General features: G+C 41.0%; 7 protein-coding genes across 7 annotated transcripts; 3 read left to right on the top strand and 4 right to left on the bottom strand.

Moving 5' to 3' along the window:
- The first annotated feature begins 24,832 nt into the window (after positions 1–24,832).
- Positions 24,833–26,821, top strand: LOC121969514 (probable pectinesterase/pectinesterase inhibitor 51). The gene is made up of 2 exons (XM_042519654.1): positions 24,833–25,887; positions 26,106–26,821. The coding sequence occupies exons 1-2, from the start codon at positions 24,963–24,965 to the stop codon at positions 26,774–26,776; spliced, it is 1,596 nt and encodes a 531-aa protein (XP_042375588.1). The 5' UTR covers positions 24,833–24,962; the 3' UTR covers positions 26,777–26,821.
- A 75-nt stretch (positions 26,822–26,896) lies between these two features.
- On the bottom strand, positions 26,897–30,477 carry LOC121969513 (putative UDP-glucuronate:xylan alpha-glucuronosyltransferase 3). The gene is made up of 4 exons (XM_042519653.1): positions 30,321–30,477; positions 29,899–29,994; positions 28,789–28,995; positions 26,897–28,702 (listed from the first exon to the last, which is right to left on the bottom strand). Exons 2-4 carry the CDS (start codon positions 29,961–29,963, stop codon positions 27,070–27,072), a joined length of 1,905 nt encoding a protein of 634 aa, XP_042375587.1. The 5' UTR covers positions 29,964–29,994; positions 30,321–30,477; the 3' UTR covers positions 26,897–27,069.
- Positions 30,478–32,665: 2,188 nt separating this feature from the next.
- On the bottom strand, positions 32,666–43,604 carry LOC121969515. Its single transcript, XM_042519655.1, has 12 exons — positions 43,451–43,604; positions 41,300–42,548; positions 39,694–39,701; positions 38,098–38,273; positions 37,439–37,499; positions 37,257–37,352; positions 36,769–36,863; positions 36,443–36,556; positions 34,806–34,873; positions 34,015–34,125; positions 33,176–33,404; positions 32,666–32,987 (listed from the first exon to the last, which is right to left on the bottom strand). Exons 2-12 carry the CDS (start codon positions 42,481–42,483, stop codon positions 32,877–32,879), a joined length of 2,253 nt encoding a protein of 750 aa, XP_042375589.1. The 5' UTR covers positions 42,484–42,548; positions 43,451–43,604; the 3' UTR covers positions 32,666–32,876.
- Positions 43,605–43,817: 213 nt separating this feature from the next.
- On the top strand, positions 43,818–45,456 carry LOC121973118 (cytochrome c). Its single transcript, XM_042524699.1, has 3 exons — positions 43,818–44,107; positions 44,390–44,523; positions 45,160–45,456. Exons 1-3 carry the CDS (start codon positions 43,996–43,998, stop codon positions 45,250–45,252), a joined length of 339 nt encoding a protein of 112 aa, XP_042380633.1. The 5' UTR covers positions 43,818–43,995; the 3' UTR covers positions 45,253–45,456.
- Positions 45,457–45,753: 297 nt separating this feature from the next.
- On the bottom strand, positions 45,754–48,716 carry LOC121969516 (pentatricopeptide repeat-containing protein At1g71490-like). The gene has a single exon (XM_042519656.1). The coding sequence runs from the start codon at positions 48,706–48,708 to the stop codon at positions 46,543–46,545; it is 2,166 nt and encodes a 721-aa protein (XP_042375590.1). The 5' UTR covers positions 48,709–48,716; the 3' UTR covers positions 45,754–46,542.
- A 733-nt stretch (positions 48,717–49,449) lies between these two features.
- Positions 49,450–54,450, bottom strand: LOC121969517 (leucine--tRNA ligase, cytoplasmic-like). The gene is made up of 3 exons (XM_042519657.1): positions 54,292–54,450; positions 50,299–53,645; positions 49,450–49,807 (listed from the first exon to the last, which is right to left on the bottom strand). Exon 2 carries the CDS (start codon positions 53,639–53,641, stop codon positions 50,339–50,341), a length of 3,303 nt encoding a protein of 1,100 aa, XP_042375591.1. The 5' UTR covers positions 53,642–53,645; positions 54,292–54,450; the 3' UTR covers positions 49,450–49,807; positions 50,299–50,338.
- Positions 54,451–54,502: 52 nt separating this feature from the next.
- LOC121969518 (uncharacterized hydrolase YugF-like) lies at positions 54,503–56,844 on the top strand. Its single transcript, XM_042519658.1, has 6 exons — positions 54,503–54,920; positions 55,401–55,512; positions 55,601–55,694; positions 55,818–55,995; positions 56,072–56,141; positions 56,278–56,844. Exons 1-6 carry the CDS (start codon positions 54,580–54,582, stop codon positions 56,584–56,586), a joined length of 1,104 nt encoding a protein of 367 aa, XP_042375592.1. The 5' UTR covers positions 54,503–54,579; the 3' UTR covers positions 56,587–56,844.
- Positions 56,845–70,485: the final 13,641 nt, after the last annotated feature.

The raw sequence follows: 70,485 nt of genomic DNA on the forward strand, positions 1-70,485 counted from the left end.
GGAGACATCTCTTTAGATAGAGCTATTCCATGCCTAAAAGGTAAAAAACCTTTCTTGGAATCCTGCATGCTAAAACGAGCAAGGATTGTATCTATATATGAAGCTTGGGACAGACACAACATTCTTTTCTTGCGATCCCTTATTACTTTGATCTCAAGAATGTGTGCACACTCTCCTAAGTCCTTCATATCAAATTGTTTGGACAACCATACCCTTACGTCTGATAATACCTTGACATTGTTGTCAATTAACAAAATATCATCTACGTATAGTACAAGAAATACCACCACGTTTCCGTTACACTTCTTATATACACAAGACTCATCCGGACTTTGAATAAATTCATATGACTGGATTACTTCATTAAACCGGATGTTCCAAGATTTTGAAGCTTGCTTCAGTCCATAAATGGACCGATTGAGCTTGCACACTAGATGCTCTTTGCCTTTTTCAATGAATCCTTCTGGTTGCTTCATATGAATGTTCTCTTCAAGACTTCCATTAAGGAAAGCTGTCTTGACATCCATTTGCCAAATCTCATAATCCATATGAGCAGCAATGGATAAGAGTATCCGGATAGACTTAAGCATGACTACCGGTGAAAAGGTTTCCTCATAATCGATTCCCTCTTTCTAAGTGTACCCTTTCGCAACAAGCCTAGCTTTGAATGTTTCTACCTTCCCGTCTGTCCCTCTTTTCCTTTTGTAGATCCACTTGCATCCAACGGCTTTTACACCATCAGGTGGTTCTACAAGCTCCCAGACCTTATTAGAGTATATAGACTCTATTTCAGAATTCATCGCCTTTTGCCAAGATGCTGCATCTATATCTTGGAGTGCTTCGTCATATGTCCGGGAATCAGGTTCATGTTTACCCGGGATCAAGTCCGAAGACTCTCCCAAAAACATGAATCTCTCAGGCTACCTTACAACCCTCCCACTACGACGAGGCACTGTCTGTGGTTGTGTATCATGTGTGACACGTGTTGCAGTCTCTTGTGGTACTTTATCTTGTACTGTTGGTACTAAAGTAGACGTGTCCTCTCTTAGTTCTTCTAAAACAACTTTACTACTGGGCTTGTGATCTGATCCGGCGGTAAGAATGGGGGATCCACTTCCTGAAGGGTCTCAGCTTGAGGACAGATGGAGGGCTGACTAAGCGGTTAATGGCCGCGCCGAGCAGCTGAGTAGGTCCGAGCGGAACCAAAGATAACCCAGCCAGGCTTGGGTTTCAGACGCCAAGGCAGGAGGATTGAATGGCCGAGCGGGGCGTCTGCCCGGCTGGAACCGAGGGGCCGAGCGGGTGGTCCGTTCGGCCAGGATAAGGGCGAGGATACAAAGGTTAGCCGAGCGGCCTATTCGTTCGGCTCGGGATATGGGATGTCAGCAGAGGCATATCTAATGATTATGCCGTACACAGGATTTCGCGATAGAAGATCTTGCCATCACATCATGGAGAGGTTGATACAGTAGCGGTATGGCCTTATGGATGCCCTTCTGACAGACCCATACCTGGGCATGGTCGAAAGTAGGAGATTGCTTCGATTGGCGCGCCCAGCCTCCTTGGAGAGGTCTATATAAGTTCTCCATTTCTTCGCCGGAGGTACGCGAGTCTTCAATCTGCAGCCACCTTCTTCATCCATTCCTCGCCTGACTTGAGCGTCGGAGGGCAGTCGCCGGGACACCCCCCCGAGGATCCAGCAGGGAGCGCCACGTCCCCAGCGTTCGTTGACTCCTGGTTCGGACAGGATCAAATTGGCGCCGTCTGTGGGAACGCACCTGTATCCAAACGGGAACAATGGACGAGGCTGGACGACAACACACGGTGGCGCTTTCAACAGAAGAACTCGACGCTCTGGTCGAGATGAGGGCCGCCAAACTTATGGAGCAAAAACAAAAAGCATCAGCCGAGCGGCCGGAGCAACAAGCAACATCTGCGTCAGGTGGTCGAGCGGAAGCACCTCAAGCCACCGTCGCATTCCATCGGGCCTTATTCCGCACCCCTGAAGTCGTACCAGCTCGGAGAGATAGAGGATCTTCCTCCGACGAAATGCCTAGGCGAGAAGACAGACAGGGGAAAGCTCCCCGAGCGGATTCATCTCCCGAGCGGATCAATCGCCAATTCTCGAAGGCCATTCTACGAGACCCTTTGCCCAAGCACTACGTGCCTCCGACGATCGGCGAGTACAATGGAACAATAGACCCGGATGATCATCTGGGTAAGTTCAATAACACAGCTACGCTCCATCAATATACAGATGGAGTAAAGTGCCGAGTCTTTCTTACCACTCTATCGGGATCGGCTCAACGGTGGTTTCGGAGGCTGCCGGACGGATCCATCACTAGCTTCAAGGACTTCCGAACGGCTTTCCTCCACCACTTCGCCAGCAGTCGGCGTTATCAGAAGACAAGTGTCAGCTTGTTCGCCATCAAGCAAGAGCCGAGAGAATCGCTTCGAGCTTACATCCAGCGATTCAACCAAGTGGGGAATATCTGTAGAGCTGATCACCGATGAGTGTGAACCGACCGGCCCTCCTCCTGAGCAGCTGGGCTTCATCCCGATCGGCCGGTGTGGCTCCCGAGCGGAGGAACTCTATGATGGGTGTCCTCCAGTCGCTTGGAAACGTGAGGCTTTCCATCCGGTCGACGTGCGCTACCAGCAGTACTTTTTCAATTGGTTGCTGAATGGTGACCGGCACTATAGAACTTGCTAGTTTGGCCAAGTCATCGGCTACCTGGTTCTCCGTTCGGGGAATCTTTTGAATAAGGACCTCTCGGAAAGTAGCTTTGAGTTTTTCAAAGGCTTCAGCGTAGAGCTTAAGCCGGACGCTGTTGATTTGCGTGAGCTCGGAAGACTCGGCTTACATTCTCCAAGAAGTACATCAAGGATCGTGTGGAGGGCATCCGGACGGACGATCATTAGCTAAGAAGATCCTGCTAGCTGGATATTTTTGGCCGACCTTACAAATAGACGCCGCTCGTACAGTATCTACATGCCTTTCGTGCCAGAAGTATCACAACTTCTCCCACCGACCGGCAGAGGAGATGAAGGCATCAACCGTCTCATGTCCGTTCGATCAATGGGGAATTGATATCGTGGGTCCATTTCCAATGGCGACCGGGCAGAGGAAATTTTTGCTGGTGGCGGTCGATTATTTCTCCAAGTGGGTGGAAGCCGAGCCACTAGCCAGGATCACCGAACAGATGGTCAAAAAATTCATATAACGACACATCATCTGTAGGTTCGGTATCCCTCATCGACTGGTTTCCGACAACGGGCGGCAATTCACAGGGAAGGTGCTAGAAGATTGGTGCAAAAGCTACGGCATCGAGCAACACTTCACGTCTGTGGCTTACCCCCAAAGCAATCGGGAAATTCTTCGTATTCTGCGCGCTCGGCTTGACCACTTGGGAGGAAGTTGGTCGGATGAAGTGCCGGGCGTTTTATGGGCCATCCGAACAACTCCTAAGGAAGGAACGGGTGTTACACCTTTTCATCTGGTGTACGGCGGCGAAGCGGTCATTCCGGTTGAAGTCGACGTCGAGTCCGTCCGGGTCCAGTGTTATGATGAAGGCAACGCCGAGCGGAGGAACATGGAGCTGGATTTGGTCGACGAAGAGCGTGCCAAGGCATCCGTTCGGCTGATGGCGTACCGTCAACGGATGAAGCAAAACTATAACCGGCGCGTCATTCCTCGATCATTCCAGGTCGGCGACCTTGTTTGGAAGAAAGTCAAGTCGGTCGGCGACGTTGGCAAGCTTGAAGCCCCATGGGCAGGTCCCTTCAAAATCATCGAGAAGCTCCGCTCGGGAGCGTATTATTTGGAGGACGAGGACGGTCGGCAGTTAGATAGGCCGTGGAGCGCGAACCACCTCCAGCCTTACCGAGCGGGATGAAAGGTGTACCACTGTAAATCATCCTGTGTACTTTTTTCGACTGAATACGGGAAATGCAGAAATGAAGAATCAAGAGAACAAATATAAGGCATTGTCAACAAGGAGCAAAGGCCCCGTACCATTCGGACGGAGGTATATTATCCGAGCCAAAATGCTCGACGAAGTAGACCCTGAGCCGTTCGGCCAGGAAGGCATTATCCAAGCTGGGTGAAAGGAAGGCAAAGAGCTGCGCCGAACGGAAGAGTCAAAATTAGCCTTAACGGCCGTCTAGCCCAGACATTAAATCGTAGAGCCGCGCCGACCGGCTATAAAAACCGAGCGGAAAACCGACGAGCTCCGTCGTTAAAGATCGAGAGCCGCGCCGATCGGCTATAAACATCCGCGCCGACGAGCTTCGTCGTTAAAGATCGAGAGCCGCGCCGATCGGCTATAAACATCCGCGCCGACGAGCTCCGTCGTTAAAGATCGAGAGCCGCGCCGATCGGCTATAAACATCCGCGCCGACGAGCACCGCGAAGATCGAGAGCCGCGCCGATCGGCTATAAACATCCGCGCCGACGAGCTCCGCTGTTAAAGATCGAGAGCCGACCGATCGGCTATAAACATCCGCGCCGACGAGCACCGCCGTTAAGATCGAGAGCCGCGCCGATCGGCTATAAACATCCGCGCCGACGAGCTCCGCTATTAAAGATCGAGAGCCGCGCCGATCGGCTATAAACATCCGCGCCGACGAGCACCGTCGTTAAAGATCGAGAGCCGCGCCGATCGGCTATAAACATCCGCGCCGACGAGCTCCGTCGTTAAAGATCGAGAGCCGCGCCGATCGGCTATAAACATCCGCGCCGACGAGCACCGTCGTTAAAGATCGAGAGCCGCGCCGATCGGCTATAAACATCCGCGCCGACGAGCACCGTCGTTAAAGATCGAGAGCCGCGCCGATCGGCTATAAACATCCGCGCCGACGAGCTCCGTCGTTAAAGATCGAGAGCCGCGCCGATCGGCTATAAACATTCGCGCCGACGAGCACCGTCGTTAAAGATCGAGAGCTGCGCCGATCGGCTATAAACATCCGCGCCGACGAGCACCGTCGTTAAAGATCGAGAGCCACGCCGATCGGCTATAAACATCCGCGCCGACGAGCTCCGTCGTTAAAGATCGAGAGTCGCGCCGATCGGCTATAAACATCCGCGCCGACGAGCTCCGTCGTTAAAGATCGAGAGCCGCGCCGATCGGCTATAAACATCCGCACCGACGAGCTCCGTCGTTAAAGATCGAGAGCCGCGCCGACCATGATCGTTCGCAAGTACCAGATTGATTAAGGCCGATCGGCCGTCGGTTTGCCAACACTTTGCATTCACTGAAGGCAAACAGTATAGCCACGCGCTAAACGATTTTGAGGAAACAAGTCAATTGATTAACCCGATCGGTCGTTTAGTAGGAAACAAGGGGAGTCCAGCTGATTCTACGAATAAGCAGCAACACACTAAAAAGAGACAATGAAGGGCAAACAAAAAATACAAGCAAAGGAACATAAGGAGGCCGAACGGCACGTACAAAAAAAATTTTGCATCCGCTGAGCGGATGAAATACAGAAAGCACTTGAAAGAACTCGCCTCACTCCGGGTCTTCAAAATTAAAAAAGGCGTCCGGGATATCATCAATCATGGCCGCCAGGTCGGAGGAGGGAATATGCATTCCCGTAGGAAGGTGGCCACCCTTCTTCAAATACGCCATGGTGACCTTGACCGCCTCGGCGAAAGTTGAGGAGACGTTGTCGCCGAATTTTGCGCCGAACCGTTCCGAACGGAGATATTCTTGGCGCGCTGCTGCTAAGCGACTCGGCTCTCCCTCCTTATATTTTTTAAGCACCGCCCGGGAGGCAGTTAAGGAATCTTGGACGGCCTTCAAGTCCATCTCAGCTTTTGTGCGTTCAGCCGAACGGACCTCCCGCTCGACATTCAGCTGGGCCTCCAGCTTTTTAGATTGCTGATCTAGGGCCCGGACTTCAACTTTCATCTTATCCAGATCAGCAATCGCCCGCCTCTTCCGTCCACTGGCGCGCTTCACGTCCCCGTCACGCTTCTTCACCAAGTCTTCGAGTCGGGCCACCTCTGTAGCCAGATCGGCGGCCTTTTTCTGTTCGGCCTCGAGGGTTTGTTTCTCCCGCTCGGCCGATGGACCCCCCGATACTTGGAGTTTTTCCAGGAGATCCTCCAGCTCGGCTAGCCGATGGCTAGTGGCGATTTGCTCAGCCCAACGCTGTAAGGGAAATAATAAAATCAGGAATCAAACAATAGCGTGGCACATGCAGAAAGATGAATTTACCTGAGTGGCCTGCTGCATGTTGTTATCGCTGAGCTGCTTGGGCGTCATGAGGACCACTTGAATCTGGGCATCCTCGAAGAGCTTGGCAAGCGGACCAGTCAGGGTTATTTCATGGATGGGGCTTGATGGCCGATCGGCGGACAATAAATATTCCTCCGATGGGAATCGGAGGGTAGTCTTGATGGTAGGGTGGCCGGCCGGCACTTCTTCAGCTGCAGTCGCCTGGCCCGAGGACTCCCCTATGGTGGAAGTTTCACCCAACCGTCGCAGGCGACGATGAGTCCGTGGAGGAGAGCCAGAGGGCTGTGCGGTGGGCGATGCCACCGAGGTCCAGATCTTCGACGGCGTGCGATCTGGCGAAGCTACGCCGATCGGCGCCTGTGGTTCCCCCTCTTGGGGCGGCGGAAGGCTGGAGTCTCTTCGACGCTTTCGCCGAACTTCCAGCGGTGGATCCCCGACCTGAGGGACTCCCAGCTCGGCGGGGGCCGAGGAAACAGGATCCGCCTCAACCTCCGTTGAAGCGGATGGGGCAGCTTCTGTTTCAGGGGCGGACTGCGCCGGGCGGCTGGGGATGAGACCCCGCTCGGCGAGCTCTTTTTTGGTAGCCGCCTCAATTTCCACGGCCTTCAATTTCAAATGAACGGTAGCCTTGGAGCGCCACATGACTTCAGCTGCAATAGAAGAAATTAAAATCAGTTAGATAAAAAAGGCGAAGGGAGTAAAGAGTCTCTTACCCATGCGGTAGGGAAGATTGGCCCGAACGGGAGATAACCCAAAAATATACAACACCCCCTTGAGAAGCAACTGGTCGATCTTGTACCGCTGACCAGACAACCAGTTAGCCGCATGAAGGTAGGCCGGATTGCTTCTGAATTTGCCGAGCTCCGGTTGAGTCGGCACAGCGGTCTGCCATTTGGTTCGGAATGCTGGCCGCTTGGGAAGTCGGATATAGAAGAAGAATTCCTTCCAGTGCTTGTTGGAGGTCGGCATATTGTCAAAAAATTTAAAGCCTATTCTGCTTTGGAAAATAAAAGTGCCCAACTCGGATTGTTTGGGGTAGAAGAAGAAGTGGAATATTTTGGGGTCAAGAGGGATACTGTGCAGCTTAAAGAGGACGACCACCCCGCTCAGCAGCCTAAAGGAATTTGGCACAAGTTGGCCGAGCGGGATGCGGAAATAATTACAAACCTCCAAGATAAATGGATGGGTAGGAAATCTAAGGCCGCCCTAGAATTGGTCTAAAAAGAAACAAACGGTGCCGATCGGCGGGTTATGAGGCCGGTCGGACGGGTCGGCTATAATTATTTCATGGTCATCAGGGATCCCATACGTCCGAACAAGACGCCGAGTGCCCTCTTCATCAAACCGACTCTCCATGGTCATATACCAAGGGCCATAAACAGCAACAGCGGGCTCAGAGGAGCTTGCCATCTCGGAGAAGCAATGAGATAGCATGAAACAAGAGGAACGGGAACGAAAGAGGCAAAACGAGTTGGGAAGACCTTGTAAACGAAGGGAGAAGACTCACTGAGAAGGAAACGGGTGGAAAGGATCACCGGTGGGATGGTAGCCGCCGAAAAACAGGAACTGGATCGTCGGAGGTCGCAGCAGAAGAAGAGGCGGAAGGACAACGCACAAGCAAGCATGCGGCGAAGGAAGTAGACGGAGGCTTTATACGGCTGAGGCTGGTCGGCCTCCGCCGTCGGATGCAGGTCACGAGAGACGAGGTCATCATCTAACCGTCCATTTCAAAGTAATCGGCGTCCCATCGTACAGATCATCACCGCCACGCAAGAAGAGCCACGTGGCGCTCTGTCACCAGGCGCAATTAAGGCGCCCATACCGCGCATGCTTCGGTTTAATGAAGAGGATTTGCGTGATTTTCGAGAAGATTTAGACAAGCAAATATCCACGTTGAGCGACAAGACAACCAAAACGAAGAGCCGAGCGAGCCGAGCGGCTGAATTTGGCAGAAGGGTCGAACGGCCCCAGGGATATTATAAGCGACGGAAAGGCGACGACCGCCCGCTCGGACACATAGTCCAGTCAGTCGGACTCACTGCCTCCTTCGACTAGACTTGAAGGGGAGGCAAGTGATCCGGCGGTAAGAATGGGGAATCCACTTCCTGAAGGGTCTCAGCTTGAGGACAGATGGAGGGTTGACTAAGCGGTTAATGGCCGCGCCGAGCAGCTGAGTAGGTCCGAGCGGAACCAAAGATAACCCAGCCAGGCTTGGGTTTCCGACGCCAAGGCAGGAGGATTGAATGGCCGAGCGGGGCGTCTGCCCGGTTGGAACCGAGGGGCCGAGCGGGTGGTCCGTTCGGCCAGGATAAGGGCGAGGATACAAAGGTTAGCCGAGCGGCCTATTCGTTCGGCTCGGGATATGGGATGTCAGCAGAGGCATGTCTAATGATTATGCCGTACACAGGATTTCACGATAGAAGATCTTGCCGTCACATCATGGAGAGGTTGATACAGTAGCGGTATGGCCTTATGGATGCCCTTCTGACAGACCCATACCTGGACATGGTCGAAAGCAGGAGATTACTTCGATTGGCGCGCCCAGGCTCCTTGGAGAGGTCTATATAAGTTCTCCATTTCTTCGCCGGAGGTACGCGAGTCTTCAATCTGCAGCCACCTTCTTCATCCATTCCTCGCCTGACTTGAGCGTCGGAGGGCCGTCGCCGGACACCCCCCCCCCCCCCGGCTCGGTTTTTTTGCAGGTTCGCCGGAGCACTCGAGGATCCAGCAGGGAGCGCTACGTCCCCAGCGTTCGTTGACTCCTGGTTCGGACAGGATCATGATCCATTATATAGTATTCTTCTAAAAACTGGGCATTGGTGCTAACAATGACCTTCTGGTCTTTAGGACTATAAAATAAACCACCTTTCGTTCCTCTGGGATATCCCACAAACACGCGAACTTCTGTACGAGATTCTAACTTATCAGCATCTGGTTTCAGCACATGTGCTGGACTACCCCAAATCCGAATATGTCTTAGACTGGGTTTTCGCCCATTCCACAATTCTGTGGGAGTAGAAGAAACTGATTTAGAAGGTACTAAGTTCAGAACGTATACTGCTGTTTCAAGAGCATATCCCCAAAACGAATTTGGTAATTCTGAATAACTCATCATCGATCTAACCATCTCCATAAGAGTCATATTCCTTCGTTCTGCTACACCATTCTGTTGGGGTGTTCCAGGTGCAGACAATTGGGATTGAATCCCGGCCTCTGATAAGTAATTCCTAAACTCTCCTAAGAGGTATTCGCCACCACGATCAGATCGTAGTGTCTTGATACTTTTACCTAGTCGTTTCTCCACATCAGCCTTGTATTCTTTGAACTTATCAAAGCACTCGGACTTGCGGCGCATTAGGTAAATGTATCCGTATCTTGAATAATCATCTATAAAAGAGACAAAATATTCAAAAGCACCTCTTGCCTGGACAGACATAGGACCACACAAATCAGAATGAACCAATTCTAACACTTCTTTGGCTTTATACCCCTTGGCCTTAAAAGGCCTCTTGGTCATTTTACCTTCCAAGCAAGATTCACAAGTTGGAAAATTTTCCAACTCTAATGAACTCAAAAGTCCATCGGCTATTAGCCTCTGAATCCTACTTAAGTTAATATGACCAAGCCTTAGATGCCAAAGATATGCTTGGTTCATTTCCGAAGGTTCTTTTCTCTTATTTGAGTTAGAAGATGAGTTATAAATTTTCATGTTTTGCTTTGTGGGAGAAATTGGATTTAAAATATACAAATTGCCAACTAATGTACCAGAACAGATAATCACTTTATTTCTCTTAATAACTACACGTTACTAAAGGAAACTGAATATCTATCTAAAAATAGTTTAGAAACTGAAATTAAATTCTTTCTAAAACTGGGTACATAAAGACAATTTCTTAAAACCAAATTTCTATTTCTACTTAAAGATAAGTAGACGTCTCCCACTGCAACAGCTGCCACCTTAGTAGCATTGCCCATGTAGACGGTAATCTCTCCTTCAGATAGTCGTCGAGTTTCCTGGAACCCCTGCAAGGAATTGCAGACATGATCAGTGGCTCCCGTATCTACACACCAGGTGCTGGTAGATAACACCGCTAAACATGTTTCAACAACTAGAGCATGAGATATACCTTTGTTGTTCTGATTCCTACGAGGATAGTCCGCCTTCCAATGCCCTGACTGCTTGCAGATGAAGCACTTGCCCTTTGACTTCTTCACTCCAGCTTTAAATTCTGTACTCTGAGATTTATTCACTTTCTTTGCTGAGCCAGCTTGTTTCTTCTTCTTCTTTCCTCTCGGTTTAGAAGTAGAACCATTTTCAGCATAGTAAATTTGAGAATTGTGACGAAACAATCCTTCTGCTGCCTGAAGTTCTGTCAGTAGTTCCACCAATGAATATACCCTTTTGTTCATATTGTAATTCAGGCGGAATTGCTCAAAACTTCTAGGTAGTGTTTGGAGGATCATATCGATCTGGGTTTCCCCATCAATTTCTCCTCCAAGGATCTGTATCTCGTTCAGATAAGCCATCATCTTTAGGATATGATCCCTCACAGGAGTACCCTCTTGCATGGTGGTTGTCATTATCTTTCTCATGGCTTCTTGTCTAGAAGTCCTATCCTGATGACCAAAGAGTTCCTTGAGATTGTTCATAATATCATAGGCTGTTGGTAAATCTTGATGCTGATGTTGCAATACATTTGACATTGAAGCCAAAATGTAACACCGCGTCATCTCATCTACTTTTACCCATTTCCTATGATATTCAATCTCCTCTTGGGTAGATTCACCAGTAGGTGCTTCAGGACAAAGCTCAGTCAGTACAAATTTATAGCTTTCAGCAGTAAGGACAATGTCCAGGTTCCTTTTCCAATCTATATAATTAGGTCCAGTAAGTCTATTCTGTTGAAGTATGATGGACAGTGGGTTGAAAGTCATCCTAAGAATCACAAATAACTTTTGGTCAGAACTCTAAATTTAGAATAATATTGATTCCTCAAACAATACTATTTTAAATTAACCAACACCTCAAACCACCGTCCACGATAGTGTGGACGTATACAAATTCAACATTTGTAAAAGGAGGGTTTTAACCCATTAATTTTATTATCTTGTCAACCTAACTTTTTGACATATAAAATTAATAGTTGGTATCCTTTGGTCACACAAATAATAGCAGTGACTTCGATGGGAAGGATACTATTAGTTGTGCCTAAGTGTATACCATTACTTGACACTAAGTCCATTAATAAGATTGTGCCCCTTCTGATGGGGAAGATCACACGCTCTTAATTAACTTCCTATAGTCATCCCAAATGGAAGTTTGTTCTAGTGATCCACAAACAAGCTCATTCGATATGGAGAAAGGCACTCAGAGCCAACGCGCAAGCTTGTTTGCATCACTTACAAACCAGTAATGGAGACCATGGGTTTTACTTAAAAAACTCTCTCCCACTTAGTTATTTATAAATGAGGAATTTTAACTATGCTAGCCTACTAAACATGTATACTAACATACGCACACAGCACAATATAAAAGCAATAAATAGAAAATCTAATTTTCAATTATTATGGCTTTTATCTATAATTGTCCTCTGTGTGTTGTCATCTCAAGCTGCTGCCATATTTGGCCACCGCCACCGGGTCTAGCTGTCGCATCCATCTTGCTCCTTGTTCCGCTGTGCCTCTGGTCCTCAGAAGGTTCCACGCTTTGCAAGATTCGATCCGCGACATAAATAGAATTTTACAATTTTGATCCTATATTCCATAAAAGGAATGTACATGTATCTAGATCAAAAATAAAATCCTAATAAAACTAAATACAGCTCCTGCTGTATTTTATAATACAATCATGCACACACATATAAATGCCCTTGACATGTCCAAGGGTCCAATCACACACATAAAACTATAAGTCATAATAGTTGGATCCTGCATCCACAAAGTTAGCACATCCTACTATTATCCTGCCTAAATTATGTATGACATGTGCATAATTAAACTAATACCAAATACACAGAGGCAAAACCCTAGCTCTGATACCAATTGTTGGTTGCTACTCGGAAAACCTAGAGGTTCCACTGTACAAAAATTTTGTACAAAGGTCTGAACCTTTTCCTAGCTACCATGTGTTCTTTTAAATTAAATTTTGGATCGCCTGCGGAACTTAACACGTTTGATCCAAAACTTAATCTATTCGTTTGTTTTAGGTTTTGACTTGGGTCTCCTGCGAAACTTAACACGTTCGACCCAAATTACCTTAAGTTATTAATTCCATTAAATATTAATTTCCATAATTGGTTCCCAGTACTGACGTGGTGAGGCACATGACCTTCTTGGATATGGGAGCAACCACCACCGACTAGACAAAACCTTTTATGGAAAGCTAATATTTAATTTCCTAAAATAACTTTAGGTTAACCGAAAGGAACAATCAAATCACAAGGAAAAATAAAATAAAATAAAAGAACACAACTTCGAAAAACATATTCGAAATACTAGATTCGTAAGCCTCTTGTATTTGGTATTATTTCCATAAATAACTAGTATGATGCGGAAAAGGAAAAACTACTAGTTATACCTTCTAGAAAGACTTCTTGATCTTCTACCGTATTCCTCTTCTAACCTCGGATGTTGTGTGGGCAACGATCTTCCGAGATGAGAAAACACCAACCACCTTCTTCTCCTCCTAGCTAGGTTCGGCCACAATAAGGAAGCTTTACCAAGGATGAAAAACAAAACACCAACCAAGCTCCAAGAGATGCAAGCTTTCTCTCCTTCTTCTTCTTCTTCTCCAAGTAGTATCCGGCCACCACAAGAGCTCCAAGAGAGATGAAGGATTCGGCCACCACAAGAGGAAGAGAGGGAGAGGATGATGGTCGGCCACAATACCAAGGAAAAGAGGGAGAGAAATAATAGAGGTTGTCTCCCTTGAAGGCACCCCCACCCCTTCTTTTATATTCCTTAGCCTTGGTAAATTAGGAAATTTAATTACAATAAAATTTCCTTAATTTCCTTGACATGATTTAATTGAGAAAAATAAAATAAAATTTCCCAATTAAACTATAATGGCCGACCACATCATGGAGGAATAAATTAGACAAGTTTTAATTAACAAATTAAAACTTCCTAATTTGTTTCCAGAAATTTTAAAAATAAAATTTCTCTTCAAAAATCTCTTCATGGTTGATAAAAAGAAATTTCTATAATTTTAATTTTTTCAACATGTGAATAATTTTTAAAGAGAAAATAAAATATCTTACCAATCTACAAATAAGGAAAGAGATCTAATCTCTTTCTTTAATCTTTTGTAGATTCTTTACAAGAGAGATATTTTAATTTTAATTCTCTTTAATAAATTATATCTTCCACATAATAAAAAATTAAAATTAAAATTCTTTTTAATTTAATATGGCCGACCCCCTCTAGCTTGGGTTCAAGCTAGGGCTGGCCACCTTAAACCATGCTTAGGTCGGCCCTAGCTTGATTCCAAGATAGCTTGGCCGGCCCCCTTTAGGTGAGTATAGAAGGTGGATATAGGTGGGTATAGTATTCTATAAATAAGAGGCTACGATAGAGACCGAGAGGAGGAATTGGTTTTGGTCTCCCGATAAAATTAAGCATCCCGTGTTCGCCCCGAACACATAACTTAATTTTATCAATAATAATTCATTCCACTAGAGAACTATTATTGAACTACCGCACTAATCCCAAATTATATTTTTTGGGCTCCTTCTTATTATGAGTGTGTTAGTCTCCCTGTGTTTAAGATATCGAATGTCCACTAATTAAGTGAGTTACTGACAACTCATTTAATTAATATCTTAGTCCAAGAGTAGTACCACTCAACCTTATCGTCATGTCGGACTAAGTCCACCTGCAGGGTTTAACATGACAATCCTTATGAGCTCCTCTTGAGGACATTATCAACCTAGTATCTCTAGGACACAGTTTCCTTCTATAATCAACAACACACACTATAAGTGATATCATTTTCCAACTTATCGGGTTTATCGATTCATCGACTAAATCTCACCCATTGATAAATTAAAGAAATAAATATCAAATATATGTACTTGTTATTATATTAGGATTAAGAGCATACACTTCCATAATAACTGAGGTGTTTGTTCCTTTATAAAGTCAGTATAAAAGAAACGACCTTAAATGGTCCTACTCAATACACTCTAAGTGTACTAGTGTAATTATACAGTCAAGATAAACTGATACCTTATTACACTACGACCTTCTAATGGTTTGTTCCTTTCCATTTTGGTCGTGAGCTACTGTTTATAATTTATAAGGTACTGATAACATCATCTTCTGTATGTGACACCACATACTATATTATCTACAATATAAATTAATTGAACAACTACAAACAAATGTAGATAATTTGACCAAATGTGATTCTTTATTCAAAATAAATGTTTACAAAAGCTTAAGCTTTCAGTATACACTCCAACACACCCATGGGACCGTAGTCTCATATAAGCTGTCGTAAAACTGCATATACTAAATAAATGCTTCTATCGCATTTAGTTAAACTATTAAAATACCTAAGTCGCATTTTAGATTGTGCTGAACATACTATCGAGAACTTGGTGTGCGCTATTGCACACCCTATGTGCCAAAAATCCATATACTACTAAACTAAAGCATAAAATCACACGAGAACTGCTTATACTGCAGGTGAGGGGTTTCTTACCTCCTGCGCTAGTTTTCTTACGATTCTAATCTCTAGATTTCCGGAGGAGACGATCCTTTCGACGATCTTCTCGCGTCTACGTGTTCTTCTCGCGGAGAGGAGCACCCTCGTATCCTTGATGTCGCCGGGAGGTACTCCTATGCTCCTCAAGATGGAACCCTAGGTCTTCTTGAGGTTAGCACCGAGAGATGAGGGAGAAAGAGAGTGTTGGTGCAATATCCCTCAGGTCAAGGTTGACCTGGGTAACCAAGCTGAGTCTTGGTTTGGGTTTAGATGTTTGATAATAAGATATTGATTGAAGAAGAGTCAAGTAGGTCAAGGTTGACTGGATACTTGACTGGGAAGTCCTAACTGGGATGTTAGGCAAAATGAAAGTCCTGGTGAGTGAAGCCAGGCAGAAGAAAAGTCCTGGTGAGTGAAGCCAGGCAGAAGGAAGTCCTAGTGAGTGAAGCTAGGCAGATGGAAATCCTGGTGAGTGAAGCCAGGTGAAAGTCCTAGTGAGTGAAGCTAGGTGAAAGTCCTGGTGAGTGAAGCCAGGCAAGGGAAAATCCAGATGGATCAAGGATGATCGGACATCTGGTGCTGGGAAGTCCAAGTAGGTCAAAGAATTGACTGGATACTTGGCATGAAAAAAAAGTCCAAGTAGGTCAAAGGGATTGACCGGATACTTGGCACAGAGAAAAGTCCAAGTGGGTCAAAGGGATTGACCGGACACTTGGTAAGGGAGTCCTAGCAGGTCAAGGGAGTGACTAGATGCTAGGCATGACATACCAACAGGTCAAGGTTGACCGGATGTTGGTTTGGGAGGTTTAGGACTTGGTTTTGGACAAAAACCAAGTGCTGGATCGATCAGTGGATCGATCCAGACCTGTCCCAGCGAACAGAAAGCTTCTGGATCGATCCGTGGATCGATCCAGAGGTCCCAATCGATCAGTGGATCGATTGGGACGCGGCTGCTTCGCGCGATAAGCGCTGGATCGATCCGTGGATCGATCCAGGCGCGTTTCCAGAGCACAGAGGCGCTCTGGATCGATCCGTGGATCGATCCAAAGCCTCCCCGATCGATTGGGAACATTCGAATCGATCGAGATCCGACCGTTGGCGTCGTTTATAGCTGCAGGCGTTCGATGGCTGCGGAAGAACTTCTCCGATTCACTCCAGAGCTCTCGCCAACTCCTCCACAGCGCTCACAAAGCTCAGATCGCCAGTTCTTGAAGGATCTTGGAAGCTCTCCAAGTCAAGAGGCGGATCAAAGCCAAGAAGAGAAGCTAGGGTTAGGGTTTTGCATCTCTTGTAAGCTTTTGCTTATTCTTTACTACCCTTTCTTCTACTTGTATTGAGAGTCTTGTAGGGCTTCTCCGCCTTCGGTAGTTACCGAAAAGGAGTGTTTATTAGTGGAGGTGTGTGTGTGCGCGTGGATCCTTGGACTAGTCACCTCTTGTGAGGTGGATACCAAGTAAAATCCTATTGTTAGCATTGTTGTAGTTTGTTTCTTTGTATTCCGCTGCGCATCACTTCGAAGAAACAAGCAACGAAGCACGACGAGCACACGCGAAGCTATTCACCCCCCCTCTAGCTACTTTTGGTCCTAACAAGTGGTATCAGAGCCAGGCCGCTCTTCACCGGAATCATCGCCGGAAGGGTCAAGTATAACAAGAAAAGCTAGAGGGTGAAGAAGTTGGAGCAAATTCTTCAAGTTCAAGATTTTATCAAGCTCAACTTCAAGATGCAATTCCAAGATGGACTTGGATTTGACACAAGGGTGGCTCCACCATATTCATCTACAAGCTTCGATTCTTGGAAATCAAGAATCGAAAATTTTCTTATGATGGAGATAGAGCAATGGTTTGCTCTCATGGAAAGTTTTGAAGCTCCCACAAATTCCAAGGGCAAAGTACTCAAAAGGAGCAAGTGGAGCAAAGACCAAATCCAAAGATGTGAGGCCAATGACAAAGTGACCAAGCTTTTGGTCAATTTATTGCCAAGCAACATCTTGGAACAAATTGGAGAGTTTGAAGATGCCAAGGAGCTCTGGAGCAAATTGGCAAGAATTCATGAGATCCCCTCCACTGTATCAAATCAAGGAGAATCCAAAGAGGGCGACTCATTGGATCAAGACCAAGAAGAGGAAATCCAAGAAGCTTCATCATCAAGGGAATGCACCGAAGGGAACAAGGAGGGAGCATACTCCTTGTTTCATATTCAAAATGATGAAGCCTCCACCTCTAGGATTGAGGGGGAGCAATTCTTGGTGACGCCGGATCAAGAAGAAGGAGAAGCTTCTACATCCGGGTCAAGTGAAGAAGAAGAAGATGGTGCCACCTCCGAAATTCAAGAAATATCAAATGGAGGAGCAAGTGCCATCCCTATACAAGAAGGTATAAATGTTTCAATTAAAAATAAAAATCATATAATATGTTTTGAGTGTAGGGAAAGTGGGCACTACAAGAGCAAATGCCTTAAATTGGCCAAGAAGAAGGGCCAAGTGGCACAAAAGGGCAAGGAGAAGTCCAAGGAGACCACCCCCGGGACAAAGAAGAGCAAGGAGCACATTGTGTGCTTCTTGTGTCAACAAAAAGGGCATTACCGAAGTCAATGCCCCAAGGGGAAGAAGATGGTCAAGGCTCATGGAGGAAGCTCTAGTCAAGGGGGAGCCTCTAAGGTAAAGAAGAAGGTAACATTTATTGAGCCTACTCCTCTACATTATGGTAAAAAGCATGATAGTTCAAATTTATATCATTTTAATGCTATTTACCATGAAAATAGAAAGCATGATAGTGTTAAAGAAAAACATATAGCTTTTCATGCTAAAACTACTACACCTAAGGCTAGGATTGTAGGTAAAAATCTAGGCAAAAACTCTAAGGATTTTAGATACAAGCCTAGAAACAAAAATGCCCATGGGTCAAATACTAAGGACTTAGTGAGAGAAAATCAAGTCTTGAGGTCAAGACTTGATAAAATGGAAAAGACCCTAAAAAGGATGGAAAATATCCTATTAGGGCAAAATGAGCATAACCTAGGTCTAGGAGTACAAAAGTCATCCAATGGCCATAGAGGTTTGGGATACAAACCAAAGGCTAAGAAGGATGTGCCCTCTTACCATAGAGTTCCATATAGTTATGGAACAAACCCTAGGTCTAGTGGTCAAGCCAAGAATACTAGGGAAGTCATCCCTAAGAGTATTTTTGCAATAAATGTGACTAAGATTTCTAAGAAGTCTAAGAAAGTCACAAACAAGGTCACAAGGGAGGTTATCCCTAGAGTTGACCTAGAAAATGTGACCAAGGCTTCTAAGAAGCCCAACAAGGTCACTAGGAAGGTATCTAGGGAAGTTATCCCTAGTGAGTACCTAGAGCATCCAAGGAGCACCAATAGGTGTTGGGTTCCTAGGAGCATCTTCTCTACCCCATAGATGGGTTAGAGAGTGTCAACTCCGATTAGAAGGGTAGTTAACCCAACTTTGAGGAAATTGACACTCAAGGAGCATTTTCAAGGTTTTAGTTAACCTTTGAAATGAAATGGACCTATTATTGACTCCTTGAAAGAGTAAAATGTGCCAAATTGGAGAAGTATTGATTTTATTTTAAAGTGGCACAAATTTGAGAAAACACAAGAACTACCAAGTTGGGATTTTGGTATGTTCTTAGGAAATTTAAGGCAATCCGGGCCTTAATTCAAAAGTGCTACTCTTGAAGAAAAATGGAATATGCCAACATTTGAGGACATGTTTATTTTCAATTGGCATACATTAAATCAAGAAAATTAGAAATGCCAAATTTAGGCTTTGGCATTTTCTTGAAGCACTTTAGGGCAATCTAGGTTTAAGTTGTAAGTTTAGCTAAGACTTTAAGGATACTTAGATAGTTAATCTAGGTATATTTTATTTATGCTAAACCTTGCCATGATTGTTTGCCCATCATATGCCATGACATCATGTCTATTTTTGCATTCATGTTTTATTATGAAAAACCCAAAAATACCATGTCATGACATTCATACATCATGTAGCAATAGGATATTTTCTTTTGAAAATTATTTTCTTTTGATGTATGCCATAACATAATCATGCATTAAGTTTAATTCCTTGTAATTAAGGACAAATGGCATCTAACGACACTTATTGACAAGTGACATCCTGGGTGGATGTCTAATATCTCTAAAATGCCTAGATAGATATGCATGATCCCTAGAATAGGGCAAAACCAAATTTTACATCTCACAAAGACCTCTAAGGTGACTTGTATGTGTTTTAGTGCATATTATATACAAGTGAGATGTTAGGATGATGAACAAAGCTCAAGATGTTGATTTAGTGCATTCCTTTGAGTTTTAAATTCATCAAAACACATAGTTATGTGTTTTCCCATCATTGGGAAAGCTAATGTACAAGTCATGTGCATTATGCCCAAGGAACATGATGGGATATTGGTTTTGAAAATGTTTTTAAAATGTTTTTGGAAAACCTTGGTGAAGGCTATCTTTTGATAGTAATCACCATTGAATAGTTAGACACAAACTTGAAGAAAAACACTAAAGTTTTTGCAAGTTTTCAAGTTTGTGTCAATCTTTGAAAATATGATGTATTTTCATAGAAAGCTATTTTTCCATAATTAAGTATGCCCTAAATAATGTCTACACGAAATTTCATAATTTTTGGATTTTTGTAGAATTTTCTAGGGGTTTCTGAAGTTGACTGAAATGGAATTTCAGCAACTATCAGAGCTCCGATCGATCCATGGATCGATTGGAGTTCCATGGATCGATTCAAACGGCAATTCCCGCGAGCAGAAGCTCGCTGGATCGATCAGCCGATCGATCCAGGGAGTCTGAATCGATCCGTGGATCGATTCAGAAAGGTTCAATCGATTGGAACCCAACTCCAATCGATCCAAGTTGCTGATTTTGGTTGGGAAAGCTTGATTTCAGCATCTTTGAACCTGTTTGAGTCTAGGTAACCATTCCAAACCCCTTAAATACATGTGTATACATACAAAGGGTGTTTTCATGTTGAAAACAAGGATGGATTGGTTAACGAAGACTAAGTAGAAGTTTAGGTTGAAGTTGTTTCAAATTTTGAATATTTGAACCTCAAAACTTCCAAATTTGGGTTTCCTAATGTTTTAGGGATTCCAAGTCATTGTTGGTGCAATGACAGAAGTTACCACCATGTCTTTAGGGGGAGGGACTCTTTAAAGACATGAAAGTTATTTTTCATGAACCTTGGAAGGTGGTTAACCTTCTGTTGTGAACTTGCTCAAGGTTGAGCATTTAAACTTGAAATGGGGAGAAATGGGGAGTGGATATCCTCATTATTTCAAGTGGACACTCATGTGGTAGATAATGCTCAAGGTTGGGTAGTTGTCTACATTGAGGAGAAGTTAAGGATAAATGAAGGGTATGGGACCTTCATTATCGTGTTGATCACAACGAGTGATGTTGTGAACAACGATGAGCAACTCTTCAGGGGGAGAGTCTTCAACAAATGGATTTGTTGAAGTGTGCCCAGAATTGGAGCATACGTTGATGTGTGTCCAACGATGGGTTGATGTGTGCCAATAGGGGGAGAATGTATGGTTAAGCTTAGTCCTTCATTACCTATGGGAAGGTCATAGGGGGAGAATGAAAGGACTCATGAAAGGGAGTAAGTTAGGCTTTCATTACCTAAAGGGAGTTTGCCCTCTTAGGGGGAGAATGAAGAGCTTAATTTATGCTTTCATTACCTAGTGGCATGAAGAAGGAGGCTATGGGATTAGCCTAACTTACATATGGGATTGTAAGTGTTATTGTGATATTGTCAAACATCAAAAAGGGAGATTGTTGGTGCAATATCCCTCAGGTCAAGGTTGACCTGGGTAACCAAGCTGAGTCTTGGTTTGGGTTTAGATGTTTGACAATAAGATATTGATTGAAGAAGAGTCAAGTAGGTCAAGGTTGTTGGATACTTGATAAGTCCTAAGCGGGATGTTAGGCAAAATGAAAGTCCCGGTGAGTGAAGCCGCGGAAGTCTGGTGAGTGAAGCCAGGTGAAGGAAGTCCTAGTGAGTGAAGCTAGGCGGATGGAAATCGTGAGTGAAGCCGGTGAAAGTCCTAGTGAGTGAAGCTAGGTGAAAGTCCCGTGAGTGAAGCCCAAGGGAAAATCCGGATGGATCAAGGATGATCGGACATCCGGTGTGGGAAGTCCAAGTAGGTCAAAGGATTGACTGGATACTTGGCATGAAAGAAAAGTCCAAGTAGGTCAAAGGGATTGACCGGATACTTGGCACAGAGAAAGTCCAAGTGGGTCAAAGGGATTGACCGGACACTTGGTAAGGGAGCCCTAGCAGGTCAAGGGAGTGACTAGATGCTAGGCATGACATACCAACAGGTCAAGGTTGACCGGATGTTGGTTTGGGAGGTTTAGGACTTGGTTTTGGACAAAACCAAGTCTGGATCGATCGGATCCAGGAGCTGGATCGATCGGTGGATCGATCCGGCCATTCCGATGAATCAGAAGCTCGGATCGATCCGTGGATCGATCAGAGGTCCCAATCGATCGCTGGATCGATTGGGAAGCACGCGATAAGCGCCGGATCGATCCGTGGATCGATCCGCCGTTCGAGAATGGCCGGATCGATCCGTAGATCGATCCAAAGCCTCCCGATCGATTGGGAACATTCGAATCGATCGGGATCCACCGTTGCGTCGTTTATAGCGCAGCGTTCGATGGGCGGAAGAACTTCTCGATTCACTCCGAGCTCGCCAACTCCTCCACTCACAAAGCTCAGATCGCCAGTTCTTGAAGGATCTTGGAAGCTCTCCAAGTCAAGAGGCGGATCAAAGCCAAGAAGAGAAGCTAGGGTTAGGGTTTTGCATCTCTTGTAAGCTTTTGTTTATTCTTTACTACCCTTTCTTCTACTTGTATTGAGAGTCTTGTAGGGCTTCTCCGCCTTCGGTAGTTACCGAAAAGGAGTGTTTATTAGTGGAGGTGTGTGTGTGTGCGTGGATCCTTGGACTAGTCACCTCTTGTGAGGTGGATACCAAGTAAAATCCTATTGTTAGCATTGTTGTAGTTTGTTTCTTTGTATTCCGCTGCGCATCACTTCGAAGAAACAAGCAACGAAGCACGACGAGCACACGCGAAGCTATTCACCCCCCCCCCTCTAGCTACTTTTGGTCCTAACAGAGAGAGGGTCGGCGGGTGAGGTTTGAGGGAAAAGTTTTCTCGTTTAAGAAAATAACAATTCCTCACTTAATTTCCCTATTTATATTAAGTGGGTAATTCAGCTCAACTCAAATATAAATATAATTGTTTCCCTTTTCTTTCAGCACGGCCCTGCTGGATTCAACTGGTTACTAAAGTTCACAATGAGTCATAGGACCCAATAGGTCTCGGATTCAATACCCACCTAGACCATTTTACGATTCTATTTATTTTTGCTACTTCCGCTACTCTAAAAATTTCATAAAAATATTCTAAAATTCCAGAAAAATCATAGAATATTTCTAAAATAATTTTGAGAATTTTTCGGGCGTTACACCCAAACACACAAATACAACTCACACATGAAGAGAAATATAAAAATACAAGTGAAAACACACTCTTCTTGCTTACTTGCTGTGTGTTATTGTTGCCTCTTGAATCTTGGAGATGCACTCCAAGAACCCTCAAGAACTGGCAAGAAACTCGGAGGAAATCGCTGGTGAAGATCGCAGAAAACTATAGGAAGAAATAGCAAAGATCTACAGAGAAAACGCTCTGCCAAGGCTTTAAACAGTGCTCCCAATCAATCCAATCCACCCCCAATCGATTGCCACGTCAGCACCGCTCCATCGCAACCATCCATCACCTGCATCCTACCCAACGGTCGAATCCCAATCGATCGACCGATCGATTAGGAACATCTGAATCGATCGGTGGATCGATTCAGAAGCTTTCTGTGTTCTCGCAATCATGCGAGAACTCCCCTGCCCAATCGATCGCCTGATCGATCGGCAGCTCCCAATCGATCGCCCGATCGATTGGGAAGGCCTCTGTGCTCGCAAATTATGGTCCCAATCGATCGACTAATCAATTGGGTCATTCCTTCCTTCGCAGCACACTCCAATCAATCCACTGATCGATTGGACCCTGGTTCAATCGATCGCCCGATCGATTGACCAGTCTGAACTTGACTCAAACTCAAGTCCAAAATATCCAACCTAACTCCTGGTCAACCATAACCTGTTGGGTCTCCATGCCTAGCATTTGACCACACCCGACCAACCTCAAACTAGCCTTCTAGCCTCCTCCATCAGCCTTGCGTCCCTCGGATATCTCCCCGTCCTTCACGCCTTGCCTTCAAAAGCTTCCTTCGGCCTTATCCTAGTTGTCGAGTTCTCGTTGCCAAGTCACACTAGGACTTACCTTGCCAAGACCACATGCTTGGACTTACACTTTCTCCTGCCTAGCTCCTCACTAGGACTTTACCACTACCTAACTTCCAATTAGGACTTCCAGATGCCTAACCTCCAGTTAGGACTTACCCAGTCAAGTCTTCTGTCATCCCTGACCTACTTGACTTGTTTTCTTATCAACCTGGTCAACCCTTTGACCATCTCCATAACCGGGTGATTGCTCCAACAATCTCCTTATATTGTCAATATCCTTATATTATCAAACATCAAAACTCAAATCTCGACTCAAACTTGACTCAATTCAAGCTTAGTCAAACTGGTCAAATTTGACCAAAGGAAATTGCCCCAACACCACAGACTCGGACAGTTGTTGAACTGAATACTTATTCAGTCAGCTTACACCCTCCTTTGACTAAACTTAAAGAGGATGCTTGTGATATGAAAGTAATTAAAGATCCATATGACAAGCCCTTGATTGGGTCAATATAGATGTGGCAGGGTCAAGTTTCGGTCAAAACATGGATCATGTAGTATGCTCCAGGACTCGGTCAACATAGTCTCCATGTGACGTATCTACCATTTTCGATTGGTCAAGCTGAGCTGAGCTGATTCATCCAAGTTCCCAATCTCCCAAAGTTGATGACTCTTTTATTTCCCAGCATTTAGCTGTTACTAGCATTAAAAGATGATACATACATCAATTATAAACAACTTTTAATGAGGTTTGAATAGGGTTTAAGACAACATTAATAGTCTTCTTTTCCTACATTGTGGTAAAAGGCGAAATGCTCGTCCCCAGCGCTCTCATCGTATCCGACCCAAGGTCATCACGAGGGAGATAAATCGTAGCATCTAAGCGAGTATGTGACGGATAGGGTATAATACGGGGATAGGGGTTATTCCCCAGCTGCCCCGAGGATCGACCCTGCGACCTCATTATGATAATACCTACCACATACTAACTCGAATGACCCACGAGATCATCTTCTCTCCCTACATAATGTGACGGTAGGAGGAGGGACTCTAAAGGGGGGCACTTATCTAACGATTTTTTTTTTTACTTTCTTTTGGTTACTATCAAACCTCCATGTTAACTTAGGCATCACAGAAATTTCATCGGCTCTCTGGATGAACCTTTGATGTTTATTACTAAATGTAGAAAATTACTCTACGGTATCATCGTGGTGATGAGATTTTCAAATCGGATCAATATACATTAAACATAATTCCACATTGATACAGACATGCCCAATTTAGAGAGGGGGAACCTCTACAATTAAATCACATCAGCTTGTTTGCCTCCACGAACGAAGGGAGAAACAACACTTGTTAATTCTGAGCAAAAGAGTAGTCTGTTTATAATGGTAAACTTAAATCTACCACCAAAAATGGACATCAGTACAATCCTGAAACTTACTTCTTTGTTTTTTTTGTTTGTTTGTTTTTAAAAAATCAGATGAACAGTGTTAATTTTTTTTCCTATAAATTTGAGAGAAAACCATAATCTTGAGAGAGGAAAAAAAAACTTTCTTTCATCCTATTCTCGTGATCTATCGTTCCCAAATTGTTTTTTTTTTCAATTAAAAGAAAAACAATAGATGAATTTGTAGATTTCTAAATTCTGATACGATCTCCTTCAGCATGTCCCTGTTCTCCATGGTTTCCCTTCTTACGCTTCTGTTTCACCTCTTCTCGACGGCCATGGCCGCCGACACTCATCTCGGCCGCAAGGACCACGCCATTCGCCAGGCATGCACCGCCACCCGCTTCCCGGACCTCTGCGTGTCTGCCTTGTCCCCCGCGGCGCCTTCCGTCTCACCAAATCCTAAGGCCTCCGAGCTTCTCCTGGCCTCCATCTCCCAAGCGGCGGCCGGCGTTAACTCCGCCCGAACCACAGCACGGACCATCCTCGACACCTCAACTAACGTCAACCGCTCCACCGCCGCCCGAAATTGCCTCGAGATCCTCCGCCTATCCGGCTACCGCCTACAAGCGGCCTCGGATTTGTACGCCGCCGGGAAAATCGCCGACATGCACGCCTACACCGCCGCAGCGCAGATCTACCAGTACGGGTGCATGTCCGGCCTCAACAAGGTCAACGACACCAGACAGGTGGTCGAAGCGGCGGCCTACCTCGCCGGCGTCGTCAACATGACGAGTTACGCCACCGCCATGGTGGCCGCGCTTCGGCGTTACGGCAGTGACATGTCGCGATGGGGCCCGCCGCAGACCGAGCGCGACGGGTACTGGCCGGAGGCCACCGAGGGGAGCGCAGGAGTGCGGAAGAAGTTCCCGCCCCGGTCTGCGCCTGCCAACGCTACGGTGTGTAAGGGCGGCGGCTGCGGCGGGTATGCAACGGTTCAAGCGGCGGTGGACGCGGCGCCGGAGAAGTCGTCGGCGCCGTTCGTGATTCATATAAAGGAAGGGGTGTACAAGGAGACGGTGAGGGTACCGTTGGAGAAGACGAACTTGGTGTTCGTCGGCGACGGGATGGGCAAAACGGTCATCACAGGCAATCTCACCGCCGACATGGTCGGCCTCTCCACTTACAACACCGCCACCGTCGGTGAGTTCGGATCTCATTAAATGTGGCAATTATTTTACGGAGAGTCGGTGCTCCTGTCTCTTCTAATTTTAAAATATTTTTATCAGTTTTAAAAATAAAATCGTTATTTTATTTTTTTTATCAAAATTATTATTATTTATTTCAGTCTGTCCTTTTCCTAAAAAGCAAAAAAAAAAAAAAAAAAAAAACTACCGGCAGTCGTGTTCACACATGGACAGGTGTCAACGGCGACGGTTTCATGGCGCGGGACATGACGATGGCGAACACCGCCGGTCCCGACGCCCACCAGGGGGTGGCGTTCCGCTCCGACAGCGACCGCTGCGTTCTGGAGTCGGTGGAGTTCATCGGACACCAGGACACGCTGTACGCGCTATCTCTCCGCCAGTTCTACAACGCCTGCCGCATTGCCGGCACCGTCGACTTCATCTTCGGCAACTCCGCCGCCGTGTTCCGAAACTGCGAGATCCTGGTGCTCCCGCGGCAGCTCCATCCTGAGCAGGGGGACGTCAATACCGTGACCGCTCACGGCCGAACCGACCCGGCCCATCCGACGGGGTTCGTTCTGGAGCGGTGCACGGTCGACGGCAGCAAGGAGTACCTAGCGCTGTACCGGTCCAATGCGGCGGCGCACAGGACGTACCTGGGGAGGCCGTGGAAGGAGTACTCGAGGACGGTGCTGATCCAGTGCGCCTTGTCGGAGATCGTGCGGCCCGAGGGGTGGCTGCCGTGGAACGGCGATTTGGGGCTGCAGACTCTGTTCTACGGGGAGATCCAGAGCACGGGGCCCGGGGCGAATGCGACGGCGAGGGTAACATGGAGCAAACACATTTCCAAGAAGCATATGGGGATTTACACGGTAGAAAACTTCTTGCAGGCCGATCAGTGGTGATGGAGTAGGAATTCCTCTTTTTATCCAATACTTAACTGATTGCAAGAAATAAATTCTTGTGAGGAATTATTAATCTATTGAAATAGAAAGAATTAATATAGGTTTTCCACATCTCCCATGTAACAAGAAATGCTATACCTATCGACTTCTCTATGAGATCGAACAAGGAAACATTGCGTATGAACTTACAATCAAATTCAACACCTTTGCATTTATATATATCTATATCCAGCAAAGGAGATCTAGCGACGACGTGAAGGACGACGATGGATGGATGGATGGATGGACGCCGATTACAAGCTCGGTTTCGCTGCTTTAGGATCTGCATCAGTAGTCTGCCCCCAACTAACCAGCATGCTTCGCCAGTTGCAGAAATTCTCCGTGCAGATATGCAATCTGGGATCGGTAATGTTCCTCCTCCAGTGCCCGTCCGGGTACTCTCCCTTCTCCGCCTGCCGCCGGTTGTACTCCAAGAACGCCTTGTTCCTCGTCTGCAGCAGGCAAAACTTCTGGAGCTCCTCCGGCAACGCGTCGTGCACCCTCCACCACGTGGCGTGCGCCGCGTCGCTGGCGAAACCCCAGAACATCTGGTTGTCCCAGTTGCAGTCGTAGTCCCTGAAGCAGAGCCACGGCTTCAGACCCAGGTAGTGCAGCGCGTGGACCGCCGGCGGGTCTGCGGCGAATAATCTCTCCCTTCTCGCCTTCCTCTGCTCCGTGTCGCCCTCCCAGAAGTGCTTCAGGAAGTTGGTGTGCCTCGGCACCCGATGCCACCACGTGAAGACCTCGTTCAGGTACCCCTGGTCGCCGCCGTTGTACGACGTGATCTCCTCTATGTTGTCCATCAGCCACTGGAATGTGCACTCCGACGGCTCCACCACCATCACGCCGGAGTTGAACATGGTGCCGTCGTTCCCGATCGCGCTCACCTCCGGCAGCGCGAAGAGGAAGTCGATGTTTCGAAGGATGAGGATGTCGGCGTCGAGGAAGACCACCTTCTCGTACTCGGTCAGCTGCCACAGCCGGAATTTGCTGTAGTTCCACTCGTTATACGCGTCGCGCTTCGCCTTGGGGTTGCGGATCCTCTTAATGGTTCTGACCTTCCACCCTGCGGATTCCAGCCCGGCCCGGTCGCTCCCGCCTATGGCCTCGTCCACCAGGATGACGAGGTCTCGTGCGGATCCCGACGAGCGGATGCTTTTGGCCAGCGCGATGGCTCCGCAAACGTACTGGTCCGCGGAGTGGAGGATGGTGGCGTACGCCTCCCTGCCTCGTCCCACCTCGGTGTACGCCCGCGTTTTTGACTCGAATGGGATCGACAGCTTGCACGACCCGACCGGAAGCCGAAGCTTCTCCTCCAGCGCTGCAGGTTCAGGCTCGTACAGCCAGAGATTTCCCTCGCGTCTGTTGAGATTCTTGCAAGGGAAGAGATTGGGAATCGGAAGGCACTCTGTGAGGATAAGTACACTGACCGGAGACTTCCCGGCGGCCAGCTTCGCCGCTGAGAGTTGCAGGTGTAGCCTCGCCACGTCCCTGGACCAGCTCTGGGACCGGTCGCAGGGCAGCTTGACGGCCACGAGATCGAACCTCGAACCCTCCTTCGCTTGCGGCTCTGGGAGAGATGGACAAGAAGGCACTTTATTTTCCTCTTCCTCGTCGATCCATACCGGATACAGCAGATCCCAGGTGATGCTCGTGTCCGCGTAGTCCAGGTGCAGCAACGAGACCTCTGTTTCAGGCTGTGTCTGCTGCCAAGATCTAGCCTCTGTCACGTTGAAATTGAGCAATCCAACTTTGAGACTTCCATCTCTCGGTTCTAAATCTTCCAGTATGGTTGACAAATGATTCCATCCGATATCTAAGTGCGATATGTACCGAGGGTCGGATGCTGTTGCTTGCCACATCTCTCCCGCATTCACAAACCGCGATCTATCATCCAAAGTTCATCGCCATTTAGAATTTGATCCGCGCAAAAAAAAAAAACAAAACTTTTAGAAAGAATGCAAAAGTTGAACCTGGAACCGGCGCGCGGCGGCGGTTGTACTTTACGGATCACGGGGGAGAAAGCCACAGTCAAAACCGTGCAACAAGTGAGGATGATCATTGCAGTTTTCAAAATCTCGAATTTGCAGACCGAATACCTCTCGGGACTTAGTATCTTGCACTTGTCTACTATCTTGAGATCTTTCGACTTGGTCAGCCTTCTTCTGTCGGTGTCATCACTGTTGATACAAGCAGATATCAGAAATCAAACTAATAAAGAAGCCCTGCCAAAATCGACTTGGGACATTAAAGTATGGTCCTTCAACAACTGTTTCCAGCTCATTGGCTGTGGAATGAGAATCATGAGATACAGAACAAAACTTGGCATGCAGCTCTGTGTTTGCTTATCAGAGGCTCCTGTCTTTGAGCGGAACAGAGGCCAGTTGCTGGACCTCTATCTAAGAACTTGGTCATTTTAGTAGAGCTGATCTATTGTCTATTTTACTTGATAATTACTGATTCAAGGAAGGATAAAGCGATGGCTTTTTCTCTCAAAAAGAGAGAAGAAAAGAGTGATTTTTCTCTCTCTTTTTATAAAGAAGAAGAAAGCAAGTAGTAGAAACAGCAAATCTTCTGCATCAGAATTCTCAACCAGAGCCTTAATGTGGATAAAGTTATTTATCATTTGCTACATGCAAACAAAGAAGAAGAGGAAGAAGAAGATGGAAAAATAGAGAAGTGGTCCGGGCTAATAAATGAAAAGATCAAAATGGTGGTTCGTTTGATCAACAACTTTACTGTGCTAATAAATAAGAACACATTTACCACTTGGAGTACTTGCTACTGCTCATGAATAAAGAAACCATTCAGATGGAGGAATGGGGGGAGAAAGAAGTCCAGAATAAAGGCACTTGGATTCCCCTAGGCCTTCAAGGCCATTTCGATTTGTTTCTTCCCCTTTCTAATCTCTCCAGCGAGTCGCATGGGTGATAATTCCCCGCTTCTCAATGCCTCAAATCTAATCTAACCATGAAATCTTATGGAATTTCTGTATATTAACTATTTTGGATGATATATAATCACTAATAACTGGACCAAGATCAAATAGGAGATAAAACAGGATAATTCTGAAAAGAACTTACTCCATGGCCGTCGATCGTTGCCGGGCTTCGGTGGTTGAAGGAACGGCGAGTAGTCCTTTCATCATACCAAGTTGAGATGCGAGAAAACTTCTTAATCTGGTGAATTCATAAATCATATCATCCGTGAGATTACGGAAGGCACAGACACCGATAAAAATAAATAAATAAGGAAACAGATCGACAACGTGGGAGAGACATGGAAAGTATTTTTCAGGCTTCAAAACTCTACTGCCATGGAAGTGGAACCACGCAGAATTAACGTACAATTCACATAGTCTGGAATGGAGAAGGACATGGAGCCCAAGTTCATGGAAGAAGAATCAAATAGTTCCAAATCAAATCACGACAAGATGAGGGGAATGAATATAATTAAGCAAGAAATCACTGTTTCGAGAGAAAAAAGAGAGAAGAAAGAGGCTCACCAGTGCTCAAAGAGTGGTGTCGTGAAGAAGAGGAAGAGATGGAAGCTGAGTGGGGCAGGGTGTGATGAAGAATGCGACATTGTTTGTTGTGGGTTTGGGTCTCCTTTATATTCTTCTAGTTATCTAATGGATTGCGAGAGGTAGATCCTTGCTTGGCAAGGGGTCCCTGGGGAAACATTTAATCCATCATCTTCACCCTGATACCGACTCCAGAGTCCTTGACCAAAGATTGAGGGGTTGGATTCGCTCACTCACTTTGACAAAAAGAAGATTGAAGGAAAGTGTGAAATTGTAAATATGTAATTCATAAAAATATGAACCAAGAATTAATAATAGGCCCAAGTAATTAAGGTTTGATCATCAAATGATTACTCTACTTCCTACTATTTTTGAGGAAAAAGGAATAACAAAAAGCATTCATAGTGAAATTACTGGCATCCTATTTTTTTTTCTTTTCATTTTTTTGTGTTTCCTATTTGTTTTTGTTATCTCAAGAATCGAGTTGTTGAATGAAGAAGACATGCAAACAAATTTTGGTAATGTTAAACGTGGTTTAAAAATTATGCTTCTCATATGCTTGTAAGTTGGAAGTTACAGGCTTACAGCTATTATTTATATATACATGAAGCATCTCTCTCTCCTCGGGGCTACATTCTTGCCCTTGAATTGATTGCAGAGTCGACTTGTTTTGGCCATGCATAAGCCAATGGAATATATCTGCTGCATATGTTTTTTCTACTAATGTTCTCTTACTGATCAACGCCTGACCAGCAGATATCTTTTGTTATTCAGTTTCAGAAATTTCAGATGGAAGAATTCTGATTCCTGAGGATGCATGTTCTCCATTAATTTTAAGCAGAAATGAATCATAAAACTAGAACAGATGCCACAGAAGAGTTGGGTATCCTCATCCTCATGCCTCAGCCACCATTAAAACAGAGTATTGGTGATACAATTAATTATGTTAAGTTTGGTGATCCATCGTAAATCTTGGTTATGGAACTTCATTATAACATAGATAGAGACAGCTTCAAATTCAATAGATTATATGACTCTGAGTTACAAAGAAGTAATTTGTTGGAATAAGTAAGTGGTTTAATTTTTCTTCTGCTACTGCTGAAAAAAAACATCTCGCTGTCTTTATAATTTATGCACTCCCTTTTCAATCTGCTTACAGAAAAGGAGAGGCTCAGTTTTCTACTTTTGCCTTTAAAACAACCTAAATCAGTGAAATAGATTTTCCTTTTTTTTTCCTAAAGAAAAACAATGAGATCCATCAATTTCTCAACATACATCCAACTTTTGGTGTCATTTTGTGCCAAAGAAGGTTAGAATTTTTATATGGCTACTGATGAAAGAGGGGTTAAAATTTGACTAATTAATTGTCTTCATTTTCAAAGGAAATGCTCTAATCCGCAATCCTCAAATCAATTAGTTGAAGTGGCTAATCAGATATGAAGCTGAAAACATCAATCACTGATCAGTGTACACCGATGATTGGCCGTGGAGATATTTAATTGTTAGTATGCTAATCGCTAATCGTCGTTTATGTAATGAAATTAATTAATAGTCGTTGGCTGATGGATGACATGGGACTTAACTCATTAATAAGGACCCAACATCCTTTTCTAATTATATAAATATCAGGGATATGTTCGATGCATAACAAAACATCCTTTTCCCATTTAGAGATAAATCTATGGAAGAGCATGAACCATGCTCTCGGATACCTTGTCCTTACCACCGAATGAAAAGAATTTCTCTGTTTCCTTTTTTTTTTTAAAAAAAAAAAAAAGGTTGATTATCTAAGTGTTGATAAGTAAGACCAAAAAAAAATAGGGAAAGAAGTACCTTTCATGTTTTGGTTGATATGAATCAAGAGGAAGATTGATACAAGTGTTGATAAGTAAGACGAAAAAATAGGGAAAGAAGTACCCATCATGTTTCGGTTGAATTTGTATTCAAATCCAACTCGAACAATGATGTATATGAATTAAGAGGAAGATGGTCCATGGAACAAATCACTGTTAATTGAAGTGTACTTATATTCTTTCCTCACTAATTATATGCTTAGCCGACATAACACGTGGTGTCGCTCAGTTATATCACTACTATCCACAACTTTTTTTTTATCTTTTCAAAATTCTCACCATACATTCCTTGGCAAATTTCATATTTTGGAATTATTGTTGTATAAGCCTCCAAACTTGCTCGCTGGTAGATCTGGAATTGATGGGCCATTGGGAATAAGTTCGTTGAGGTTAATATTGCACCACTGGCAAGCATTACAAAAGTTCCAACATGGAAATCTTTATTAAAAGTGGCGAGGAGCAATCATGAACACATAAATGAAACGGTCAATAATAATCTAACAAACATAATTCACAGATAAAAATAAGTAACAGATGTTGAGGGGAACACAAAATGCTTGGTGCTACGTAGACTTAAAAGTGCCAGTGAAGGCACGGTTGCACCTAGCAAAGGGGTAGGCATTATCAACATGATGCATTAAATGTTACACAGAATTCCAGTAGCCACATATCATATAATGCACTGTTAATTTGGAGATAGAAAATGTACTCGAGCAAGGAGATACTCTTTGCCAGACACCCAAACTCCGGTTTGTGACCACTGGATATCTTCCCAGTCCAAGTTATCATACAATATCTGCACAAAAAAAAACATTAAAAACATTGCAAATTCATTGAAAATTGGTCGTCCATCAAACAAGCTATAATAATGATGGTAATGGAGTATGTATCTACAGGGAGCAGAGACTCCCAGATGGAAAAATAATTAAGCGTAAAAATGTATTTGAGTCTTGGAAGAGGTTATCTTTGAGTTACTAGTAGTACCTCTAGATGTTCCATGGGTAAGGGGATTCCTGATGACCTCATTAGCTTCTCGGGTAACGGTGTTTTGCAGCGGGACCACCTAAAAACATCGATGACAGTCTCGTGTTCTGTCGAATTTCTATCTCCATTTGAAGCGTGCAAGCCGTGGTTTTGTAGTTTCTCATGATCCAAATCGGTTGCTTTAGAAGTAGATGGAATGGGCTTCTCTCCATTAAAACAAAGTTCATATCTGCTACAAAGAGGTGAAGGTAAATATGATAAACACATTAAAATGAAAAGAGAACTTATACAATAAAGGAGTGGGTATGTTGCTAAAAGTATCTGCACTTAAGTATAATTTCAAAGTCAATTCTAAAATTTCTGATGGAACTCTCTCTACCTTGGTCAACGCAACTTATTTCTTTGCAAATAATCAACTTTCAGAATTATCTATTAGACTACAAGAGCCTCATCCGGACAAACTGTTACCATCAAAAGCAATAGACTCCACCACCTTTATATTCCATAAAATAAGAGACACAAAAACAACCACATACTTCAACACAAATTTCATCTCATCTAGAAACCAAGTTTTCCAGGGAAAAAAAATCAATCAATTCCTAAATGAGATATTTTCCATCTAGTCAGCAATGATCCTAACCAACAAAATCAAAAGGCCGTGCTAATCCCCAAATAGCAACAGTAATCCTAACCGGTAAAGAACAAGGGAGTAAAGAACAAGATTATCTGACATCAGATGTGCACGAAAATTTTTAAGCACATCTTGTAAAAGTAATCTATTGCCATTTGATAAGATAAAAAAAATAATATAAGAAAAACAATGTCAAAAATAAGCGCACCTGTTGAAATGCGTCTCCAAATATAGAACTTCTCCTTTCTTTAGACGTGCTGAAGTATAAAGAGGCTTCTTGAGTCCCTTATCAGCGACAATATTAATTGTGTATTTCAGCCTAGGAACATAAAACAAAATTCATTCCAGGCGATATAATAGGGTAAAGGCTGCATCATGTGCTCACAGAAATTAGAATAGTAGATTAATACCATCATGCATGCGGATATGTTTCTAAGGTGATTATGCAAACTGAAGATTCTGAAGCTCATGAGTAAACATGAAGTTTCCACAACTGCTTAAGAATGAGCAATCGTGTCTGTCATCTAAAATTTTCCACGACCACAAAAGAGCGGAAACACAACATAATTTTATACATAAGTTCAATTTATATATGAACAATCTAGGTAAGAAGAATACTTGACTATATATTCACTGACATAAATCTTATACAAAAATGCAAATCATATATCAATCAGGTTCTCCTTGAAAGATCACAATCACAAAATCCTGAAACAGGATGAAAAACCCTCACTGCTTGTTTATGTGAAATCCTTTATTACATAATATCTATCATCAGGCTAAACAGTGGTGTAAAGCAGTAAGGGGTTTATCATGTATTTACTTATCGATATAGCCTTCATGATGATATTGATGGTGTATACAGAGAAATATCTAAGTAAGCAATATCACCTAAATTCTGAAGTAAATTTGATGAACAAGTTACCTAGATTTCAAAAATGCACACAAATTATTTACCAAACATTTCTTTGGTCATATAACAAGTGAAATGATAACTACCATGGTTCATTGCAAAGATTGTACTGAATGGTAACTTCTCGAACAAATCTTTGATGACGCAAGGCATTCTGCAAAAGGAAATAATAGAAAAAATATCTGTCAAGATCAAGAAAGAGTGATCCATCAAGCTAAAATACACACAGAAACACAAAAGGTGGAAACCAAAATCTCATGCTTCAATTTCTACCATATGAAGTTTATCGCTAGACACTTCAGGAAGTACAGTCTAATTGTGAAGGCTTTGCAGCCATTAAAGAAAATATTTCATGCAAAAAACACAGATAGTCGACAGCCTAGCCACTTTAAGAAGAGCTGGATAATCAAACTCAATCATTGACATGTATATATAGAGAGCAAGTGTTTTGTTACCCCACAGACCTTACGCCGCACCCCGTGAGCACCTCAATATTTTTTTTGTTTTGAAAATTGTTTTGTGCTTAGTACTATAACTCAACGCCTAAACCTTAATGGCAAAACCCCAAGCAAAAAAAAAAAACCTGGTATATATCAAATCGTTTAGGGTCTAAATGCTAAAATCATAGGCATGATTTTAAAAAGTATTATATAACCTAGCAAGCATAAAGGGCTATGATCAAGACTAGGAATTAAGATCCTTGTCATTTGAGAACTCCTAGATCTATATGACAGGAATTCAATTTTGGGGATATAATATTAACGTTAAATAATTGGGTTTAAATAGAATATTAATGTTGTATGAATAAGCCATCATTTGGGATAGATGAGGTTATGATTTAGGTTGTTATCTATGTCCAAGGTTAGATTTTTTGTTAACATTACCGTATGGTAGAAAGATAGTTAAGGTGACTTTTATAAATGTTATTTTAGGTAGAAGGTTAGATTAGGGCAGAATCACAGACCTGCTAGAAGCAGATATGTGAAAACATGGTCGTATAGTATTGCCTTATGCCTTCAGATGCTAAGGTGGAGCTAAAGGAGACCTTCAGGTGCTTGAGCAAAGGGATTGTCACACCCAATCGCTAATCGATTTTGGTTGGATTGGAAGATCATAATACTTTGGTATGTGAACTAGCTCGTCTTCCCTATGAGTTATGGAACAAGAATAAGCCCAACTTGAGGATGACTAGGTCTGGGAAGGAAGAAATGTCATGGATCTCGCTAGAAGTGGATCTGTAACAACATGATTTCCATATTGAAACATCCAACCTATCAGATGTTGGCTTGAAGAACTAGAAAGTGGCTCATTCAGTCCCACATGTTCAAGTTGAGGAGGTCTCTTAGCCCTTGTATGAAAGTAGTGCCACCACCAAGCTGCTATAGTTTTGGTTGGATTAAAGCTCGTAGCAGTCACATTCTACCATTCAAACAACACAAATTGTAAAATTCAATATCAATTCTTCCAGTAAATTTCTGTAACATATAGTATTCTTATATCAGTAGCTGAGAACTTTAAAAAAAATAGTATAATGATGTGGATTGCTCTGACCATAGATAATGTTACATATAATTAATACTTTTGAATATGAAAGTGGTAGACCACATACCACCAGCATATGCCTTTTAGAACCTTGACAGTAGTTACCCATCAAATAGCAATGCAATGTTAACTGAAAATTTCAGAGTGAATATTAAATCATGTGAAGAGATAATTGTACTACCGAAGCTGCAGCTCTTGTTGTCATTGTACGCTCAACTGATATTGGAGCTATAGTTGGCTCCACTGCTGATGTATACGTAAGACGAGGTTCCAAATCAATTGTCCCACCACATTTCTGTCATAAGATAGCCACAGTCTAAAATGAGAAACAGTCAGATGATATATGCAAATGACAAATTCATTGCAATGCAAGCAAGAAAACATTAGTCATAAATGACTTTAGATATGAATCCGCTAAAGCATAAATCGAAAACCGAATTGATAGTAACAATGAAATTTCAGGAGCACATGAAAATTAAGATATCAGAGTCAATGAAAAATACATACCTTCACAATACAGCAACGCTCAACTCGAAAACTACAATCAATTCCTGCCCCCCAAGCACGTGAACGGACATTGTTTCGTAAAGTTGAAGTATAACCTGTAATAAGGGGACAACAACTAATCACATAACACAAAAAGAAATATTGCATAAATGTAACTGCCAATGGTAAAACATATTGTAATAGTATAGTCACAAGTAAAAAGTTCATAAAGAAAGGTTGATTTTAGCAAAATAATATATAGCAAAAATAAGGCCCAAACAACTCATTACTGCCACTACAAAGAAAGCAGCAAACTTCTAGACCTGGTGTAGTATTCAGATTTCCTAACTGAAATCTGAATTCAGGGTAGTTATTTTCCACCAATTAAACTAGCCACCACCACAACAACAAAAACTACTGGAGGTAATCCAACTCATTCAAGAATCCTGAGCATAAAAAGTGGCCCAAATATTAGGATCCTAAGCATGCTAATATCCCCACATACTTACATTCTTGTGATGGTAGAACTCGAACTGTTGTGCATAACTCTTGAATGCCATGTGGTGGACGAGATGACGTGGAGATATAACCAGTGTGCATGAGAACTGGACAATATACACCTTTAAAAATAGCCTCCAAGAAGACACAGAATTCAAAATATGAATATTGTACAATGGAGCAGTAAATATACCAGCTACTAGATCTGAATCATTTGAGTATATATCTGTACCCCAAAGCTGAGCACCTTTCACCTGCAAAAAGTTACTTGTATTACATTCATTGGCTGTACTAATTGTTCATACTTAATGATTTAATTCTTCAATTGCATTGAATTTTTTGTTCCAGTTTGAATTTGAGGTCATATTCAAAGAATATATAACATACAATATATATTGCTAAATTCTTTTGACTAAGTGATGCCAAAATTACAAAATTATTTAAGTAAGACAATTAATTTCTTTACTAGTTAGTACAAACATAAGAACACCACTGACTTAATTTGCATCCATGCTTCTATAATAATTGTTTTAGGAAGACAGATTAAGTAAAGAAACAAAAAAGCACACCCTTTTCATTATTCTGGTTATTGAGCTCTTTTAGGTGTGTCTTTATCTAAATGTCAAATATAATGGATTTATCCTATAATTGTAGATCAATTTCAGAATTCAGATAAAGACAATATTCCTAAACACACCTAGAAGTAAAAACATAATTAATTAATTTAAACATTATTATTAATATAGCCTTGCAAAGAGAACATTGGAGGAATAAGGTTCTTGTAGCTGAATTCATGTAGTTCACAAAATGTGAGTTTATGATATGAAGCCTAAAAACAAATTGCTTTATTACTTGTCGATTTGTGGAAGTTATATATTCTGCAGGTATTCGAATTTCCAGAGTTGGACCATCTTGCAAGATCTTCTCATTTTGTACATCCTGAGATGCTTTAAATTCCTTCCAAGATTTCATAAGTTCCTGCATACACTCACCAGCTTTATAGACTATTGCAGATGCATCAGATTTTCCTGCAGTGAGAGAAGTGCAGATGAGCAAGACTAACAAGCAAGTCTAATCACCAAAAGCCACAAAAGTTGTTGCTCTGGAGGAGAAGTCCAATTAAATTCTCAGACAAAATGCTATGACATATTTTTTATCTATGCATACTACAGCATCTAGGGCATCAAAATACTAATGAATCCAAAAATGAAAAGGAACTATTTAGCAGAATAAAAGCAGTGGAAGGAGGATAAAACTGAGAGGCATGTCTTCTTGAAAAGGTGAGTAAAACATAAGTCAACTGCTTTGACACCCAAGTGTCAGACAACTTTATCAGATTTCAATTAATGGAAGCACAGATTGTAAACACAAATCAAAGAAGAAATGACCTATTGATGTATTATTAAATTCCATTCTAGTTAGTGGCAAATACAAAACCTTGCACAAGCAAGGTGCTAAGTCAGGTATTTCAGAAGATATCACAAGTTATCCCTCCTTTATTGACTCTAGTTTCTTAGATATACAAGCGGCAGATCTCTGCCCAAAACAATAGTGCGTTGGATGCTCCAAAGACAAATTGAATGTATATTAGTTTTTCACTGGCCAGAATAAATTACTTTCCAACAGGTAGAAAGGCAAGACAAAAAATGGGGTCAGAAGAGTCAAGGGAATAATGTAATGTGCTAAGAAATAACTTGAACAAAGGTGTACGCTAAAGCACCAATAGAGTTTTGCAACAACAGTAACGTAGTCAAAACAGATAGCCAGTTAGCATTACCAAAACAGAACAATAGGGTAAAAGTAGAGTAGTAATTAAACTAACAAAAAACCAGATCAAAACAGAAACAAAGACATTTTTTTTGTCAATTTCAAGTTTAAACCATGATAATCACGTATTGAGTATGTTATGGCATATATCCAATACCGAATCAAGCAAATATACCATAATTAAATAGTGACTAAATGCACAAACTAGTTTTGATATTCTCAAATAAATATAAAAGAGAATTTCTTGCAGAAATGTTGAGCTTTAAACCTTGGGAAAATTATTGAAACAACCTAATAAGAGCAAGGATATGAGTACATTAAGTGAAATTCAGCACATATTTGAATCAAATATTAAAGACAAACAGGCAAGTCACATAAGTTTATGGAAACTTATATTCTCTACATATATGCCCCATCATGTGCTGCATTAATCTTCAAAAAGGACCCCTGTAATATCCTCAATGAATATTTAATCACGTTGTATGATGGAAAAAGTGGTACAAAAGCAATAAAATATAAACAAGAAAAATGAATGTCAAGAATGAAGTTGCAATGTTAACTAGTTCTAAAGCACCAAGTGAGTCTAGTGAAGCAAAACATCCCCCACTTGCACCAATTGGTAGCCAGATAATGAGTCACCAAAATCCATTAAAAGCAATGAACATAGAGAGTGAAACTGACCTTGAGATCTGCAAAATAAAAAACCAGAAAAAATATATATTAGCAATTGCACAACAAAGATAAAAATTAACCAAAGGAAAATGGAATGCCAGTGACAAAAAAAGACTCCACAAATTTTTTCCTACAAACTTTGAGTAGAAAAAGTGGTACACTATGCCATAACAGGAAACAAGCAAAATGAAGAATTACAATCTGTTAGAAACAAATAATTCAGACACGTAAGCAGAGCAAGTGAATGAAGTAAAAGCCCAATGATAATGACTAATTCATTCAACAATCCAAAAGGTTAAACAACAATAAACCATTGGTCCCAACTATTTGGGATCAACCACAACCCCATGAAAAAAGCAACCAGGGTTCAAAGAGGCTAATTAACACAATAAAAATATCATTATGAAAGGTTTCTTCCATGTAATTGCAAATACTCTAAGCATCGATGTGTAACGAAATATTACGAATGGTAATACAAGGTGAAGAGGGAGCACAAAAAGGGATTATTATAAGTAAAATAAGTAGAATTAGATTATATTAGTGGACACCAAAGAACAAAACATAATTATGATAACTACAACAACAATCAAGCCTTATCCTACTAGGTGAAGGAGTTAGTTATATGAATCCTTCTACACCATTGGGCTATTTCCCATACTATATCATCACTTATATTTAAATAAATTATATCTTATTTTATTGTTGTAAACATCTTCCTCGTTTGATGTACATAATTGTCATAATTTCACATCGCCTAACTGGAGCATTAGTAATGATCTGACTTGAGACAAACAAATGCATAACTACTATTCTTAAGGAAAAGGACAATCACCCATGAAATAACTAATTAATTTAAACAATTGGACTCAATCTCCACAATAATCAAACTAGATCGTCTTCAAAAGAAAGAGGTTAATTTTCCCTAAGTTCAAGTTGGTCATTCCATAACTACTCAGCCATAGTGATATAAGCAAATAGGTTATCAGTATAATGGCATGGACAAGTTTGCATTTTGAAAATCAATAAGCCATGTGGTGGTATAAGAAACTGGCATGATCAAGAAATTTTCTATTAACCAAGAGCACTTGCAAAAATATTAAAATCAAACTACTAAACTACTTTCAGATCTATAAGTCAGGCATGTATATATAGAGGAGTGATATGCTCCCCAACTCGCTGTCCACCCCGCTCGTCCACGATTGAGTGGTCGGGCCATCCGGAAGTGATCCAAGCGGCCCGAGTGCATTCACTTTGGGGCGCCCGCAATGGCATAGCGAGGATCTTCAACTGCCCTAGACTAAATTACGAACAGTTGGTACTGGAAAGAGCACAGGGCAGTTGGCGCCAGTGAACGCCATGCTTCTCAGCCAGTGAAAAAGGAACAGTGCAGCCCAGCACTGGACTATGATTTAGCGCCGGTTTGCCAGTGAACTTATTTTTATGATGAAAATGATGAAATTGCTGGGCTGCACTGGGCTGGAGCACTGGTTACGCCATTGGGTGTCCAGATCACTTCCGGGCGCCAGGGCGGATAGTGAGTCGGGGAGCATATCAACTCCCTATATATATATTCTGCAATGGAGTTTACAGAAACACAGATGACATTCATGCATACCCCTCATTATCACGTGCTTTAGATCGAGGACGGCCTTCACGTTGAGGTGTTTGAGGAGTTCCTCTCGTTCGCAGTCTCCGACGCTGTTGAACATTACCAAAAGCTTCCTTTTCTTTATCTGTAGCCCCATCTCCATCTACGAAACTATCATCTAATTCCTTGTCATTATGCTTACCACGTTGTTCTGGTCTCTCCCCAGCATCTCCATTCACTTCTCTTTTTTTCTCTTTCATGTCCTTCTCATGAATTTTCCAACTATCGAATTTTCCTCTCTTAGGTTCAGAGGTAGTGTTATCCTGCTCAAAGCTTCTAACAGAACCATCAATGAACTCCTTTTCAGATTGCAAAGTATCCTTTTCATTTGCAGCCGATGTTTCTCTCTTCAAAGTATCCTTCATATTCCATTCTTTATCTTTCTGCAAATCTTTCCGCTCCCTTTCCCATTTTTCCATGTCTTTCTCTTCTCGCAGCAGATCTTTGTGTTCATCACTAGTACCACCAAGCAGCATATTGTTCTGAAAACCATTTTTATCCTTGTCCTTTTCACCAAAATCTCTTTCCTTTGTTTTCCTGTCCTTATCTCTGAATTTTTCTTCAACCTTCTGGTCAATTTTGTTATCTCCAATTCTATCAAGTGTTTCAACAGAGCGATCCTCAGATATTAACAGATCCTTTGTAAGTTCATTAGCACTTTGTAAACCACTTCGGGATCCAGACCATGAATTCAAACCATCAGCTGCAGATCTTCTACTCCTGTGATGTTCTTTACTATCTTTCCAATTCAAATGAGCATTAGCTGCAGCATAATCTTTCTCAAACTTTGTATCATTCCTACAATCACCTTTATCAGTTCTATGTTCTTTGTCTTCCCAACTTTCACTCTTGACATTTCTCTTCAAATCTAATCTGTTTTCAGATGTTATTGGATGGTCTAATGAACTGATAGATGCTGAAGGCATCCGATGCAGCAGAGATGATCTTTTATCAACTTCACGGGCTTCTAAGCGTTGAACTTTTGCTACTCTTCCTTCGTGTCCATGGTCAAGAGGGAGGTGAAATTCATTACCAACTGATTGGTTGGCCTTTCCTGATGGAGATGAATACATCACAAGTTCTTCATGTGGTCGTTTTAGAGGTGTAGAATGCCCACCCTCCTCATGCAATCTCTTTGGAACACCACTCATAATGCTAAAAAGTACACAATGGGTGCTTCTTCAATCTGACAAGATTGTTGATAATCATCCACCACCTGCGGCAAAGAGAAGAGGAAACTCCCATTAGTGTAAAAGCCTAAGCAATACCTGAATCATCCATATCATACTAGTTAGGAACATGTAATCAGTTGTCAATGACTAAGGAAAGAAATACCAAAAAACTTCAAACTGCAAAAACAGAATTCATTATCTCAAAAGAATTTCTAATAGTCTAGATAAAAGAATCACGATACCAAGTAAGATCTTAAATATGGGAAATATTTAACTTATAGCATATGGATCTGCTTCCTGATCATCTTTGACCACTAGATATTTGATGGAAAAATACATAATTTTAGTTAGAGAAACGGTGTTAGGATAGTAAATTTCACTCTGTTAAAGAGTTCGATCGCATCAAAAGGGATTAGAAGGTTATGAACGCCAAAGGCGAGAATAAGATAATTTGCGTTGGAAAGCAACAATAGTTGATAATTACGCGAGCAGATTAGAAGATTAAAAACAGCCCTAATACAAAGCTATTAATGCGTAGCATCCGAAGTCTCAGGGGATAAATGAACTCGAACAATGGGCAAACAACTACGTCCGAATTCAAGAGTTTTAAACTGGAAAGCAATCAACTTCCCACGAAGACGTCCATGGAAAATCGCGAGGTGAATCCGGCACAAGAAGCGGAATACATCTGTAATTTGGTAAAGAAAACAACACATTACACAGTCAACGAGATATTTGCAAGACCAGGAGGATCCATTACAATTCTCCATCGAACAGACTCCAAATCAAATATTTTTTCAAGGCAAATAGGATATGCCACAGCGAAAATTTTGAACCAAAGAACCAAGCTATACCAAACCAAAATCCAACCTTGTTTGTCGCTCAATCCATCAAAAAAGAGACCGAATACCACAAACCAGAATATGAATAAATAAAACAGCTCTACCGATCTGTGAAGGCGGAGGGCGGCCGGGGGAAGGAGGCGGCAATGGGAAGAAGGAAAAGACTAGGATTTTCGCCCAGGTCCCGACACAGGAACCATTTGTTAACAGGACCAGTACTGGGAGATAAAGCAGTCTAGTTCTTCTCTCCTATTCTCCCAGTTGGGCTTGGGCTTTTACCCGCAAGAATAAGTAACTTACAGCAGGTGCCTTCAAAGCGGTTTACTCTAAGAAAACAAATTTGTTAAATCTATTTTATACTTTAAAAAGTTTAATTTATCTAGATTATTCGCGTCGTTCAATCAGAAATTCCTAGGACTAATTAATAGATCCCAAATATAAAAAGAAAAAACGGTGAAGATCGAATTCGAGGCGACCGATTTGGTCGTATGGAAGTTCCACCGACCGAGTAAATAGCAAAGCCCGTAATTGCTCATCCTGAGTGACTCGACGCACTTACCGTGGAGTCCGCATAAAATTTTTACTTTTATTAGCCCTAGACCGATCAGACCAGAGAGAGGGTAGAGGGAGTGGCATCAGGAACTGCTCAATGGCATCTTTCGCCGAAGCCCCGCCGGGAGATCCCAAATCTGGGGAGAAGATCTTCAAGACCAAGTGCGCGCAGTGCCACACCGTGGAGAAGGGCGCCGGTCACAAGCAAGGTCGTTTGGATTTTATCTCTCGAGGGATTTTAATTGATCCTTGTATGGTTTATGCTTAAAGTTGATTTTATATATATATAAAAAGAAGAACAAACTGCAACTGCGAAGAATGTTTTGTATGTGCCCTTTCTTCTATCGATGTGTCTTCGTGATGTCGTATAGGCATTTGATCCCTGGAATCAACAACACATTATTGTTATTTTCTATTGTTGTGTTTTGATTGGTGTCTGTTTTGATCTCTCTCTGTCCGGAACTCACAAAGTTCTAATCCTAAAATGGCAGGGCCGAATTTGAATGGACTTTTTGGGAGACAATCTGGTACGACCCTCGGCTACTCGTACTCGGCTGCAAACAAGAACATGGCTGTTATATGGGAGGAGCATACATTGTATGACTACTTGCTTAATCCTAAGAAGGTATCTACGGTCCTTTTAATGTTTTTAGCTACCTTGGACGATTGAAGGAACAATTATGTAGCATTACTACTGAAAGGCAGAGTTTTGAAAACACATGAACAAATTATGTAGCTTGTACTGAGTTTTACAAGCCCTTGATCTATTTCAGTGAGATGAGTCCTTGCAATCTGCTTAAGTTACTGCGACTCCTACATTTGCCTATCAGACTTGAAACTCCATCATTGTATGTAGACTAATTCTTTGGGGTGTAGAACTCCTCCAGTGTGGCCAAATGGCATATCAGATTCATGACCTTTAAGATTCCACAACCTTCAGGACGATCATGAATTAAGGTACCACAATTGGTTGAGTCATAGAAATGGCATCCTAACTTGCAGTCTTAAGTTTCTATAACCTTTAAGTGATAAGAGTTGATATGTATGGACTGCAGTCTACTCTAAGCTTGTTTTCTGCATATTTAATATAAGATGATTGTTTATTTAGTAAAAAACGAGGAAAATGATTCATGATAGATTTATCCAAGCTTCTTGATTTATAAGCCACTCTTTTCAATTTAGTTGGATGTTGTTTCCTCAGAACAATATGATAGGGATTAATTATGGTATTAACAAATAACAAATGTGTTTCTGTTTGCAGTATATTCCTGGGACCAAGATGGTTTTTCCTGGTTTGAAGAAGCCACAAGAGCGTGCGGATCTAATTGCTTATCTTAAACAGTCGACGGCTTAATGGCTTTCTTTCAGTTGCGTTGGAAACATTTCTTTGTTTTTCAGTAAATAAATGACAGATTCTTAATGCTTGCGAGGAAGCGGTTGAGATACAAACTTTGTTTACAAATCTATACTGTTGTGAGCAAGCAGTTTGTTAATGCTTGCCAATTCATTTGCCATCATGTGTAGTTTAATCAGACCATTTAGCTGTCTAACTTATCTACCTGTTTGGCTGTTGTGTTTTATGCGAAAAAAATAAAAATATGGTGCTAATTTTGCCTCAATAAATTTTAAACTAAATAATATTTAAGCTTTTTTGAGTACTTCAAAATTAATTTTGACAAATTTAAAGCATTCTCTCTTTCCTGAAAAAGAACAACGAAAGTGAAAGAATTCAATTCAATTTCAATAATACCAACACAAGTTTCTGAGTTTGATCTACAAGATAGTTATTCAGTAATCTCTATATGTAATAATGCCTTTCATAATCATGCTGAGATTCAAAAGCATCACAACAATGTTGAACTCAATATAAAATGTTATTCAGAATGGGGAAACCCAGTAAACATACTCAACAAAGTGATTCACGAATCCATTTGATTTTCTTGTTCATACTAAATAGTCAGTTGAACATTTTATGAAGTACAAGCAGGATGGGCCTGTACTAGTGTCATGACTAGGAGTCGTAATTCCGCAAGCTGGTAATTGTAAATCAAACTCGTGAATACACTCAACAGAGGTGCAATGTGATTAGTTTTGAAAATTATCTGGCTACACTGTCTTCTACAAGATGAACCTCAAATAGGAACCTTCTGTTGAGACACTAAATAAATCGATGGCTGCCAGTAGTGCTGCAGGTTCTGTAGACTTAAGCTTGAGAAAATAAGAATCACTCACCAGCGGAAAGCATTTGTCAATAGTGTTGCAAATTCTTGGTAGACATTCTAAGCCCAGTCTTTCATTAGTACTCAGCTGGCGGACATAGTTTTTAATCTTTATTGCAGAGAATCATCTGCAGCAAAGATTTGCCCAATTTTAATCAGTCCGACTGGTAACCGTCTTTGCTGCTCGTGAGTCCATGTTGCAAATAACAAATAAACAAAATTTGCTATGTTCGTTCATCTGTTATTGGTCAGCATGATGAACGTCTTCATGGTCTTTGAAATGTGCCAATCCTAGAATGATGTAATGTCCATTTAGATCTATGCATGGTTTAAGTTTGTGAATGATTCCAGGTTCAAGTTTACACGGGCATTTCTGACAAATGGAAGCTAAATAGCTAATTCTATGTCTGAGATCAAGTTTTTTTTCACCCCTCAATGTTGTCAGAAGATCTGAAATCCACAATTTCAAGTTGCATAGGATCACTCATTTGTCCAGTTAATATGTCCAACACCTCATATATTTCATGTGCAAGAGGGTTTGACCGATCATCCACCAAGAAAGGATGAAATCCATTCCCTAAATCAACCCAAGCCAAAGCTGGTGTTTTCCTAACACCCAAATCCCTCATCATTGTCCTCACCTTTGCAAGCTCATCCCAACATCCAGCAGTTGCATACATATTAGCAATCAATACATAGTGCCCCGAATTGTCTGTCCCCATCTCTAAGAGCTTCTTTGCAGCTCTTGCTCCAATCTCTGTGTTCAAATAGACCAGGCATGCTCCTACTAGAGCTGCCCACATAGCCGCTGTCGGCGGTATTGGAGCTTTATTAAGCAATTCCTCTGCTTTTGCAACCAATCCAGCTCGAGCAAATAGATCAACCATGCAAGAGTAATGTTCCATCTGTGGCACAATGCCATATGTGTCAACCATCATGTCAAAGAGCTTTTGACCCTGAGATACAAGTCCAGAGTGGCTACAAGCTGAGAGGATAGCAACCATGTTTATGTGGTCTGGTTTCATCCCACAGTCAAGCATCTGATGAAACAGTTGCAGGGCAGCAATTCCTTCACCTTGAGATCCATAACCGGCTATCATTGAAGTGTATGATACTTCATCACGATTGGTCATCGAGTCAAACACACATTTAGCTACCAAGATTTTTCCAGACTTGGAATACATGTCAATTAGGGAATTCCAGAGTAAGAAGTAGAGCTGAAAATCATGCTTAGTGATGTAACAATGGAGCTCCCGCCCATGCTGGAGGTTTGCAACACGAGCACATAGGGCAAGATATGTGACAATGGTTACGTAGTTTGGCTGAACTTCTGAATGTATCATATCTCTGAAAATGATAGAAGCTTCCTCAGCTTGGTCTGTGAGGCTGAACCCAGTGATCATTGTGTTCCAAGTAACTAAACTCCTGAACTCAGCTTTCTGAAACAAGAGCCAGGCATGCGCTATATGGTCGCACCTTGAGTACATTGCGATCAAGGCATTGCGGACATTCTCAAGCCGATCACAGCAGCTACGGATTGCAAACCCATGGAGCTGTTTCCCCAATTTCAGCGATCTGACGTGAGAGCAAGCACTAAGACCAACAACTAAAGTCACAAAGTCGACCTCTGAACCACTCCAAGTTACCTCTGAAATCAATCTCAAAGCTTCTCTAGGATTGCCCCTCTGCAAATGCCCACCAACAATTGTGTTCCACGTCACACTGTTCACCTCCAAACCTTCCGCTCTCATCCGCCCGAACAACTCGAATGCCTCCTCCCACATCTCCCGTGATGCATACGCCGACACGATGGAGTTCCACGATACCACATCTCTAATCGGCATTTCTTCGAACAGCTTCCATGCAACTTCCAATGCACCGCATTTAGCATACATCGCCACGAGCGCATTGTGGACGAACAGGTTCCACTCCATGCCGCTGCCATCGATGGTCCTGTGCACCTCCCTGCCAAACTCCAAGTCAAGCAAATCTCCGCAAGCCTTGAGGACGGGTGGGTAGGTAAATTTATCAGGCTCGACGCCTCTCTGAAGCAGATCCCTATAGGCGAGGAGCGCATTGGAGGTCTGGCCGTCCCTAATGTAGGCAGAGATCAAAAGGTTCCATTGGATGACCTCCGAGCTGCCGGAGAAAAGGGCGACGCCATGGGCGTCGGGCAGGAGGCCCAAATTGGCATAAAAGGAGGTCACCTTTGGGAGAATACGAGGGTGGTCGTGGAAGCCGAGAGTGAGGGAGAGAGCATGGAGCTGCAGGCCATGGGCGAGGGTGCCCTGGGAGGTGCAGCAAGAGAGGAGGGAAGCGAGGGGGTGGAGGAGGGAGGCGGAGAAGCAGCGGAGGCGGAGCAGAGAGAAGCAGGAGAAGGCATGGGAGAGGCGGCCTTCGGCGGCGAGGGTCTTGATGGAGGATATGAGGAGGCGGAAGGGGGAAGGTAAAGCAGAAGGTTCTTGTTGAGGCTCAAATGGCGCCGCCGGCGTCGGAGGAGGAGGAGGAGAGAGGATCGGTTTCGTCCTTGGATTTGGGAGGTGGACTTGGGTTTGACGTAGAGCGTTGCAGTAACGAAGCGCAGAGGACATGTTCCTACGTGCATGAACTTGCGCTTTATGCAATTATGCTCTGTTTTATAGAGCGAAAAAAAAAACAAAATCAGGGTTCAGATTTAAATGTGATTAGATTTTGCTAAGTCATATTATTACGTTTGATATCATGTTTATAAGTTTGATATCCATTTATGCCCCTATATATCCGTAATTTACTTCCTCCGTGTTGATCATGAATTGACGAGGACATTGAAAATAAATATATTCATCTTTTATCACCATGAGATTCATCTTTTATCACCATGAAATATACTGAAAGAGCCTCTAATGAGGATTATCACCTTTTGCATGTGATGTAGCAGCAATATCAGTTTATCATTTTGAAGTATTACATAAGATTCTAAGTTTAGATTTAAATAGAACCTAAACGTTAGGGACCTGAAGCGTTAGAATCCCTAGCTTGTTTACTTAAAGAAGAAAGACGGTTGGAAACAAGAATCAGAACAAAAGGTCCTGTGAATTAAAGCCTAATTTCTATAATAAAAAGAAGATTGAACTAAATGACAATCACAAAATAACAGCAGGTAACAAATTAAGAGAACATACTTCAAGTTTAAATTGGGAAAAAAGAAACATAGAATAATGAATACCAATGTGAAATTAACTCAATCGTAATAGATCTTTAGATGAAGCAGTACCCACGTATGAGTATCATAGGTAGGACTCATTTGAAAGTGCTTGCATAGTTTAAGAACAATAACTTCTGCTTCACAAGTATTTCCATACTGAAAATTTCAAACATAATTTCCCAAATCATTTATTGTAAACACAAGTAAAAGCATACACAGCCGGGCTATCATCTTACATATGGCACAAGCTCAACAAGATTCAAACTAAGAAAAAAGCATCATTGTTTCTGAGAAGTTTCTTGCATAGAAATCAGTACAGAATCAAAAGCACAACACTAACTTATTATCAGTTTCCACTCAGAATTTAAGCCTGTGAATGTTGAAATAAATTAATTCAGAGAACATGAAGATGCACTGAAACTGGGGGGAAATTTAGCGGTCGCAGCATGAGAAGGTGCAAAATTTATGAAAATACTGCCAACAAACTGTCCGGTTCGGGCTGAAAGCTGTATGAAATATAAAAGAAATAAATTAGTATACATAGTTGAAAATAAACAAATTATCCCTGTACACTTTTGTTGCAATGCAATCACTGAATAAAAACCAGTCTCAAGAGTATTGCTTGTGCTATTGTTGGCTTGCTTTATTTCCATTTGAATCCATAAGATTCTCAATGAAACATTTCTTGTATTTTCGGTATCCAAATCGATAAACACAACTGTAAAGCAAAATTTGAATCACATGATAGTTGTATTTCAGTATAAGAATTGAAAACCTCATGAATAGATTTTTTCTGACAAAAATATAACTAAACATTTAGAAAGAATACCCACCAGAAATACCACCAGATCAACATGGTTCACAAGAAAAATGAAACGTTAAAGATTAAACATGTATGCTATCAAATGTTAAAAATAGCAGATAAATTTAAGTTCCTTTAATGTCATGAATAGCAAGAATATTAGGTTCTAGATTATTCATTAAAGTAACGTCTAACCTCTAGCAGTCCTTCCTAACAAAATTTCCAAAGCATTTCTTTAGGCTTCAATTTGAAGTTCTGCAGTAGAATACTCCAATTTGCTCAAAAAGATAGCAACAGGATTGCCAGGTGAAGGTGGGTTCTGATTTAGCAATGAGTTGTATGAACCAGCTCTGCTTCGTGCAGCATCATCAGTTGCAGACAGGATTTCAATATGATCAAGACCAAGTTGTCTCTTTATCAAGTCACAATTCTCTTCAAGAACCTGAATTTCACCAAAAGGCAGTTTCAGATCCAGTGCCTGTGGACCAATTGATAAAGTTTCATCCTTCTTGAACTTAAGAAAAGGCATGCAAAGCTTCTGGATCTGCTTAAAGTTTGCAGCCTGCCCAACAACACTCTGTTTTAATGCTTCAAGTATCTCTTGATCAGGTGCAAAAATTTGTGTCTCAGCGTCATATTTGCTTGTGAGTATCCTCAAACATTCTTCTTTCCACCCATCAAATTGTTCATTGACATATATAAGACCTACTGTTAATTTGTTTTCTTCTGTTGTAGGAATTACAACACCCTTTTTAGCCTTCTTCAAATTAGATGATTGCTTTTGGAGCAACTTCCTCATTAATACTATCGTGTCTTGCAAGTACTTGTTAGCAAGCTTTAGAGTAAGATCAGGTGCGTCAGACAAAGGCCAGCCAGCATTTACAATAAAACCATCATTCTTTAGAGCATTATGCCAAACATGTTCAGCATAGTGTGGACAAATTGGAGTAATGAGCCTAGTTTGAACATCCATGAAGCGCCACAGCAAGTCACGGTTCATACCTACTGGCCCACAAGACAGCCTATATTCATCCCTAGCAGCCTGCAGGTCATAGAAACCTGTCTTAAGAGCTTCTCGGAACATAAATTTGTTGTAGTTCTGTTCAGTCGATTTGATTGCAATATTTATTTCATTGGCAAATACAAAATCAGCATAAGTATTGGGTGGACCAGCACGTAAAGTAGACTCAGAAGCCAATACTTCTTCAATCCAAGCAATTTCCTTAGTAAGCCTTAATATCGCAGCATTTGATGTTTCAAAAACAAAATTTGCATCGTCCATTCCATCCCCAGCATCTGCAAGGGAAAACCTCGTGGCATCAGAGGAGAATTCCTCTATTGCCTGACGAAGAGTCCTGAAATTTCCAGTTGACTTGGACATCTTTTCAGAGTTCAGCATAAGATGTCCATTGCATCGGAATCCACGAGGCCAATGACATTCAGACAACAGCGCAGTATGGTTATAGATACTGAAAGTGAGGTGGTTTTGAATAAGGTCTTTACCAGATACACGAAGATCAAATGGGTACCAATAGTCAAATTCTTGCTTCATCTTGTTAAGAAGAACCACAGGGACATCTGATTTTGGCTGAGGACCTCCACAAAAGATATAATCCCAGACATCATCAGTCATTTGATCTGGCTTCACAGAAGAATGATCAGATCCATACATGTCACCGCATTGCAATAGATGAGCAACAGTATAGAAGGCCATGTAGAGTGTTGAATCTGAAAGTGATTCGACTAGAAATTGCTCATCCCAAGGAAGGCGTGTACCAAGTCCAAAAGACCTGGAACATGCCCACTGATTAAGCCAACTTAGTGTATGCTCAAAACCATTTCTTGCTTCTTTATAGTACAGGTTCATCTTGGCCAAACAATCCTCTGCCTTAGCCTTCCACTCAGCCTCACCATAGGTAATGTACCATTGATCTGTGAGAGCCACGACACACTCATCACCTGATCTGGACATTACTTTTTTCTCAGGTTCACTGTACATCACTGCATCTCCTGATTCTAGCAGTTTATTCCTAATCATAGGCTTTGCTTCCTGGACCTTCATTCCTTTAAAGTCATCTACCAGCATTATACCATCAGTAAATCCTTTCAAATAGGTTAACTTTTTTGCCTCTGCAAGTTTATCTTTGTCATTCTGACTCTTGATCTTAAGATCGAGACATACTTTCTCAGCAGACTTATCTCCAAATTCTGGAATATTAATAATTGGTATGACCTCATAAGGAAGAACCCACTCATCTTTAACCCCAAACTTGGATCTCAGAGCAGGTTTTGATTTCAAATCTTGTAAAGCCATATAGTCATCAGGTGAATCACTAGGGACACTTGTAACAATCCCCGTTCCTTTATCAGTTAAGATTGTAAGCATGGGAAGTGAGTATATAATTTCATTAAAAGCAAGAGGAGACCTCAAGGGCAAACCAATAAGATCATGACCAGAGAGCTCAAGTAAACAAGTTGGCTTCTCTGGAACTCGTGACATCTTTTGATACGCAAGATTCAAAGCAGCACGTTGTGTTATAATGAAAACATCATTTTCATTAATCTCAAAAGCCCCATATTTGCCATCTGGAAGCACCCATGCATTTGTTTGCCCATACATTGTCTCAGGTCTCAATGTTGCAGCTGCTAGATATACCTTCTTTCCTTCCAAAATTTTAAATTTTGATGTAAAAGGAGGAAGGACTTCCATCTTGATCAGAACATAATCTTGTGGCTGAACACCCTCACCAGAAGCTCGATCATGATCTGCACATGGTTGGCCATCCAATGGAGAGTATATTGTATACCGCATATCCTTCACAATCTTTCCTAAGCTTTTCAACTTCCTCATTTGCCATCTGACAAAGGAGTCATAGTAGGGGTTCGTGTCTGTTGTAATAAAAGAACGCCTCCAGTCACAGCCCAAGCCGAAAGCTGTTAGATCTTCTTTAGCTAGAGGCGGAAAATAGCTTAACCAACAGTATGGATCTTGGAACTTAGCAATTTCTTCATTTGACAAACCAAGAGACTGCATAATTTCCCACTGAGACTTATATCCACCTGATTTTGCAGCAGCCTTGGACTTCTTGCTCTTAAATTTATCAGGGGCGGCAACATTGTCATTTTCAGGTTTGGGCTCCTCAATATCTTCTGCATTAGAATCCTCTTCTAAAGAAGGAAAAACAGGAGGATTCCCATATAATTGAACCTCTCGTGCAAGCTTGTCAGCTGACGCCTTGATAGGCATTCCAGTGCAGTGGAAAGCGAATGGCAAAAGGACATTACGACCACATAACCTGTGGTAGGCAGCACCAAATTCAAGTTTTGATAGTGAAAAGGCATGACCTAAATGCAGCATGCCATTCATGTACGGGTATGGAAAATTTCCAAAGAACTTCTCGCCCTCCTTAGGTGGTTTACTGCCAGCATCTGCCTCAAAAACCTTGTGTTCTTCCCATCGCTTTTGCACCTCTGACTGTATCTTAAGTAGTTGGTCCCTCCTAGCAAAGCTCCTACCTTCCTCAGCATTTGAAGTCATTTCTCTACATACAGCAGCAGGGTTTTAAAATGTTAAACTTTGAGACAACGACTGTGTTCTCACTCTTTGCAATTCAATCAAAATGCAAGAAATTTCCAAGTCAAAGAACAAAGAAGACAATACAATAGCATAACTATTGATAGCAAATACACATTTTGCACTACTGCAGTCATGGTAGTTAACTTATTGAAACAAATACCGAACATAATAAGTTTGCTTAACAAATCTAACCAGAAGAAAAAAATTGCAAAAATAACCCCTGTGAGCTTAGGGAAAGGAGCATTCTTTTGCTTGTTCTAATATACAAAGCTACCTGCTTTTTAGCACAAATTTCTGTTCAATAGTAAATAAAAATATTGTATCGCCGAAAAGTGATTTTTTTTCCTCCTCAAAATTTTCAGCGAGCAGTGCGTAAGATAAGGCACAACTTGGTCGATGATAAAAAAAGGATAGAACTGTCGTCAAATTTCCGCACCAAGGATTGTATCAGAAATACAAGCAATCAACATTGACTACACGAAACATTCAACATGTGAATCAGTAAAATGACCATTTTTAAGTACCACAAATCACATCGAACAATTACAGAGTATCTCAAACACAGGGAAGAACAATTCTGAAACATAACAAAATTGTAGAACAAAACGCACCTATACACAATTAAATTCCAGGATTTAAACCAAGGAGTCAGTTTCCAGCGGAAACGCCAGAGGAGTTGCGACGGCGCCAGAGAGACTTTGCGGCAGTGGTGGTCTTTTTTTGTCTAGGGTTTGCTATCACGTGACCCGTTCCGGTCCACAGAAACTTAACAAACTGAACCCGAATTGGTTCACAATCGGTTCAGAAAAAGAATTAGTGCAATTCATCGCCCCTTCAGACTCCTCACCGGTGGCCACCAGATTTAGTTGTGGAGAGGAGAGCAAGACGAGAGCTTGGCGATGGCTCTTGCGCTTCTCCCAACCCTTTCCTCCTCTTTCTCTCCGCCTTCATCTCCCTACATTCATCGTCTTCCTCCCTTCACCGCCTCATCCCCTGCTTCTTTTCACATTGCTACCTCGCGAGGCAGTCTGAGCCGCAGCCGCCCTCTCGAGGCCGTCTCGGGGAGCGGAGCCGGCCTTGTCGCGGCGCCAGCCGGTGGGAGCGGGGACCCGAAGGAGGTTCTCGGATCCTGCGCCACCTGGAAGTGGAAGGAGTTCGATGTCAACTACCTTGTAAGAGGCGCGGGCCCTCCTCTCCTCCTCATCCATGGATTCGGCGCCTCCATCGGCCACTGGCGCAGGTCGGGAGAGTAAAAAAAAAAGAGAGTTAAAAATCCCATCTTTTCCTCTATTAATTCCTTGCTATAGATTTTCTCGATTACCTGATTTTTCTGATGTTTAAAATTGATAAAATCTGATATATAAAAGTTAAGGAGTTTAAGAATCGGGCATCTTTCCTCTTCATGATCATATTCGAAAACGAGAAGAACATGCCAATGAGTGCAAAAGGCAATAACTCAGACAAATGTCATCTGGTTGTACTAGGGAGTTTACTTTGCTCAATAAGGAAATTCAAAATTCATTCAAATTCGTTGCTGACTCATTTAAACCAGTTTGTTGTTGTTTCGAGGTTCAATTTATAGTTGCAACATAGAGAATTCTGAAAGTAGTTTTTTGTAAATATTAATCCTCTATATTTCAATACTACATTATAATAACTCCACGAGTCAAATGTGCTGTGCCAATAGATTTATTTTTTAGCGCTTTCCACTGGACTTCAGGAATATTGGAGTATTGTCAGAGAATTATACAGTATATGCTCTTGACTTGCTCGGATTTGGTGCATCCGAGAAGCCACCAGGTTTTTCATACACAATGGAAGGCTGGGCTCAGGTACCTTTCTGCCTTTTATATCCATGTTCATCTTACCAATATCACGATTCTTTGGATGCTTATACTTACCAGCATGTTTCTCAAACAGTTGATTTTGGATTTTTTGGACGATATTGTTCAAAAGCCTACTGTGCTTGTCGGAAATTCAGTTGGAAGTCTTGCATGTGTGATTGCTGCTTCCGGTTAGTATTGGCTTTAGATTGGCAATTCCCCTTGGCATTGTGTGAACTTTCTTTCAAAGTTTCTCCTATGCAATAGATGTAGGATATGCGTGTCCAATGGTGATTCTTTGAATTGTAAACCAGAATCCACTGGAGGTCTAGTTCGAGGTCTTGTACTTTTAAACTGTGCTGGTGGCATGAACAACAAGGCTATTGTTGATGATTGGAGAATCAAGCTGATTTTGCCTTTGCTTTGGTTATTTGACTTCTTACTGAATCAGAGACCAATTGCTTCAGCTCTTTTTGATCGGGTTAAACAAAGGTACCCTTGTTGGATGGCTTTTTTGTTTCTGTGCAATTTGAAGATTGAAGTTAATCAGTACTTGTTGACAAACCAGGGAGACTCTTAAGAATATCTTACTTTCAGTTTATGGAAACAAGGCGGCTGTTGATGCTGAGTTGATTGAGGTACAATTTTTTCCATCGACCAAAATATTTGCTACTCTTATCATATGACGAGACCGAAAAACACCACACTTACAACTGGTTCAACTCAGTCCAGTTTGAATTGTTTACTAATGCACTTGTCATACCATGGACACAGATTATCAAGGGACCAGCAGATGATGTCGGGGCTCTTGATGCTTTTGTTTCTATCATCACTGGACCTCCAGGACCAAATCCTGTGTCGTTGATGCCAAAACTTTCGATCCCGGTATTGGTTTTATGGGGCGATCAGGATCCATTTACTCCTCTTGATGGGCCAGTTGGAAAGTACTTTTCTTCTTTGCCCAAGGAATTACCGAATGTGCAACTGATCGTTTTACCAAAAGTGGGTCACTGCCCTCATGATGACAGGCCAGATTTGGTGCATGAGAAGCTCCTCCCTTGGTTAGCTAGTCTTCCATGTTAAATGGAGGCATTCACTGATTGCTTAGCGCTTGGCGGCGAGCTCAATTTCAGAGGACGTCAGATAACAAGAAGCACAGCCACTTCTTTATCTTGGTGCATTGTTTCTGTTATGTGAATATTTCTTGAAGATGATACCTTGAATATAGTTACTATCAGACTCTAGTCGTTAGCTTCATCTGCTTTCATTTGAAGATCGTAGCAAGTTAGACTGCAAAAAAGATTTTGCCTTTTTGTTAAATGATGTATTTCCATTGTTCAAGGACATTGAACGTATGTACACCAGAGAGTTTGTATCAACGTTTGAATTCAACAAAAAATCTTCCATTATTATGTTCCTTTGCTAAAAGTATTTACTGTCGTTGACCTGCTATGATCTTATGTTCAATGAGTCTCACCCTTGATAGGACTGACTCTAGTGTTAGAGTCAGTCATGAGTCATATTATTTTCGTTCATATCACGAAACAAAAAAAAATTAATGACAAAAAAAACACAGAAATAATGATAATGAATCATGATCATGAAAAGTGCGCATCTAATGTTAAATTTGTCTCCGAATGCATTAACTTAATTTTTCCGCTTGTCAAAATAAGAGGTTTTCTTTTCTCTTAAGAATAAAAAAGTGCAAATATTGGGGCATAAACAGGTCACTTAGTAGAGCAAAAGGAAATTCCATCAGAATAATATTCGTGGAAGAATTTCTCTTTTAGAAATTAAGGGTGAGTATCAAAAGTATTCTTTAAAAGAAATTCTTTTTTCTAGAGTTGAAATGTTTCTTCTACTTATCTAAATTATCATTCAAATGATATATACTTTTTTCGACAAATTACTTAAACACGTACTAGTAGAATATATTTAGGTTTTAAAATTATTAAAATCATGTATCTAATATTCATTTTACCCCTCTTAATGTTCTAATTAATTAGTAGAATTGTCAAATGATTGTTATAGTATAGCAATCAATTGATAAATCTATCAATCGATTGAGATTGGTGGAATTTAACTCAATCAAAAACGAGTTGAAAAAATTACTGTTCTCAATATAGTATGTCAAATTGATATTTGAGGGTATGAATATAATTAGAAGAACTATACAAACATATAGAATTTAGTTTCATATTATTCTAAGATCTCTAAGTCCATTAGCTGATTTGGTCCACTCAGAAATCAAATTTGACACACTATATTAAGAGCAGTGATTTTTTAAACACGAATCAACCTGATTCGTGTTCAAAAAAATGTTGTATGGCCTGTGGAAAGTATGCTTGAGAGCATGAATATAATCAGGAGAATTAAACGAACACATAAGACCTGGTTTCATATCATTCCGAGCTCTCTAGGTCCATCAGCGATTTTAGCCAAAATCGGCTTATGAATCTAGAGAGCTCGAAATGATATGGAACCAAGTCTTATGTATTCGTCTAATTCTCTTGATTATATTTATATCCTCAAACATTATTTCCATACATCATATTGAGAACAACAATTTTTGAAACACAAATCAGTTTTTTTTTTTTTTAATCTATTGTTATAGTATAACAATCGATTCAAGACATTATTTTGTTGATGAACAATGTATGAATCGATTGTTACACTATAACAATCGATTCAGAGGGGCATAAATGAAATTTAATACATGATTCGGTAATTTTAAAACTTAAATATGTGATTTAGGTATTTTCAGAATTTTAGCTATGTACACGATTTAGTAATTTATTGTACTTTTTTTAATAGAGGGAGCACTTTAAATAATATTAGAGCTTTGTGATTCTGAAAAAAAGTAGTTAGTGAATAGAGGGAGCACTTTGAATAATATTAGAGCTTTGTAGTAAAAAAGTGATTACGCTCCTCATAGATGTCCCTCACAGTCCGTCTCCAGATTATGTGAAGGGAGGTATATCATGGGATCAGCTTATAGCCTATCATCAAGTGACTAAGGGATGGGAGGAGTTTTTTCCCTAAGGCATGCGTCCACCAAGAATTGATCTCTTTCCCATTATAGCAAATTTATCATCCTTTAGCCAATTAAGCACCCGATAGAGACAGTATTAGAGTTTTGTTATAGTAAAAAGTGATTATGCTCACTCCAGACGTCTCTCACAATCCGTCCCTAGGTTATGTGAAGTGAGGTAAATGACTCAAAAACATCCCAATAAGATTTACTCAGGAATAATGAAGATCCACTCGGAATTAAAGATCCACTCAGGAATAATTAAGATCCAATCGGAAATGAAGATCCAATCGAAAATGAAGATCCACTCAGGAATAACGACAGTCACTCCCTAAGAAGATATACTCGGGAATAATGAATATCCACTCGGGAATGAAGACAACCACTCCCCGAGAAGATCTACTCGGGAATAATAAAAAATTTTAACTCCTATGCAGGATTCATACTCGGGAATGTGTATACAATGGTACTTACAAATGAATCCATTTTTAATGTCTTTAACTATTACCTTGTTAAATGTAATTTTCATTTTTCAAGGACTTAGGAATTATAAATCTCATTAATGATTATTTGACTTTTCTGGGAGGATTGTTCTAAGTTCGCTATAAAGGCTCCTTTTTTGTGTGGTGAGGAGGATGGTTTTTTAGATTAAAATATGTTTGAGCTTTTACTCTTGTGAGAAGAATTTTCTTCTCGTATCCCTCTAAACTCTTTGGTGGATTCCGTAGAGTGGTGAGTTGAGAGCCCTGCCTTGTGTTACCTCTTATTTCTTATATGTTTTGTGTGTCAAATTGGTATCAGAGCGAGGTTTCCTGATTCCCGATGGGTGGTCATATAAGACAAGGGTCAAATGGTGATGATCCGGTAGCTTGTCAAAGAGACCTTCATGATATAGAGTTGGATAACTTCAGGAGACAAGTGCAACAACTCGAGCAACGCCTTGTGCATGGTGAACCCGTGAATCGTGATGTTGAGGGTCATGGTTCAGAGGATGATTATGCAAATAATGATATGGGTTTTAATCCATTTCATGGTCACAAAGATGATGATTCCACTGATGAGACACCTCAAGGGTGGGGACATCAAAGGAGCAATGTTCACGAGAAATCCTTTGACTTCAAAGTCGGCATCCCATATTTTGATGGAAGTAATGACCTGAATAAGTTCATCTATTGGCTCAACTAGGTTGAAAAGATCTTTGAATTTGGAGAAATTTCAAAAGATCGCAAGGTAAAATTGGTTGCCATCAAGTTGAAGAAATATTGCACAAAAAATTTTTAACAGATATTTATTTTTAAGATATGTTTCTCAAGTACCATAATTTTAAGCAAAAAGATCTGTTAGTAGAAGAGTACATTACCGAATTTGAGAATCTCATGATGAGATGTGATATTCTAGAGCCAAACGAGCAAACTATTGCTCGATTTCTTGGAGGGATTCGATATGAGATCGGAAATGTTGTGCAGCTGCAACCTTACTAGACTTATAATAATGTATGCAAATTGGCTCTCAAAGTGAAAAAACAACAAAAAGATTCTTGTTGATTTAGTGGGCGTTTCACCTCAAATGGTGGTGCTTCTAACCGAGGGAGTGTCTCTACGTCCAAGAATGCATCAACATCAAAGGGTGCAACACAGAATGTTATTTGCAAGCAAGGAGAACCATACTGATTTTGTAAAATCAAGTGGTCTTAACCATAGTTTGTAAAATCGCGATCCGGATCGTAGGATCGTACTATCCTACGATCCGAAAACTCAAAATCGATCCAGGATCGTGCAGAATCACTTTTTGCAGTAGGATCGCAGCAGGATCGGTAGGATCATAACAGAATCGGTAGGATCAGAACAGGATCAGAGTAGAATCAGAGCAGGATCGGTGGAAACTTTAAGAAGTCATAACTGTTAGAGTGTATACTGAAAGCCTAAGTTTTTGTAAACATTTATTTTGAATAAAGAATCACATTTGGTCAAATTATCTATATTTGTTTGTAGTTGTTCAATTAATTTATATTGTAGATAACATAGTATGTGGTGTCACGTACAGAAGATGATGTTATCAGTACCTTATAAATTATAAACAGCAACTCACGACCAAAATGGAAAGGAACAAACCATTGGAAGGTCGTAGTGTAATTAGGAATTAATTTATCTTAACTATATAATTACACTAGTACACTTAGAGTGTATTGAGTAAGACCATTAGAGGTCGTTTCTTTTATACTGACTTTATAAAGGAACAAAGACCTCAGTTATTATGGGAGTGTGTGCTCTTAATCCTAATATAATAACAAGCACATATATTTGATATTTATTTCTTTAATTTATCAATGGGTGAGATTTAGTTCGATAAATCAATAAGCCGATAAGTTGGGAAATGATATCACTTATAGTATGTGTTGTTGATTATAGAAAGAAATTGTGTCCTAGTGATCTAGGTTGATAATGTCCCCGAGAAAAGCTCATAAAGATTGTCATGTTAAACCCTGCAGGTGGATTTAGTCCGACATGACAATAAGGTTGAGTGGTACTATTCTTGGACTAAGATATTAATTAAATGAGTTGTCAGTAACTCACTTAATTAGTGGGCATTCGACATCTTAAACACATGGAGACTAACACACTCATAATAAGAAGGAGCCCAAAAATGTAATTTGGGATTGGTGCGGTAGTTCAATAATAGTTCTCTAGTGGAATGAATTATTATTGATAAAATTAAGTTGTGTGTTCCGGGCGAACACAGGATGCTTAATTTTATTGGGAGACCAAAACCAATTCCTCCTTTCGGTCCCTATCGTAGCCTTTTATTTATAGAGTACTATACCCACCTTCATACCCATGATGTAGGGGTCGGCCAAGCTAGCTTGTGGATCAAGCTAGGGTCGGCCAAGCCTTGGTTCATGGGTGGCCGACCCTAGCTTGAACCCAAGTTTAGGTGGTCGGCCCCCATTAAATTAAAAAGAATTTTAATTTTAAATTTTTCTTTTGTGAAAGATATAATTTATTGGAGAGATTAAAAATTAGAATATCTTTTTTAAAAGGATCTACAAAATATTAAAGAAAGAGATTAGATCTCTTTCCTTATTTGTAGATTGGAAAGATATTTTATTTTTCTTCTTTGTAAATTATTCACATGTTGAAAAATTAAAATTATAAAAATTTCTTTTTATCAACCATGAAGGAATTTTAAAGGGAAATTTTATTTTTTTAAATTTCCAAAGACAAATAAGGAATTTTAATTGTTGATTGAAATAGCCTTATTTGCTCTTAATGATGTGGTCGGCCATGACATGAAGGAATAGGAAATTTTGTTTAATTTTTCTTAATTAATTCATGTTAAAGAAAGTTAAGGAAATTTTATTGTAATTAAATTTCCTTATTTGCCAAAGCTAAAGATTATAAAAGAGGGGGTTGGGGTGCCTTCATGACACAACTTTTATTATTCTTCTCCCTCTTTTCTTCCTTGGTGTGGTCGAACCTCCTCTTCCTCTAGGAGATTAAGTGGTGGTCGGATCTTAGCTTGGAGAAGAAGGAGAGAAAGCTTGCATCCCTTGGAGCTTGGTTGGTGGAAAAAGATATTCATCTTTTGGAAGCATTGTGCTTGGCCGAAACTTGAAGAAAGGAGAAGAAGGTGCTTTGGTGGTTTCTCATCTCGGAAGATCGTTGCCCACACAACGTCTGAAGTTAGAAGAGGAATACGGTAGAAGACCTAGAGGTTTTTGCTTGCAAAAGAAAAGGTATACTAGTATTTTATTTCCGCATCATACTAGTTTTATCTTCATGTAAAAAAAAACCAAATACAAGAGGCATGCGATTCTAATATTTCGAATTTGTTTTCGATGTTGTGTTCTTTGTTTTTCTTTTCCTTGTGATTTGATTGTTATTTTCGGTTGACCTAAAGTTATTTAAGGAAATTAAATATTAGCTTTCCTTAAAAGGTTTTGTCTAGGCGGTGGTAGTTGTTCCCATATCCAAGAAGGTCATGTGTCTCGCCATGTAATCCTGGAAGCCAATTTTGAAAATTAATATTTAATGGAATTAATAACCTAGGTGATTTGGATCGAACGTGTTAAGTTCCGCAGGAGATCCAAGTCTAAACCTAAAAGAACAAATAGATTACACTTTGGATCAAACGTGTTAAGTTCCGCAGGCGATCCAAGTTTAATTTAAAAGAACACATGGTAGCTAGGAAAAGGTTCAGACCTTTGTACAAAATTTTTGTACAGTGAAACCATTAGGTTTTTCGAGTAACAACCAACAATAACTTTTGACTCGAATTGAACCACGAGGCTTATAATATATCAAATCAAAACTCATTCAGAGATCTTTAATAAATTCCAAAGTTTATCCTTAACCACCCTATTTCAAACCCAAAAAATATCATTTAAATCCTTTTCGAATGTCTAGAAGATTTTATCTTTTTTTATTATCTTTTTTTTCATCTTATTAGGGTTTTAAATTATTTAAACATATGTTTAATTATTTTTGAGTTAGTTTTTTATCAATAATATTCTGTCATTTCTTTTCCCAAAATAATGAGTTTTTGGATGTTTATTATCTAGTATTGTATAGCATCAACTAATGTTTAGAAGATCATTTACGGCATTCATATTTAAATCAAAAGATTCAATAACTTCTGTTATATACGTTAGAGCTTTGTTGGCCTTTAAATTGAATTATCTTATAAACCAAGGAAATATTTTTGATATTGAATGTGTTATTATTATTATGTTAATAGAAATTTATATTCTTTCATTTTATGATATGAAAATATAAATATTATTACTATGCGAGAATGATAGTTGAATTACAAGTTAATTTAAATTTATATATGTAGTAATGTAATTTGAGGTGTTGAGTGTAAATGATTGCATATATATATACAAAATTAGTTATTTATTTATATGTAAATAAGTTTTTTAGGTATGCAAGGAGAAGCCCAAGGAGACAATCCCCACAACAAAGAAGAGCAAGGAACACATTAAGTGTTTCTTATGCAACCAAAATGGGCATTATCGAAGCCAATGTCCAAAGGGGAAGAAAACAACCAAAGTCAAAGGAGGAAGCACAAGTATAGGGGGAGCTTCCAAGGTAAAAGCCAAGGTATCATTTAATGAATCCATTCCTTTGACACATGATAAAAAGCATGCTAGAAATAATTCTTATCATTTTAATGCTAATTATCATGAAAGTAGGAAGCATGATGGCACTAAGGGAAAATACATTCCTCCTCATGCTAGAACTACCACACCTAAATTTAGGAAGGTAGATAGTAACTTAGGCAATAACTCTAAAGACTTTAGATATATGCCTAAAAATAGAAATGCTCAAGGATTCAATGAAAAATCAAAATCTAGGGATTTATTGAGTGAAAACCAAGTCTTAAGGTCAAGACTTGATAATTTAGAAAGGACCTTAGCAAGAATGGAAAACATGCTTAGGGTTCAAAATGAGCATAACCTAGGAAAAGCTAGACAAGAGTCATCCAATGGCTATAGAGATTTGGGATACAAACCTAAAGTCAAAAAGGATGTGACTTCTTTTCATAGGGTTCCATATAGCTATGGGACCAACCCTAGGTGTAAAGGTCAAGTCAAGGATACTAGGGAAGTCATCCCTAGGAGTACGTTTGTCAAGACCAATGTGACTAAGACTTCTAAGAAGTCTAATAAAATCACAAAGAAGGTTACAAGAGAAGTTATCCGTAGGAGTGACATAGTAGAAGTGACCAAGGCTTCTAAGAAGCCTAGAAAGGTCCTTAAAAAGGTATCTAGGGAAGTTATCCCTAGTGAGTACCTAGAACATCCAAGGAGCACCAATAGATTTTGGGTTTCTAGGAGCATATTCTCTACACCCTAGATGGGTTTAGAGAGTGCCAACTTCAATTGGAAAGGTAGTTAACACAACCTTGGTAAAGTTGACACTTGAGAGCATTTTCAAGGTTATTGTTAATCTTTGAAAATGAAAAGGATTATTGGGTTACTTTTTGAAAGAGTAAAATGTGTCAAAATTTGAAGAGTTGAATCTAATTTAAATTGACACACTTGAGAGAAGCAAAAGTGTAACGCCCCACCTTCTACTGGCTAAGCTGTAAGGTCGGGGGTTACATTATGTTGTTGCTAAACTATTCTTAATGTGCGGAAAACTGATCTAATTTAAGATTTCTTTATGCTAATGCAATTTCTTTGTTCTACATGTACTAAGGGATGAGATCTAAGGTATACCTGACATATCTTTCATCCCCCACGGTGAGTGACTACAACCAAAGGTTTCCAGTCAAAATCCAGCTTCCCGATCGATTGAGCTTATAACTCAATCGATTGGAGCTATTGGATCGATCCACCGATCGACTCAGCTTGCTACTGTGCACGGAGGTCCCGTCTGGATCGATCGGCTGATCGATCCAGTCTGGCCAATTGATCCAGTGACCGATTCCAGAGCTCTCTGTTCGCGACAGAACGCTACCGGATCGATCGGATGATTGATCTAGGAGCTTACTGTTCGCGGAACAAGCTGCCCAATCGATCAGCTGATCGATTGAGGAGCCTCCAATTGACCGGCTGATCGATTGGGGTTTCTGATTTCGTATCAGAAGTCTAATTTCAGCACTGTTTCGTGCTCAAATCACATATACCAACTCTATAAGCAAAAACAAAGCTACTAGACCTGTCACTACTCATGGCTAGCTAACTAAGATCATGACAATCAGTAATCTAAGCATAACTATCGCAATTCAAGACACTTAATTAACTAAAAGTACAGAAAAGTAACACTACAAGAAATACTAAGTTCTTAAGTTGCTAGTTTCTCCAAAGATCTTTATTCCAAGTTCTTATCCACACACATCTTCATTGCATTATCCTCCAGCCTCCGCTAATCCATCTTTCCTTTACCTTTATCTGCAGTATAAGGAAAAGAAGTATCTGTAAGCTTGGGAGCTTAGTAAGAAACTATCTACCTCACAAAACATGCATACGATGCAATTTAAGCTTTTAAAACATGCTATTTGAAATATACACTGAACATGTTAGAGCATGGCATGACATACTATCATACAAAACATAGAAATCAAAAGCTGATCATGGCAATATCTCCTAGTATCAACAAGATAGAACTAAACTGATACAATAACTGACTAAACTAATGCTAAGCTGATACAAATTCTGAACTGTAATCACATAACTAAATTGTGAAGCTTTGAAAACTATTTATCATAAATAGATGAAAATACTAAACATGCTGCTGATGGGCCCGACAACTGTACTTGCTATGCGCGCATCCCTAACTAGACCCGAGGTAGCAAATCCTGAATCTAGTAGGGTTTACTAGGTTATCTAAACCTAGGAACGACTATGGGAGCCCAACCCAAGGACAACTGAAGTCCAGTACAGTGCCACTGATAAAAGTAAAATACTGTTTTATAACTGAATTTTTCATATCTTGCTATTTCTAGGTTATCTGAACCTAGAACTAGGTTATCTGAACCCAGAGGCGACTGTGGGAGCCCACCCATTGGACCGTAGTCCTATATGAGTTGTAGCAAGGCTAAGTATGCTATAAAATGCTCCTATTGCATTTATCTAAGCTATTAAAAATGCCTATGTTGCATTTAACTGAGCTAAACATTTAATCAAACATTTGGTGTGCACTAATTCACACCCTATGTGCTGAAAATCTGTATACAACTAAACTAAGGCATAAAATCGTGAAAAGAGCTACTTATACTGCAGGTGAGGGGTTTCTTACATCCTGCGCTAGATTTCCTTACGATCTGATCGCTAGATTTCCGATGGAGAAGATCCCTTCGTCGATATCCTCGCGTCTACGTGCTCTTCTATGGAGAGGAGCGTTCTCGTGCCGGAGTCGTCGTCGGAAGGTGCTCCTATAGCCCTTGGGATAAAACCCTAGGTCTTCTTGAGCTTGGGCGCCGAGAGGTTTTGGAGAGAAAGGGGTCGGCGGTGAGGGTTTGAGGGAGAAGAGATTTGTCGTTTGGAAAATAACAATCCCCACTTAAGTTCCTTATTTATATTAAGTGATAATTTCACCCCAACTCCATCATAAGTATAATTGTTCCTCTCTTCTTTCAGCACACCCCTGCTGGGGCCTCCTGGTTACTAGAGTTGTCTATAAGACATAGGGTCTCATAGGTCTTGGGTTCAATCCCCGCTTAGGCCATTTTACGTTTCTATTTATTTTTGTTACTTCGCTACTCTAAAATTTCCATAAAAATATCCTAAAATTCCAGAAAATAATAGAATATTTCTAAAAGTCTTTTGAGAATTTTCGGGCGTTACAAAAAGTAATGCCAAATTTGGAATTCGATATTTTCTTATGGAATTAAGAGAAATGTAACCCTTAATCAAATTATCACTCTTGGAAAGAGTAACATGTACCAAATCTTAAGGAATTATGTTTAGATTAAATTGGCACAATTTAGAGAATCATATGAACTACCAAGTTGGAATTTTGGTATGTTCGTAGGGAGTCAACGGCAACTCCGGGCTTAAAATATAAGGTGATTACTCCTTTGGAAGGATAAATATGCCAAAATTTGACGAATGTGCTTAATTTTAATTGACATAAATAAATCAAGAGATTAAAGAAATGTCAAGTTGGGGTTTGACACTTTCTTGATGAAATTGGACAATCTAGGATTTAATTTTAAGATTAGCTAAGGTTTAAGGACACTTAGATAGGTAATCTAGGTATTTTATTTATGCTAATTTGACATGCTTTGTTTGCCCATCATATGTCATGACATTATATTTATTTTTACATTCATGATCATTATTAAAAATGCAAAAATATCATGTCATGTCATACATACATCATGTAGTTATAGGAAATTTCTTTTGAAAATTATTTCTTTTTGATGTATGTCATAACATATCATGCATCATGTTTAATTCCTTGTAATTAAGAACAAAAGGCATTTATCATGATTGGTAAATATCTCAACAAGTGGGATGATACCAAGTGACATCTTAGGTGGATGATCACAAGTTTCATAATACCTAGATAGTTATGCATGATCCCTTAGTATAGGGCAAAATCAAATATGCATCTCACAAAGAATCATAAGGTGACTTGTATGTATTTTAGTACACACTAGATACAAGTGAGATGTTAGGATGGTGAACAAAACTCAAGATGTTGATTTAGTGCATCTTGTTGAGTTTTAGGTTCATCAAAACACATAATTATGTGTTTTCCAATCATTGGGAAAGCTAATGTACAAGACATGTGCATTGAGCCCAAGGAATATGGTTAGATATTGGTTTTGAAAATGATTTTAAAATATTTTTGAAAACCTTGGTGAAGACTATCTTTTGATAGTATTCATCATTGAAAAGTTAGATATAAACTAAGAGAAAACATTAAAGTTTTCAAGAGTTTTCAAATTTGTATCGATCTTTGAAAATAGGAAGTATTTTCATAGAAAACTATTTTTCCTTGATAGAGTATACCCTAAATAATGTTTACATTAGTTTTCATGATTTTTAGAGGTTTGTAGAATTTTTTGGGAGTTTCTGAAGTCTGCTGAAATTAGATTTCAAAGAAATTAGAAACTCAATCGATCAGCCAATCGATTGGGATGGTTTTAATCGATCAGTCGATCGATTGGGAAGCTAATTCCCGCAAACAGAAGGTCATTGAATTGATCAGTCGATCGATTGAAGTAGGTTGGATCGATCAGTCGATCGATTCAGAGAGAATTTCTGCAAGCAGAAGCTTGCGGAATTGATCAATGGATCGATTGAAGTAGCTTCAATCGATTGAGTCCCAACTTCAATCGATTGGGAAGTCTAATTATAGCTGGAAAAGGTTGATTTCAGCACATTAAGTCACTTCAAGTTTGAATAACCATTTCAGATCCCTTGTAATACATTTGTATACATTAAGGGGGAGTTTTCTTGATGAAAACAGGTATGGTTTGGTTAAGATAAATCAAAGTAAAGTTTAGGATGAGATTTAGTTTCAATTTCGAATTTTGGAACCTTAAAACTTCAAGTTTTGGTTGTCAAGGGTCATTAGCTATTCCTAATCCTTTGGAATACACTTGTATACTTTTAGGGGGAGCTTTCATGATGAAAGCAAGTATGGATTGGTTAAGGTAGACTTAGGTGAAGTTTAGTTTCATTATTGAATTTTGAACCTCAAAACTTTAAGTTTTGGTTTTCCTAACTGTTTAGGAACTCCAAGTCATTGTTGGTGCAATAATAGACGTGTAACCATGTTTTTAGGGGGAGTTACTCCTTGAATGTATGAAAATTTGTCTTCAAGGACCTTAGAAGGGGGTTAAACCTTCATGATGGATAATACTCAGGGTCGAGTATTGGGAAACAATGGAAGATTGATTATCTTCATTGCTAGGATGATAAATGCTCTCGGATGAGTATTGTGGAGTAGGTTACTGCTCAATGGGGAGCATTGAATTAATGAAGGGGATCGAACCTTCATTGGTAAAGCGAAAAATGCTCTTGGATGAGCATTGAGAAGCAAATTACTGCTCAAGGGGGAGAATTGAATACAATGAATGAGAGTTTCATTGGAAAGTTGATGCATGCTCTAGGATGAGCATTGTGAAGTGAAGTAGAGCTCATGGGGGAGCTTTGGCGGTAATGAAGAATATGAGATCTTCATTGTGGGGTTGTTAACAACATATGAGGTTGTAACCAACGTAGAGTTAACTTTTATGGAGAAGAGTTTGTTTTCTAGTTTGATGTGTGACAAAGGGGGGAATGGAAGGTTAAGTTAGGTCTTCATCCCAAACAGGGGGAGTTTGCCCTCTAGGAAAGGGAGAGAATGAAGGAAACCTTCATTCATTAATGTCTTGTCATGAAAGGGTTAAGACTATGGGATTTAGTCTTGGTATAAAGAAAAGGTTAAGGTTATGGGATTTAGCCTTGGATAAAGAAAAAGTTAAGGCTATGAGATTTAGCCTTGTGATAAAGAAGAGGTTAAGGCTATGAGATTTAGCTTAACTTAGAGGTATTATCAAACATCAAAAAGGGGGAGATTGTTGGAGTAATTTCCCTAGGTCATGGTTGACCAGTTTGACTAAGCTTGAGTTGAGTCAAGCTTGAGTCAGGATCTGAGTTTTGATGTTTGACAATATAAGGAGGTTGCTGGAGCAATCGTCCGATTATGGAGATAGTCAAAGGGTTGACCAGGTTGATGAGAATACAAGTCAAGTAGGTCAAGATTGACAGGAGACTTGACTGGAAAAGTCCTAACTAGATGTTAGGCATTTGAAAAGTCCAAGTGTGATTTTGGCAAAGGAGAAAGTCCTGATAAGAAGCCAGGCAATTGGAAAGTCCTAGTGAGGAGCCAGACAATTGGAAAGTCCTTATGAGGAGCCGGGCAATTGGAAAGTCATGATGAGGAGCCGGGCAATTGGAAAGTCTTGATGAGGAGCCAAGTAATTGGAAAGTCTAAGTGTGATCTTGGCAAAGAAGAAAGTCCTGGTAAAGAGTCAAGCAATTGGAAAGTCCAAGTGTGATCTTGGCAAAGGAGAAAGTCCTAGTAAGGAGCCAGACAATTGGAAAGTCCAAGTGTGATCTTGGCAAAGGGTGTAAGTCCAAGCATGTGATCTTGGCAAGGTAAGTCCTGGTATGACTTGGCAAGGAAGACCCTGTTGGTTGCTACTCGGAAAACCTAGAGGTTCCACTGTACAAAAATTTTGTACAAAGGTCTGAACCTTTTCCTAGCTACCATGTGTTCTTTTAAATTAAATTTTGGATTGCCTGCGGAACTTAACACGTTTGATCCAAAACTTAATCTATTCGTTCTTTTAGGTTTTGACTTGGGTCTCCTGCGGAACTTAACACGTTCGACCCAAATCACCTTAAGTTATTAATTCCATTAAATATTAATTTCCATAATTGGTTCCCAGTACTGACGTGGCGAGGCACATGGCCTTCTTGGATATGGGAGCAACCACCACCGACTAGA

Source organism: Zingiber officinale, chromosome 4A (genome assembly GCF_018446385.1).
Source record: "Zingiber officinale cultivar Zhangliang chromosome 4A, Zo_v1.1, whole genome shotgun sequence".
Lineage (NCBI taxonomy): Eukaryota > Viridiplantae > Streptophyta > Magnoliopsida > Zingiberales > Zingiberaceae > Zingiber > Zingiber officinale.

Coding starts and splice junctions, on each gene's coding strand:
- LOC121969517 (XM_042519657.1), bottom strand. CDS start 53,641: ATGACTTCAAATGCTGAGGAAGGTAGGAGCTTTGCTAGGAGGGACCAA.
- LOC121969518 (XM_042519658.1), top strand. CDS start 54,580: ATGGCTCTTGCGCTTCTCCCAACCCTTTCCTCCTCTTTCTCTCCGCCT. Junction 54,921..55,400: donor TCCATCGGCCACTGGCGCAG/GTCGGGAGAGTA, acceptor ACTGGACTTCAG/GAATATTGGAGTATTGTCAG. Junction 56,142..56,277: donor TTGATGCTGAGTTGATTGAG/GTACAATTTTTT, acceptor CCATGGACACAG/ATTATCAAGGGACCAGCAGA.
- LOC121969514 (XM_042519654.1), top strand. CDS start 24,963: ATGTCCCTGTTCTCCATGGTTTCCCTTCTTACGCTTCTGTTTCACCTC. Junction 25,888..26,105: donor TTACAACACCGCCACCGTCG/GTGAGTTCGGAT, acceptor ACACATGGACAG/GTGTCAACGGCGACGGTTTC.
- LOC121969513 (XM_042519653.1), bottom strand. CDS start 29,963: ATGATGAAAGGACTACTCGCCGTTCCTTCAACCACCGAAGCCCGGCAA. Junction 28,996..29,898: donor CAACGATCGACGGCCATGGA/GTAAGTTCTTTT, acceptor TTGTATCAACAG/TGATGACACCGACAGAAGAA. Junction 28,703..28,788: donor CCGCCGCGCGCCGGTTCCAG/GTTCAACTTTTG, acceptor TTTGGATGATAG/ATCGCGGTTTGTGAATGCGG.
- LOC121969516 (XM_042519656.1), bottom strand. CDS start 48,708: ATGTCCTCTGCGCTTCGTTACTGCAACGCTCTACGTCAAACCCAAGTC.
- LOC121973118 (XM_042524699.1), top strand. CDS start 43,996: ATGGCATCTTTCGCCGAAGCCCCGCCGGGAGATCCCAAATCTGGGGAG. Junction 44,108..44,389: donor GGGCGCCGGTCACAAGCAAG/GTCGTTTGGATT, acceptor CTAAAATGGCAG/GGCCGAATTTGAATGGACTT. Junction 44,524..45,159: donor ACTTGCTTAATCCTAAGAAG/GTATCTACGGTC, acceptor TTCTGTTTGCAG/TATATTCCTGGGACCAAGAT.
- LOC121969515 (XM_042519655.1), bottom strand. CDS start 42,483: ATGAGTGGTGTTCCAAAGAGATTGCATGAGGAGGGTGGGCATTCTACA. Junction 37,500..38,097: donor TAACTTCCACAAATCGACAA/GTAATAAAGCAA, acceptor AACTTTTTGCAG/GTGAAAGGTGCTCAGCTTTG. Junction 37,353..37,438: donor TGATTCAGATCTAGTAGCTG/GTATATTTACTG, acceptor TATATTGTCCAG/TTCTCATGCACACTGGTTAT.